This window comes from Gossypium hirsutum, chromosome A07 (assembly GCF_007990345.1).
Source record: "Gossypium hirsutum isolate 1008001.06 chromosome A07, Gossypium_hirsutum_v2.1, whole genome shotgun sequence".
Taxonomy (NCBI): Eukaryota; Viridiplantae; Streptophyta; class Magnoliopsida; order Malvales; family Malvaceae; genus Gossypium; species Gossypium hirsutum.
This window is the reverse complement of record NC_053430.1, coordinates 66,510,418-66,578,008: the sequence shown is the minus strand read 5'-3', so window position 1 is coordinate 66,578,008 and position 67,591 is coordinate 66,510,418. Positions and strand designations below refer to the sequence as shown.

The window sequence follows — 67,591 nt, the reverse complement described above, 5'->3', positions numbered from 1 at the left end:
AATCGACTCGGTAAAGTCGCACCCTTAATGTAAATAATTTATAGAAAATATATATTGGGTTCGCACACATAGTGCTCAATAATCAACCGCGCACACTTAGTGCCATGCACTTTAAACTCACACACTTAGTGCCATGAATTTCAAGTTCGCACACTTACCTTTTCCGCTGTCCAAAATCGACTCGGTAAAGTCGCACCCTTAATGTAAATAATTTATAGAAAATATATATTGGGTTCGCACACATAGTGCTTAATAATCAACCGCGCACACTTAGTGCCATGTACTTCAAACTCGCACACTTAGTGCTGTACAATTTAAACCCGCACACTTAGTGCCAATCTCATGACCGTGAACACTTATTGCCCGCACACTTAGTGCCGAAAACCAGCCACTCAATAGGCTTCACTTCCTTTTTACATTCGACAAATTTCATCTCTACTTACATATACATTTGTATACATTTCATCTCATTAAACACAATGGTGTAGGTATTACGATCCTTTAAATCAATACCAAAGATATGCTTAATGACTTACTTGTGTTGGGTAAGATGGTTCCAACTCGGCTACTCGATGATCTTTTCTTTGCCTTTGCTCGATTCTCCTCCTTTAACTCCTTGAGCTTAATCAATAAATCAACTAGTTTAACCGCCTTGCTAAATATTTACAATCCAATTACACATGCATATGTATGTTAGTATATTCGGCAATCACCCTTACTAATCACCCACTTGATCAATTATGGAGAATCAAAGTTAATATCACAATGTGTACCCTATATGGCCCATTATACATAATCAATTTTAACATCATCTATATATTTACTCATATGGCCGAATATACCTAATCATACATACACCTAACCAAAAAAATAATTTCTAAAATCTTTATATCATTTATACACTAGTAAAGCATCCTCTCCCTTTCCATCAATTTAGCACATGCATTACTCATTAACCTACAAAAATTATATTCGGCCTTAGCACACAACTTGCTAGCCGATTCTTCCCCATCTAGCAACCAATGCACATATGTGCTCACTCAAAAATGCTAAAAAAAAAGAGATTCAAGAATCATCAATCCACCATCACATGCATCATTAACAAGCTTCATATTTAGCATGCAATGGCATTAACACAAACTCCACCTAGGCCGAATCTTAACTCATCTTCATGCCTCATCACCACAACATCAAACATCAAAATACCAACCAAGAATGTAACATGCATGGCCGAATATCATCTCCATCATTTAACAAAGTTTGAACCATGGCTAGGTAGATTTCAAACTTACAACTTAAAATATACATGAATCTCAAAGAATAATATCAAACATACCTCAATCTAGTTACATGCATGGCCAAACTTCCTCCTAATTCTCTTCCAAACCAAACATGAAGCAAGAACTCCTTCCTCCTCCCTTAGAATTTTCGGTCAAAAGAGGATGAAAAAGGATGAACAAAATTTTTCTTTTCCTTTCTTTAGCTCACGGCAATGGGGGGGGGAACAACCACTCATTTTTTTTGTTTTTCCTTTCTTTATTACCCATATTCCTTATTTTATTTTTTTCCTACATACCTCACTAGGCCAACATGTTCCCAACATGTTTCCACCCATAGCATGGCCAACCACTAGCTCAAATTTTGGGTAATTTGACATGCAAACCCATCATTTTCACAACATGCATTAATAGACCATTTTAAATTAGCCTATCATATTTTCACCATGTCTCATATCGATCCCTATTTAATAATTTCTCATGCAATTGGAAAAATTGGAGAATGAAACTTCCACATACTCATGTACACACATAATAAGCATAGAATATGGAAATTAATTATTTTTATGACTCGGTTTTGTGGTCCCGAAACCACTTCCCGACTAGGGTCAATTTTGGGCTGTTACAACTCTCCCCCACTTAAGAAATTTTCGTCCCCGAAAATCTTACCGGTAAATAGGTTTGGGTATTGTTCTTTCATTGAGCTCTCGGTTTCCCAAGTAGCTTCCTCGATCCCATGTTTGAGCCATAACACCTTCACTAACGGAACCCTTTTGTTTCGCAACTCCTTCACTTCACGAGCTAGGATACGTATCGGTTCTTCTTCATAACTCATATCGGCTTGAATTTCAACCTCTGATGGGCTAATTATATGCGATGGATCAGATCGATAGCGTCGAAGCATCGAAACATGAAAGACGTCGTGAATCTTTTCAAGCTCAGGGGGCAAAATCAATCTATCAACAACAACCCAAATCGCATCCTTCTTACTTGTTGACAATGGTAGTCCGGACACAAAGTCCATTGTGACTCGATCCCATTTCCACTCGGGTATCATGATCGGCTGAAGTAATCCTGAAGGCACTTGATGTTCCGCTTTCACTTGTTGACATATTAAACATCTCGAAACAAAGTCGGAGATGTCCCGTTTCATACCATGCCACCAAAATCGACGTTTCAAATCGTTGTACATTTTCGTACTCCCCGGGTGAATTGACATTCGGCTACAATGGGCTTCGTTCAGAATCATCGAAATGAGTTCTGAATTTCTTGGAACACACAAACGACTTCTGAACCTCAAACAATCGTCCTCATCAATTTGAAATTCGAATTCCATATTCGGAATACATTCAGCCCGTTTTGCAACCAATTCATCGTCGATTTTCTGAGCTTCACGAATTTGATGAATCAATGACGCATAGGCCACAACTCGACCTTCTTGCATCAATACGCAACCCAACCCGAGTAGGGATGCGTCACTATAAATGACAAACTCTTTGCCTGATTCGGGTTGCACTAAAATTGGAGCTTCAGTCAAATGAGTTTTCAGTTGATCGAAGCCTTTCTGACATTTCTCCGTCCATTCGAACTTAGCATCCTTTTGAAGTAGCTTCGTCATTGGTGTGGCTATCATCGAGAAACCTTTGACAAATCGTCGGTAATAACCGGCGAGTCCCAAAAAGCTCCGAACCTCAGTAATATTTCTCGGAGGTTTCCAGTTAAGTATGGCTGAGATTTTGTTCGGGTCAACTCGAATACCCGATGCGGATACCACATGACCCAAGAAGCTAACCTCTCTTAACCAGAACTCACACTTACTGAACTTAGCATATAACTTCTTATCCCGCAAAACTTGCAACACTAATCTCAAGTGTTCAGCATGTTCGATCTCATCTCTTGAATAGACCAAGATGTCATCAATGAACACAACTACGAACCGATCCAAATATGGTCTGAAGATCCGATTCATCAAATCCATAAATACTGCAGGGGCATTAGTGAGCCCAAACGGCATCACTAAGAACTCGTAGTGACCGTACCTCGTTCTGAAAGCAGTTTTGGGTATGTCCGAATCTCGAATTCGCAACTGATAATAGCCCGATCTCAAATCTATTTTTGAGAACACTGAGGCTCCCTTCAGTTGGTCGAACAAATCATCGATGCGCGGCAACGGATATTTGTTCTTTATCGTCACTTTATTCAGTTGACGATAGTCAATGCACAACCTCATGGTTCCGTCCTTCTTTTTCACGAACAATACTGGTGCACCCCAAGGTGAGAAACTTGGTCGAGCAAAACCTCTATCCGTCAATTCTTGCAACTGAGATTTTAACTCTTTTAACTCGGTTGGTGCCATACGATACGGAGCTATCGAAATCGGCGTAGTCCCAGGTACAAGCTCAATACCAAACTCTACCTCCCGAACAGGTGGTAAACCCGGTAATTCTTCAGGAAAAACATCCGGGTATTCACAAACCACCCGCACAGATTCGGGTTTCTTTTCTAATTCTTTATCATCAAGTACATACGCAAGGTATGCTTCGCACCCTTTTCTTACATATTTCTGGGCCAACATTGCTGATATTACAGCTGGCAACCCCTTCAAATCCGTAGACTCAACTCGGATTACCTCGTTATTTGCGCACCTCAAATCAATAGTCTTGCTTTTGCAATTCACAACCGCATCATGCGCGGTCAGCCAATCCAAACCAAGAATAACATCAAATTCATCAAACGACAAAAGCATCAAGTCCGCCGGAAAACAAGAACCTCGAATTACTAGGGGACATCTCTTACACACTTTGTCGACAAGCACGTAACGACCCACGGGATTTGACACCCGAATTACAAACTCAGTAGACTCAACAGGTAGAGTCTTACTGGATGCTAAGGTTTCACATACATATGAATGAGTAGAGCCAGGGTCAATCAATGCAATCACATTAGTATCAAAGAGAGTGAAGGTACCAGTGATGACGTCAGGGGAGGATGCCTCCTCTCGTGCGCGGATGGCATATGCTCTAGCAGGAGTGCGGTTCTCGGCTCGAACAGCCGTATCAGAGGCCCCTCTCTGACTACCACCCCTACCTCCTAAAATTCTCGGTGGTCTACCTCTAGTTGTCACTCCACTAGGTCTTGCACCTTGAATCTTATTCTTCTCATCAAGCTCCGTGCAATCTCTAATGAAGTGGTCCTTCGAACCGCATTCGTAACAGGCCCTGTTAATAGACTTACCCCAACATTCACCTATGTGTCGTCTTCCACATTGGGGACATTCAGGTTTCTCTAGACGATTATTGCCCACACTAGCTACCGAAGTAGCTCGGGAGTCCGTCGATGGTCTTGCTCTGATGGAAATTCCCGCAGTCGTCCTCGACTTATTAGTGTCCTCCCTGAACTTCTTTACGGCTGAGAACGGAGCTTTACCCGTCGATCTTTTACGGTAGTCTCTAGCTTCAAATTCAGCCTTCTTCTTCTCCTTTCCAAGTTCTTCCGCCTTGCAGGCTCGTTCGACTAGTGTTACGAATTCTTTTATTTCCAAAATACCCATTAGTAGCTTTATATCTTCATTCAATCCTTCTTCGAATCTTTTGCACATAGCAACCTCATCAGCTACACACTCCCGGGCATACCTACTGAGTCTTACGAATTCATGTTCGTATTCAGATACTGTCATACGGCCTTGCTTGAGTTCCAAGAATTCCTTACGCTTTTGATCAATGAACCGTAGACTAATATATTTCTTTCGAAATTCCATCTGAAAGAAGTCCCAAGTTACTCGTTCGTTTGGGACTATGGAAATCAGGGTCCTCCACCAATAGTAGGCTGAGTCCCGCAACAAGGATATAGCACACTTTAGACATTCATCGGGTGTGCATGACAGTTCATCAAACACCTGAATGGTATTATCAAGCCAGAACTCGGCCCTTTCAGCATCATCAGTAACTATGGCCCTGAACTCCTCAGCTCCGCGCTTCCTAATCAAGTCTACAGGTGGCTTACTCAGCCTCACAGGATCAGTAACTGATGGCATTACTGGCTCCGGGGGTGGATTATTCAAATTCGGGAATTGTTGGACAGCCGGATTGGTTCGGGCATACTGCGCGACCCACTCATTCATCATGGTAAAGAAGGCTTGTTTAGCCCCCTCACCTTGATTATTCGCAGATGACTGAGGTTCAACAGGCGGTGTCCCTTGTGCAGGAGCAGCCGCTACACTTTCAATGTCATCCGCCAAGGTTCTCTCTACATCGGGATCCATTTACTAATCAAAACATAAATTTTAACCTCAGAAGTCATCACACAGTTAAACATTAACATTCGGCATGTATAGCTAGACTCATATGTGCTATGGTAGTCCTAGAACCGACTAAACCATAGCTCTGATACCAATCAAATGTAACACCCCGAACCCGAGACCGACACCGGAGTCGAACACGAGGTGTTAACAGACTTTAAACCCTTTATAAAAATATTTCTCAGACACTGCCAATCTGCGTACTAGTCGCTTTAAAAATCATATCTTGAGTTTCACAACTCGAAAATCAGTTTCGTGATTTTTCCCTGAAACTAGACTCATATGCCCATCTACATATTTTTTTTCTAGAATTTTTGGTCGGGCCAATTAGTACAGTTTATTAGTCAAAGTCTCCCATGTTACAGGGATCGACTACACTGACCTTTGCGCATTACGACCTGGATATCTCCCTGCACAGAGCTTCAATACTGATGCCGTTTGTTTCTATAGAAACTAGACTCAGAGAGGAATCTATCCATATATGGTATGACTCCTAATTATCTCTGGTTAATTTATAATGAATTTCCAAAGTCGGAACAGGGAATCCAGAAACCGTTCTGGTCCTGTCTCACGAGAACCCGAATATCTCTTAACATACTGTCCATATGATCTTTTCGTTGCTTCTCTATGAAAATAGACTCACCGAGCTTCGAATACATAATTTATTCATTAATTAATTCCACTCCTACTATTTTTAGTGATTTTTCAATCTCACGTCACTGCTGCTGCCAGCATCTGTTACGAAAGCAACTATGCCCATTTCGTGATTTCTCCTTGATCTAACTAGTAATTCGTCATACATATCACAAATTATGATCATGACTAGCCATGCCAAAGGCTAATCATTGTCAAACATCCCCCTACTACACTATTGCCATATCATGAATTTTAACACCAAAATAATCAACCATGACATATGGCATAAAAAGGTCGAATTATCAAGATTTACGACCTAACGTTATGAAACCAAACCCAACCGAACATTTATGCCATTTTCGCATGGCTAAAAGTTTACATACCAAAGTTCAAACACAACATAATAGCCTATACATGCCGAAATGTTCTCTTAGACCAACTAAGAAGAAAATACTAAAGGTTGCTAGCCGGTGTGATGACTTCGACGACGGCACGATCACGCAAAAAGAGACGAGTCCAAGAAACCTAGAATAGGTGACAAGTAAACACCGAATGAGTATATAACTCAGTAAGCCATAAGCATTCCACAACCATCCATTAATAAAATTATCACAATAGGAAACAATGAAATGAGGTTAAGTACTCCATCCATACCAAACTATACCATAGTTCCTTAAACCCTATGGTTCAATCTCATACCAAGTCCTACATTGGCCTTTCATACATCATTTTATTTTCGTTATAATCATACAATTAAACGAACTTTCACCTATTCCACAATGAACCTTATGTACGTGACTTCAACTATAATCGTCACATAGGTTCAAAACTTACCAAGCTCAACTCCAAATATAAACATAGCGCCTATTAGCCATGAACTCAAGGTACTTACCTTTTCCGCTGTCCAAAATTGACTCGGTAAAGTCGCACCCTTCATGTAAATAATTTATAGAAAATATATATTGAGTTCGCACACATAGTGCTTAATAATCAACCGCGCACACTTAGTGCCATGTACTTTAAACTCACACACTTAGTGCCATGCATTTCAAGTTCGCACACTTACCTTTTCCGCTGTCCAAAATCGACTCGGTAAAGTCGCACCCTTAATGTAAATAATTTATAGAAAATATATATTGGGTTCGCACACATAGTGCTCAATAATCAACCGCGCACACTTAGTGCCATGCATTTCAAGTTCGCACACTTACCTTTTCCGCTGTCCAAAATCGACTCGGTAAAGTCGCACCCTTAATGTAAATAATTTATAGAAAATATATATTGGGTTCGCACACATAGTGCTTAATAATCAACCGCGCACACTTAGTGCCATGTACTTCAAACTCGCACACTTAGTGCTGTACAATTTAAACCCGCACACTTAGTGCCAATCTCATGACCGTGAACACTTATTGCCTGCACACTTAGTGCCGAAAACCAGCCACTCAATAGGCTTCACTTCCTTTTTACATTCGACAAATTTCATCTCTACTTACATATACATTTGTATACATTTCATCTCATTAAACACAATGGTGTAGGTATTACGATCCTTTAAATCAATACCAAAGATATGCTTAATGACTTACTTGTGTTGGGTAAGATGGTTCCAACTCGGCTACTCGATGATCTTTTCTTTGCCTTTGCTCGATTCTCCTCCTTTAACTCCTTGAGCTTAATCAATAAATCAACTAGTTTAACCGCCTTGCTAAATATTTACAATCCAATTACACATGCATATGTATGTTAGTATATTCGGCAATCACCCTTACTAATCACCCACTTGATCAATTATAGAGAATCAAAGTTAATATCACAATGTGTACCCTATATGGCCCATTATACATAATCAATTTTAACATCATCTATATATTTACTCATATGGCCGAATATACCTAATCATACATACACCTAACCAAAAAATAATTTCTAAAATCTTTATATCATTTATACACTAGTAAAGCATCCTCTCCCTTTCCATCAATTTAGCACATGCATTACTCATTAACCTACAAAAATTATATTCGGCCTTAGCACACAACTTGCTAGCCGATTCTTCCCCATCTAGCAACCAATGCACATATGTGCTCACTCAAAAATGCTAAAAAAAAGAGATTCAAGAATCATCAATCCACCATCACATGCATCATTAACAAGCTTCATATTTAGCATGCAATGGCATTAACACAAACTCCACCTAGGCCGAATCTTAACTCATCTTCATGCCTCATCACCACAACATCAAACATCAAAATACCAACCAAGAATGTAACATGCATGGCCGAATATCATCTCCATCATTTAACAAAGTTTGAACCATGGCTAGGTAGATTTCAAACTTACAACTTAAAATATACATGAATCTCAAAGAATAATATCAAACATACCTCAATCTAGTTACATGCATGGCCAAACTTCCTCCTAATTCTCTTCCAAACCAAACATGAAGCAAGAACTCCTTCCTCCTCCCTTAGAATTTTCGGTCAAAAGAGGATGAAAAAGGATGAACAAAATTTTTCTTTTCCTTTCTTTAGCTCACGGCAATGGGGGGGGGGAAACAACCACTCATTTTTTTGTTTTTCCTTTCTTTATTACCCATATTCCTTATTTTATTTTTTTTCCTACATACCTCACTAGGCCAACAAGTTCCCAACATGTTTCCACCCATAGCATGGCCAACCACTAGCTCAAATTTTGGGTAATTTGACATGCAAACCCATCATTTTCACAACATGCATTAATAGACCATTTTAAATTAGCCTATCATATTTTCACCATGTCTCATATCGATCCCTATTTAATAATTTCTCATGCATTTGGCAAAATTGGAGAATGAAACTTCCACATACTCATGTACACACATAATAAGCATAGAATATGGAAATTAATTATTTTTATGACTCGGTTTTGTGGTCCCGAAACCACTTCCCGACTAGGGTCAATTTTGGGCTGTTACATATTATAATAACTAAAGTAACTAAAATAAATAAATCAAAGTCCTTATTCCAGAAACAAATTAACAAACTAGATTAAAAGCTTCATTTCACACTTGGGCCCCTCAAGTTTGGGCCAGTCTCGATGTCGTCGAGTTGTTTCAAAACATGATGCGGCCGAGATCGCATCAATATGTTTCTGATTTAGTCCTGACTTGTTTCTAATGTGTTTTTATGGCCTTCAAGGCTCCTATAAGGTACAATATGTATGCCATTGATTGGTTTTGCATTGATTGATGTTGTGAATTAAATGTTTTAAATTTTTTATAGTTTTGAAATGTAAACTCCAGTAATGCTCTGTAACCCTATTCCGAAAACAGATGCAAGTTAGTGGTGTTACACTACAGAAGTTGTAGACCCAACAGACTAGCTTTTGGTTCCTTATTTATTCAAACTTAGGCTTTCACTTACATCAAAGTGTATGAGTCACACATACATAGTCTGTCATCTTCTCAGGATTTAGGTATCCACACCATGAACATCACAAGTGAATAAATCCATAAATAGATTTAGAATCTATTCTTTCTGGGCCCACTCCGATGTACTATTAGTCCAGTTAGCCACATCTATGTCTCTATCTTCTGGGAGTAATCTGCTTCAATTCCCAAGACAAAACATCTCCCCAATTGGACTTGATAGATGACATATTAGTCTTTCAATTAGTTTTCTCATTTCCAATTAAACAAAAAAGATGTTTAGGTTTATCTATTAATACAAGTTGTCTTTTTGTATTATGATCCAATTATGCAATACTTCTTACTATTAGTTAAACATTTAGCAACCAATGAGAAATACTTGCTTCCATTTTTCTTTGCGTGCGAAAACCATATAAGGACAACTGTACAAAATATATTAATGTAATCAATGAAATATTTTTATTAATCAACCCATTTGAAAAAATTTATAAGTTTACAAATGAATATGCTACACTCACGGCACCAATCCAATAGTCTTTTACTTTCTATAGTAAAGTAGATGAGTCGTATCATTCATTCTCATGCTCTTCACATGTTTCCCAAAACTCATAGCTAGTAGAGTCTTGGTAAAATGGTCTGTAAGGTTTTCCCCGGATGCGACCTTGACTACATCCACAATTTTGTCTAAAATTACCTCCGTTATGAAATGATACTTGCGGTAAATATGGTTTGTCCTCTTGTGATTTCTCATCTCTTTGGTATTAGCTATTGCTGTAATGTTGTCGCAATACAATGTGATAGCTTTTCCCATAATAAGAACAACTTCAAGATCCGTGAGGAACTTTCAAAACCATATTGCTTCTTTGGTAGCCTCAGAAGCAGCCACATTTTCGATGTCCATAGTGGGCTCAATAGTACAACTCTTCTTTACAGTTCTCCATACAATTGACCCATCACACAGGACAAAAACATAGCCTGATGTTGATTTTCTCAAATCCTGACACATTTGAAATTCAAAAAATAAGTATATCTGATTTTTTTGAATCCCAACACATTTGGATGTCAGAATTAGTATATCCAATAGAAGTAAGATATCTTCAAGAATACACAAGTATATAATCCACCGTTCTCCTTAAATAGTTGAGTATATGCTTAACTGCCTGCCAGTATCTTGGTCTTGGATTTTCCTGATATCAGCTTACCAACTCCACTACAAAATAGATATCTGGGTGTGTACATAGCATAACCTACATGAGACTTCCTACTTCCGAAGAATAATGAACCTTTCTCATGTTCTCTTTTTTTCTTGCTCTCTTAAGATAGTCCTTTAAAGAGACATGCCCAATATGGAGGGTTGATTTCTCTTATTCGAATCAATTATTGCATAACGCTCCAATATCTTGTCTATGTATGAAGTTTAAGATAGTGTTATCACTTTGTTCTTTCGATCCCTTAAGATTCGAATGCCTAGAACAAAATTAACTTCTCCCAAGTCCTTTATGCTAAACTGCTGGGTTAACTATAGTTTAACTGATGACAATGTCCCTACATCATTCCCAATTAGTAAAATGTCATCAACATATAGAACGAGAAAGACCACATTTCCATCCTCTAAATGTTTATAAACACACGGTTCATCTATGTTTTTCTCAAACTCAAAAGTCTTGATCCCTTGATCAAATCTTTGATTCCATGAACGGGATGTTTGCTTAAGTCTATATATGGATCTAAGTAGTTTAAAAACTTCATACTTGTTTCCTTTAACTATATATCTGATTGGTTGCATTATGTATATACTCTCTTCAAGAGAGACGTTCAAGAAGGTTTTCTTGAAATCCATTTTTTGGATCTCGTAATGAGTGCTGTCGCAATGGTTAGCAGTATGCAGATTTACTTGAGCATGACAACTAGAGAGAAGGTTTTTTCGTAATCGATACCTTCTTTCTGAGTATAACCTTTTGCTATAAGTCTGGCCTTATAAGTTCTCACTTTTCCTCTACATTTCTTTTCTTTTTATAGATCCACTTACACCCTATGGGTTTTTATCCCTTCTGGTAAATTTACAAGTTCCCACACTGAGTTGGACTCTATAAAATCTATCTCAGCTTTCATAGTTATTTCCTAAATCATGGAATCAACACTCTGCATCATTTCATCATATGTGAGTGGGCCATCATCTTCTTTTTCGATAGGCTAAGTGTTCAAAACACTTCCGCTAGATTGGAAGAACTTAGGCATAACAACTCATTTTTAGTGAAATTAGAATAGTGGTTTTGGGACCACAAATTCGATGAGTAAATAATTATTTTATTATTATTTTAATGTTTATGGGATGTTAGTAAAGTCGTATTAAAATTTCGTTAAGAAATTTGATGTTTGCATAATTAATGAAGTGAAAATGACTAAATCATAAAAAGCGTAAAAGTGGAGTTCTAATAGTTAAAGGGCTAAAGACCTGTAGAAATGAAACCAAGTGGATTTAAATGGTAATTAGACCATTTTTGTGGTTAGTGGATGTTCATGATGTGGTTTTGATGAAAATTTGATATTAATAAAAGGTTAAAAAGGTATATGTATAATTAAGGTTAAAGTAAATAAAACTAAATTACTTCATCTTCTTCTGTCTTCTTCCACCGAGTTTGAAGAACCAAAATAACCATTTTTAGGGTTGAAGTTCGGCTAAGCTTAGATTGGTGCATGGTGAGTGTTTTTCATCTGATTTTTAAAAATTTTTATGTTTTTGAGGTCGTTTAGCTTAATCTAGCTAGCCTGGGGTCAACTTGTAAAACTTTGAAAAGTTGAGGGACTTGCCATGAATGTTTTTGAATGCTTTTTGATGTTAAATGATAGATTGTGAACCTTTGTTGAGAAATAAACAAGTTTTGTAAAGTGATTTTTGATAAAATTTACATATAGGAATTAAATTGTAAAAATAGTAGAAATTCATGTAAAATTTATTAAAATGATGTTTAGTATTCTAAAAAGGGGATTAAAATGCTTAGATTTCAATTTGTGAGCTTAAGGACTAAATTGTGAAAAGTTAAAATGTTGGGAGCAAAGCGGTAATTTTGCATAAATATGAATTGTGGACTAAATTGAATACTAGAGGTATTAAATGGATTGAAATTGTCTATTTAGATCAAGATAGACCACATACAGATCTAGATTTGGGAAAAGCTAAAGTCTCGATTAGTTCGACTTCGTTTCCATGCCCTAGTCGTCGAGGTAAGTTTGTATGAACGATTGTTATATTCATGTTATTTAATTGTATGTTATTATGTTAATTATAATGGCAAATGATGATTTGTAATTAAATCAATGCTATGACAACTATTGAGGCCCGGTTGAACCTTAGGAATTCGTAGGATACAAATGACATGTCATTAGGGATTTCATGTTTTGGGTGTTGGTTTTGAATGTCCTAACGATGGCTGAGGTATTGCATTTGTTGTAGATACTCTACAGCTCACGTGAACAACATCGTGAAGGTTACATTTCGACCCACAGCTCATGTGAACAGGCCCATTTCACAGCTCGTGTGAGCAATGATATAAAGGAAAGGTTACAATTATATGTTTAAGCACACTTCGTGTGAGCTTTCCCATGTATCTGATGATATTCTAGATGGTTCAACAGGTATGAAAAGGAAAGGAAATGGTATGCGTGTAACAGCTCGATTTAGGGCCTAGTCAGAATAGTGGTGTACGAAAAATTTGGTGAGTTAATTTTGACGTTTGTGAGCCCAATTACGAAAAAGGACTAAATCACATAAAATGCTAAAGTCCTAAATTGATAGCTAAAGGTGTTAAATAGCTAGAGAACCTAAATTGGGGGTCTTTAAAAGACAATTAGACCCTATAGAGATAGCTTGGCCGGACATAGGAGACAATTGATGAGGAAGTCAAAATTAGGTAAGTTTTGGTCACAAATTTTGACTAGTTTTAATATTTAAAATATAACAAAGGCCACATCCTCTTTATTTTTCTTCTTCACTGATTTTTTACCAGCCATATGAGGGTTTTGAAGCTTGAAATTTACAGCAACTTATCATCTCAAGAAGTAAGTGATTTTCATACGCTTTGTTGAAGATTTTTACATTTTGAACCTCTTGAAGCATGAGCTTTCAAATAAGGGTACTATTTTGTAAAATGGTTGAAAGTCTAGGGTTTTTCCATGAAAGCATCTAGTGTGTTTTCTGAAATTTTATGGAAGAATATGAAGCTTAGTGGTGTGATAAACAACTTTTGTGAAAGCATTTTCATGAAGATACCTAAAAAGGACTAGTTTGCATAAGTTGTAAAGTAGATGATAAATGTGTAATATAGTAGAAATTTGGAGTTTCTATAAGATTAAAAATGGTTCAGCTAGGCTTAAGGTGTGAAGAAATTCGATAAAAATTGATTTTCAAGCCTAGGGGTAAAATGGTCATTTTGTTAAGGTCTAGGGGAAAAATGGTTATTTTACCAAAGAAGTGAATTTTCGATTTGCATAATTTTATTTAGTGATTAAACAAATGTATTTTGCTATTAGAGATCAAGAAATACTGAATCTGAACCTAGACCGAGGGAAAGCCAAGCAAATCGACTAAATCGACCAGTCGCCACATTTTGTAATCCGAGGTAAGTTGTATGTAAATAATACAACTACATTGATAATATATGTGTTTGAATTGTATCAAAATTATTATAGCATAAATTACTTGTAACGCACCGTACCCGAGACCATTGCCAGAGTCGAACACGAGGTGTTAACGGACTTAATTCATTTACTTACACAGTTCATTTCGAAATTTCCAAGCAAGCTGGCTAACTGCATCACAGCCACTTTAAAAATCATATCTCGAGTTCCAAAACTCGGAAACTGATTCCGTAAATATTTCATGAATCTAGACTCATATATCCATCTACAAATTTTTTTCTAGAATTTTTGGTCAGGCCAATTAGTACAGTTTATTAGTGAAAGTCTCCCCTGTTTCAGGGTTCAACTACTCTGACCTTCATGCATTACGACTTAGATATCTCCCTGTACAGAGCTTCAATACTTATTCCATTTGTTTCTAATGAAACTATACTAAAAAAGGAATCTTTAAAAATAAAGCATGACTTCTAATTGTATCTGGTTAATTTATGGTAAATTTTCAAAATCAGAACAGGGAATCCAGAAAACGCTCTGGCCCTGTTTCACGAAAACTTAAAAATATCATAAAATACGGCTCATATGGTCGTTTCGTTTCTTTCATATGAAAATAGACTCATCAAGATTCGATTACATAATTTATTCACTATTTAATTCCATTCCTACTATTTTTAGTGATTTTTCAAATTCACATCACTGCTGCTGTCAGCATCTATTCTAAGGTAAATTTTACCTATTTCATAATTTTCCATGAATCAATTAGTAAATTGACATACATCATTTTCAAGTATAATCTCGATTAGCCATGACGTACGTAGCACCAATAGGACCATGATTGGGCATTCCAATGGCTAATCATTACCAACATTTCCACACCACTTAATAACCCTATCATAAGACCATATATACAAAATGACCATAATGTTATACTCAAAATATACAAGCCATTTTCGCATGGCTATACGAATATACATTACCAAAAGATACTTAATTAACAACAAGGGTCAGCCCTATACATGCCATTATCAAAATTCAACTAAAAGAGTACCAAAGGGGCTTAGATAGTGTGGACGACTTCGACTTTGACACTCCCGAGTCCGATAGCTGACGAACAAAATCTATAAAACAGAGAATTAAAGCAACAGAATAAGCATTTTGATGCTTAGTAAGTTTTAAGTAATGAAATTATTTACAACTAAGGTATAGCGTTCATATGACTAAATGAACAATTGCATATACGCATATTCCCAAAATCATGTTTACTTCACGCTTCAACCATTATATTCATACACTCAGGATCAAACCTGACTAAAGGCCGGAAGCTTGTTAATCAATTGAGCGAATACTATTTAAAAGGAATCAACCTTTCCAATGCATATACGAAACATACCTTATCGTTTGGATTTATGAGCGTATTAATTGAAGTTATTACAGCAAGATCGCTCATTTCCAAACCCAAGTACCTTCGGGATTTAGCCGGATATAGCAACTCGCACAAATGCCTTCGGGACTTAGCCCGGATATAGTAACTAGCACAGATGCCTTCGGGACTTAGCCCGGATATAGTAACTAGCACAGATGCCTTCGGGACTTAGCCCGGATATAGCAACTCGCACAAATGCCTTCGGGACTTAGCCTGGATATAGTAACTAGCACAGATGCCTTCGGGACTTAGCCCGGATATAGTAACTAGCACAAATGCCTTCGGGACTTAGCCCGGATATAGTAACTAGCACAAATGCCTTCGGGACTTAGCCCGGATATAGTCACTAGCACAAATGCCTTCGGATCTTAGTCCGGTTATCATCCGAATAGTCATGCACGTATATCAATAAATAATAACACATTTATATTTCATTTTCATTACTAGAACTCAAACACAAGACACTTATCAACTTTTACCATTTTCGGCTCAATAGCCATATACAAAGAGCATGATTTTGATTGGCTTTGTAACATGATCTCTATACACATTCGGCTACCAGTCATAAGTATAACTAATTACCTCGATATATAATTCAAGTAGAATCATTGTATCACCATTTATTTGTTATGCTTATATGTCATGACTTAATCAAATCATAAACTAAGTTCCATTACTCAAAGACTTACCTCGGATGTTGTCGAACGACTTCAACGGCTATGCGATTACTTTTTCCTTTCCCCTATCCAACTTTGATCCTCTAAGCTCTTGAGCTAAATCAAACAATTTACCTCTCAATCAAACACAATCATACGGCATTCATATACATTTTAGAACCAATTCATTTGAATCAATTTACCACTTAAGTCTATCACCATTTCGCTTTCAAATTTGTGTACTTGGTAAGTCACATTAAACTACTACAAATATAACTTTAATACATATTTATTTTCGAAGGTCTCAATGACACAAGGTGTATACATAAGGCACTAACATACATATAAATATATATATACTTATGTGGTGTTCATATTTTAGTCGATTACTTAAGTTATGCACAACCACGTATTTATATACACTCTCATATTCATTATTATGAATATTGCCGAATACTTAACACAACTAAGCTAAAAATTTACCCAATATCATCTTAATTAACTTCTACTTATACATCAAAATTTCCAATACAAAGTATTTAGCACCTATGCACTTAAACCGGATTAGCAAACACCCATAGACCATGACCGAATGCCATTTAAACACAAGTCAACAAGATCTCATGATTTCAAATCAAACTCTTAACAAGAATGCACAATGCCGAACCCTTAGATGATTAAACATCTAATTTAGACAATTTTAGAACATCTAAACGGCACTTGTTCAAAACATTAAACAACTACATGTTCGGCTATTACCATAGGTGCATTAGAAATTTTTACTATCAATAAGCTCAACTTCTTGCAACAACAATTTCTTCCTCAAAGTTTAAAGGCTAAAATCAAATTATCTCCTCATTAACCATAACCGAATGTGCCATACATCCATCAAGATTCAAGATTTTTGGCATGGGCTAAGTAAGAAACAAGATGATTAACCTAAAACAAGCTTGAATTTCAAAACAAATCTAACACCTTTCACTAACCTTTCTTCTCCTTCCATGACCGAAAGTCTCCCCTCTTCTCTTCTTTTCAATTCGGCAAGGAAGAACAAAGATGAACTTTGTTTTCTTCACCCCCCAATTTTTATTACTTTATTACTAACCCTTTTATTTTATTATTTTTAACACAAAATATTAACACAAAATATTTATAATATGTTTTAACCCATAGCATGGCCGGCCACTATCTAAAATTTGGGTAATTTGACATGCAAGTACAAGCATTTTCTAACATGCATTAATAGGCCACTTTGACATTTGCCTAGCACAATCCTAAATTTTCTCACACAAGTCCTATTTGATAAATTTCACATACTATATACAAAATTTAAGCATGAAATTTTCACACTTGCATGTTCATATATAATAAGCATTAAACATGACTGTAAATTATTTTTATGACTTGGTTTCGTGGTCCCGAAACCACTTTTCGACTAGGGTCAATTTAGGGCTGTCACATTACTTGACTTGTGGAAATGAAAAAATGTGATGAGAATAGAGATAGTAGAGTTCCCGTTTGAACCTAGAAAATAAATCAAATATTCATGCCATGACATATGGGTTATTGTGAGCTAATGTAAGACATGTCTGAGACATGCATCAGCAACATTATGAGAGCCAGTGTAAGACCATGCCTGAGACATGACATCGGCATCAAGACGAGTGCTAGTATAAATATGCCTAGGACATGCATCGGCCTCGAGACGTAAGCCAGGGTAAGACATGTCGGGGATATGCATCGGCTACTAGATGATAGTCAGTGTAAGACCATGTCTAGGACATGGTAACAACTTGAGATATGAGCCAGTGTAAGACCATGTCTAGGACATGGCATCAGCACCTTACCCCACATTTGAGGATATGGAATATTCGATAGCATTCCGAATGGTTCAACTGTGGAAGTTCTGATTTCTAGTTAATGAGGAAAGTATAACCGTGTTGTGAGTGATACAAGTACCTATTTGGTAGGTATAAAATGTGAGCCACATTATATGCTATAAGATGTGTATTGAATATTGATGAGTAAGTTTGCTTATGCCCACCTGTGTATTATGATACTTGTTGATGAATGGAAAAGTATTGTTGTATAATTATTTATATGCAACTCACTAAGCTTTATGCTTACTCCCTCTCCTTTCCTTTTTCTTATAGTGCCACCTATCTAGCTCAAAGATCAACGAAAGTCAGAGATATCGATCACACTATCAATCGAAGCATTCGGTATAGTTTGATTTATATTTTTGAATATGGCATGTATAGGGAACAAGACTTATGTTTTGTATTGTTATTATTTTGGCCAAATGTGTTGGCTTGGGATAAGTTCCTCATTTTGTATTAAGCCTTGAATGATGGCTAATATTCATTTTGATATATGCAAATGGTGTTATGTTCATGGATGAGTAGAATGCACAAATGAAATGTTGTCTATTGTGGCTGATTTTATTGCATGAAATAGTCTTGTACTGGTTTTGGTTGCTTTTGTGTAGGTAGTGTAAGTAAGGGTGGCAAAGAGGCTTGGTAAATAGCCTGATTTTGTCCACATGGGTAGACACACGGGCATGCTAGCACCATGGGCGTGTTGTCCAGTCGTGTGTCCCCTGTACGTAAAAATTTCAAGTCAGTATGCATGATAGTAAATACACGGGTAGAGACATGATCGTGTGTCTCAGCCATGTGAAGGGCACGATCTAGCACATGGGCGTGTGCCTTGGCCATGTGACCCTTAAGAAATACTGACATCAGAAATATAATGTCCAGGTTTTTACACACAGGCTAGGACACGGGCTGTCATGGCCGTGTGAAGGACACAGGCCATGGACACAGGTGTGTGCCAAGCCATGTGAAAACCCCTGTAAGTGTGCATTTGGAATTAATTCCACATGAGTTTCGGACACGGGCATGTCCTTGTATTGCCTAGGTCGTGTGAGCCACACTGGCCAACCGTACGAACATGTCAAATTGATCACACGGGCATGTTGCCCCTTCCACACGGGCGTGCGCCCTTCTGTCAAGTGTCATTTTTCTAAAGTTGACTAAAGAACCCAATGTGTTTTCGAATGATTTTCGATGGGTACTTTGGGTCTCGTAGGCCCATATTAAGGACGTGTTGATAAGCTTGAGATTTTTTTAAATTTGTCTAAATCTTGGAGACTCAGAATTGGTAGTTTAACACCCCTTACCCATATCCAAGGCTGGAACAGAGTACGAGGCATTACTAGACTTAACAATACACATAGATGAAAATCGGGCCATAAAATTTCATTTAATTCAAAACTTTTCGAACACATGCATAACAAACAAAGCTAACTATATCATCACATCAAAACATAGGACATGGCACGATTAATTAAACTTATAAACCATAATGGATAAGGACTACATCTCATGATCATATACGATAACTCAATGCAGACTGATACGTATGGTCAAAATCAAAATAAAAATACATATCACAAACCAACTTCCTATACACGCCACTCACTTGATATTTCTAATATTTGAATTAATTCTCCCAAAATGATAGTTTGATAGTGTGATTTTGCCTCCGACAATCTCCAACCCCGAGCCGACCTGCCAATACTAAAGAAATGGAGAGGATGGGTAAGCTTTACGCTTAGTAAATTCATATGAAAATAATAAGCAATTACTACCACGCTTGTCAAGATAAAACACTATAATTGTACAATTACACATGTTTAGTTTAAGCTGTGTTATCGAGTTACAGTTACTAAATCATTCATATATGTAGATACAAAACTCCAAATTTAGTTTTGTTAATTTTACTTGAAATTAGATTCATATATCTTTCTCCCATAAAATTTCCAGATTTTTTGGTTGAGCCAATTAGTACAGTTTATTCATTAAAGTTTCCCCTATTTCAGGATACAACTACTCTAACCCCTGTGCACTACGAACCAAATTTATCCTTATACAGAATTTCAACAACCATGCCGTTTGTTTCTCTTAAAAATAGACTCAATAAGGAACCCATACATGTAAGGTATGACTCTTAATAATTTTTTACAATTTATGGTGAATTTCTAAAGTCAGAACAGGGGATCTCGAATTTATTCTGACACTGTCTCAAAAAAATTATAATATCACATAATATATAACTCTTTTGCTCCCCTTATTTCTTTTATATGAAAATAGACTCATTAATCTTTAATTCCATAATTTTTTTTTAAATTTAATTCAACTTACACAATTTTTGGTAAATTTTCAAAGTCATGCACTGCTGCTATTCAACACTGTTTTACTACTAAAGTTCACTTTTACACAATTCACTTAATCCATTCCATTTTACCGAGGTTCTCTCAAATATCGAGCATATTGCTCATAAATTCAAATAAACATATACTTGCACTTGTTCATCACATAATCACTTTCACATGTATTTTCATTTAATCGATTTCCTGTTGAACTCATCGGAATAATAACAGATACACAATTGCCTGCACATTTTCCCATTTCCACACTTGTACCCGAAGCTATCTGGTACGCATAGTAGCCTGCACTTAGTACTACACATGCGACCAATAATCTGGTACACATAGTAGCCTGCACTTAGTACTACACACGTGATCACAGTTTTCGAGTAAGCATAGTAGCCTGCACTTAGTAGTACACATGCGACCAATTATCCGGTACATGTAGTAGCCTGCAGTTAGTACTACACACGTGACCTCACAATAGTTCATTTGTATCGTTTCTATTCCGAAGGTTCAACCGGGAAATTCCTCACTTTTCAACATTTTACTAAATTGTCCGTAATCAATTTAAATTCATAACTTACATCAAATAACCATTTGATAGGCAGCCACATTTCATATGATATCAAAATATAATAACATAAAAAGAATCGATAGATTATTTATGAACGAACTTACTTGAAGTGTCGATCTCACTATCCATAGTACCAATTGTCCATTCATAGTATAATAAGATACAACTCAAATATCAAATCAGCTTTTAAGAATTTACATAACATATATCACTTGTCATGTATCATCATTTTCTTACATTTCATGTAACATTCTTTCATGTCATATTTCCACATCATAAACACCATTCCATCAACTTTTCCAATATATTAAATCATACAATATATGCAACAATAGTAAGAAATATAATTCAAACATAACATTGCATTATTATTATCATACGAACTTACCTCGATCCAGAAACGACAATTTACCATTTTAGTCCATAACCTTGTATTTTCCCGATTTAAGCCCGAATCTCGATTTCCTTCATCTGTAATATCACATTTAGCCTAATAATTAGTCACACTATTCATACGAGTCCAGAAATCATATTTTTACAAATTTTCATTTTGACCCCTAAACTTTTGCATATTTTTACTTTTGCCCCAAGGTTCGGAAATTAAACTTCATCCTATTTTCTTATGTTTTATGACATGATGATAATTTTTCCCTTCTATGGCAACATCAAATTCTCACTCTAACATGTACTTATGACTATTAGGTATTTTTACCGATTAAGCCCTTTTACTTGTTTTCACTTAAAACCGAGTAGCACAAGTTGTCTAACATAATTTAAAACCTCATATTCTATCATAAAACACCAAAATACACAAATTTCACCTATGGGTATTTTTCCAATTATGAACCCTAGGTTGAATTATTGCTAGCATAAGCTAAATCAAGTTACCGGGACTCTAAAAACGTAAAAATCCTTAAAAACGACGCTAGAACGGACTTACAATCGAGCTTGGAATCTTGGAAACCCTATCCATAGAGTCTCCCTTGGTATACACGTCCATGGTGAAGAAGATGAACAAAATTGGCTTTTAATTTTGTATTTTAATTCATTTTACCCCTAAATGACCAAAATGGCCTTTTTACTAAACTTTCCAAAAATTCCATCCATGTCCAATTTTTGTCCATAAACTTAGAAATTGGTTAAATTGCTATTTAAGACCTCCTAATTAATATTTCAAAGCAATTTCATACTAGAAACTTCTAGAATGCAAGTTTTACAACTTATTCAATTTAGTCCCTAACTTTAAATTAAGCACTTTATGCATAGAATTTCTTCACGAAATTTTCACACAATCATGAAATCATATCATATACCTCAAAATAATCATAAAATAATTATTTCTATCTAGAATTTGTAGTCACAAAACCACTATTCCGATTAGGCCCTAATTCGGGATATTACAGGTAGTAAGCACGAGTTTAAGTTAGGTAACACCTTGTACTCTGTCCCAACGTAGGATACGGGTATGGGGTGTTACAATGTGTTCAAATGGAATGTATCATGTACTTATGAAAAGGAAATGGTGACCTAAATGAGATGAACAAATGTGTAAGTTACTTATTATTGATGAATTCATCAAATGCACAAGTTAGTGCATTTATACATAGTTCAAATGAATTCATCAATAATAAGTAACTTACACATTTGTTCATCTCATTTAAGTCACCATTTCCTTTTCATAAGTACATGATACATTCTATTTGACCACATTGTAACACCCCATACCCGTATCCTACGTTGGGACAGAGGTTGGCCCATATTAAGGACGTGTTGATAAGCTTGAAAATTTTTTAAATTTGTCCAAGTCTTGGAGACTCAGAATTGGTAGTAAGCACGAGTTTAAGTTAGGTAACACCTTGTACTCTGCCCCAATGTAGGATACGGGTATGGGGTGCTACAATGTGTTCAAATGGAATGTATCATGTACCTATAAAAAGGAAATGGTGACCTAAATGAGATGAAAAAACATGCCAATTGAGCCATTCAAAACATGCAACATGAGATAACGCAATGACATAAACCATCAAAACATTAAAGGTACCAAACCAAGATAACATTCGCAACTTATACATTCATCACAATGACATTACGATTCAACCTATACATGCCATTATAACCTTGGCCAAAACATTAAAAACTATCGATATTTATGTTTGATAGTGCGATAGATCTCTGACGAGCTTTCAAATCGATCAAGGTTCCGGTAATCTGTAAAACATTCTAACGAAACTACATAAACACATAATGCTTATTAAGTTCATACAACATAAACACAACTTACCATTTCATTTGCATAATGTAAATAGCATAATTATAACACCAACTAATACCATAAGCTTAGAACAATGCCTGTACAACATCATCAAATACACAAGTTAGTGCATTTATACATAGTTTGAATGAATTCATCAATAATAAGTAACTTACACATTTGTTCATTTCATCTAGGTCACCATTTCCTTTTCAGAAGTACATGATACATTCCATTTGAACATTGTAACACCCCATACTCGTATCCTACGTTGGGACAGCGTACAAGGTGTTACCTAACTTAAACTCGTACTTACTACCAATTCTGAGTGTCTAAGACTTGGACCTTAAAAAATTTTCAAGCTTATCAACACGTCCTTAATATGGGCCTACCTCTGTCCCAACGTAGGATACGGGTATGAGGTGTTACAATGTGTTCAAATGGATTGTATCATGTACTTATGAAAAGGAAATGGTGACCTAAATGAGATGAAAAAAATGTGTAAGTTACTTATTATTGATGAATTCATTTGAACTATGTATAAATGCACTAACTTGTACATTTGATGATGTTGTACAGGCATTGTTCCAAGCTTATGGTATTAGTTGGTGTTATAATTATGCTATTTACATTATGCAAATGAAATGGTAAGTTGTGTTTATGTTGTATGAACTTAATAAGCATTATGTGTTTACGTAGTTTAGTTAGAATGTTTTACAGATTACCTAAAACTTGATCAGTTTGGAAGCTCGTTAGAGATCTATCGCACTGTCCAACATAAATATCGATAGTTTTTAATGTTTTGGCCAAGGTTATAATGGCATGTATAGGTTGAATTGTAATTTCATTGTGATGAATGTATAAGTTGTGAATGTTATCTTGGTTTGGTACCTTTGATGTTTTGATGGTTTATGTCATTGCGCTATCTCATGTTGCATGTTTTGAATGGCTCAAGTGGCATGTTTTGTGATGGAGTAGTAATGGTCAAGTTGAGGCATGTTTGGTAAGTTTTTGGAATTAGTAATTGATGAATGGTAAGTGGTAAAATTTGCATGTTTAGGTAAGTTTAGATGATTGCCTTTAAGGTGCCTTTGAATGGCATATTGGTTAGTTAAATTAGGACCTTGGAATGTCATATATATATATATATTATAATAACCCGTTTTTAGTCAAATCAGAACAGTGGTTTCAGGACCACAAATCTGAGGTTGAAATATTTATTTTACTATTATTTTAATGTCTACAGCATGATAGTATAATTGTGTGAAAATTTCGTTAAGAAATTTTATCCTTTAAATGCTCAATTTGATAAAAAGGACTAAATCGTGTAAAGTGTAAAACTTGTGTTCTACTAGCTAAAGGTGTCTAATAGTTATGAATTATTAAAGTGAAGGTCCTTATGTGGTAATTCGACCATTTTTAATGTAAGTGGACATTTATATATATGGTTTAAGAGAATTTTAATGGTTTAATTAAAGGTTAATTAAGTAAATTAATTGATAAAGGTTAATTATAATAAAACAAAAGGATGTTATTTTTGTATCATCTTCTCCATCAAATTTTTTAGGAGAAAAGAAGCCATTTTAGGGTTTTCATTTGACCATCCTATCATTGCTCAATTAGGTATGGTTTTCTCCCGTTTTTAATGATTTCTATGTTTTTGAGATCATTGTAGCTTAATCTAGCTAGCCCAGGGACTATTTTGGTAAACTGTTAAAGGTTTAGAGTTTTGCTATTGATGAATCTGTGTATTTTGATGTTTAATGATAGAAAATATATGGTTGTTGTTAGACAAACAACATTTGTTAAGTGATTTTTAGTAAAATGTCCAAATAGGGATTAAATTGTAAAATGTGTAAAATTCATGGTTAATTTGTGAAATAAATGAAAAATGTGGGCTGCAAGGGATCTACTTGAAATTTGGCTAGCAAGGGTATAAGTTGAATTGCATGAATTTGTATTTTTATAAGATAAGGACTAAATTGTGAAAATGTTAAAATATTAGGGGTAAAAGTATAAAGTTGCCCTAATGTGTATTTTAGACTAAATTGAATAGAGTGATAATTAAATAAGTTAATTTTGATTATAGTTAAATCAAGAAAAGTGAAATATGGATTTAGATTTGGGAAAGAACAATGTTTTGGACTAATTGACTTGTTTCGTCGTTTTTGCATTCGAGGTAAGTTCGTATATAATAACCATTGTTATATCTATATTTGAAATGCTTTGATATTGCATAAATTGTAAATATGACCTTGCAGATATGTTCAATGATGATTCGATGTAACGCCCTAGAATTTTTATTTTTGTTCTTGCGAATGTGTGACACAATTGTGTATCGACTTCAGTGGTTAAGTGATCTGGGTGTGTGTGAGAGGTCCCAAGTTCAAGCCATGCCTTTGGAAAAATTTTGGATTTTTCTGAGTAAAGCCTTAACGTTGTTCAATAAGCTTTTATTTAAATGTTGGTAAGTATACAACAGAATGAGCTTGCTGGTCTGGTGGTTAAGTGGAGTTTTAGTATGCTGGAGATCATGGGATCAAATCTCTACGTGGGCAAAGGACAGTTATTTTTTCTTGGTTTGGTGACTGAGAGTTTGAGTTGTAATTGATAACTTAATAGTGGGTGGTTGAGATAATGTGGGTAGTGGGATTGAGTGAAGCAGTCTCCCTAGAGTCATCTTTGTAATCGAGGCCTAACTCCTTCCTCTGCCAATTTTTATTTTATTTGTTTTTCTTTTCCTCCATATTTTTTCTCTATAGCTGATTTTTTCTTCTCTTTCCCCCACTCTTTTTGTTTTCTTTATTTTTGCAAATCGTCCTTTTGGGTGCAACCATCGATTTCATCTATTTCGATAAGTTGGGTAAGCGTGTTTTATTTTTGGTATTCTTGAATTGGTAATTAATGGAATTATTTCGTGTTTAGGAGACCCTTAGGCGGCTGTGGGTTTCAATCGGTGATGAGGAAGTGCGATTTTGTTATTGTGCGTTCAAGGTATGAGTTGTCGAAAATATTTAGGATTGTCTGTTCTTAATAATTCGGTTTGGTATCGGTTTAACTGACTGAGATTGGTTTTTGGATGGTCAAAAATAGGTTCTGGAGTGCTTGAGGATCGTTTTAGCTTCAATTAAAACTAGGTGTGTACCCGAAAATACAAAAAATAGGGTTCGACAAAAAGCTAAAAAATCCCACTATCGACGCCACACGTGCATGTGGACGCCCGTGTGGTAGGCCGTGTGCCCTAACACAGGTGTGTGCTAGACGAGGCCAGGCCGTGCGCGCAAGACACGACCTAGTGATAGCCAAATAGGCCGTGTGAGATACACGGGTTAGACTTATTTGGGTCGTGTAGGCCACAGAGCGTATGGGCCCACATGGGCAGGCCATGTGGGCGTGTGAGCCCATTTTCACTGAATTTATTGCTAAGGTTACACGGGTCACCCAGGTCAACTGTGAACCTACTGTAGGGTTGGTAAGCATTATTTAGACCCCTAATTGTGTGAACAGACTGATTGGTGGGTATATATTTGAGTATGATAATAGTATGCATGTATATATTTACTGGTTATATGTACTAATATCATGAGATAACATGTCATGTATTGTATGTTGCATTGCGTGGGGTTGGGTTGATTTTATTTGGAGGAAGTGTACTGAAAGGCTCTTAAGCCTAATATACTGGCAGCTCAGCTGCAAATTACTGCTTGTGCTGCATTCGGTACTACCTAGAGTGTAGGGATGGGTGGGTTGATTTAATCCCCACATGGAGTGTTGGGTTGGATGGAGATGGTGTGTAGAGGCTGGTTGGGTAGGACTTGGTTACTAAATACTGTATATCTGTTACTGATACTGTGATGGGCTAAGGCCCTTGTGCATACTGATACTGACACTGAAAGGGGTTAGGCCCAAGACTATTTTTGACTGTGCACTGTGTTTACTATTGTTTGTTTTCTGTAGGATTACACACTGAGTTTACATAAACTCACCCCTCTCTATTTAATATGCACAGGTAATCCCCAAACCTAGATGGATCGGGCGGCGAAGGACTCGATGATGACCATAGTTTTTTTACTTTTACGATTTATAATTTATGATTTATGGTTTTATTTACCGTGGTTTATTTGGATGGAATTTGGGGACTTTTTGGGACTTTTGCTTAAATTTGGTTTTATTTATTTTTTATGGATTTATAATTGCTAGACTTAGGGAAACTTGGTTTTTGAAAAGTCAAAGTTTTCTCTAAACACACGGTTTACTCAAAACTGATTTAAAAGCTTCCACAATGAATTATTTTTAAAACAATCGATTAAATGAGTATGGATTTTGGAATTAATAAGAGATAAGAAAAGTAATTAAATGGAAATGAATTTATCGTAGAATCTTAGTTTTCAAACACCCTATCATGTGACATCACCAGATTTGGCCATAACATTTGGGCCAGGTTTGGGGTGTTACATTCGACTACGAGAAACTCCGGTTGAACCTTAGGAATATATTAGCATAGGAATGACATGTCATTAGGGGCTATGTGATTTGGGTGTTTGTCCGTACGTCTAACTGGTGGCTATTCCGGCATGTGTTGCGGATACTCGTCAGCTTGTGTGAGCAGCACTATGTAGCTTCGTCATGACTGTCAGCTTGTGTGAGCAGACCTGTTGATAGCTCGAGACTGAGCATTATATGTGATATGAGATTGAGATAGCTTCTGCTTTATATATGGCACTTGGGGTGCGAGTTTCCCGTGTATCTGTTAGTATTCGAAATGGTTCAATTGGTATGTCAAAGACATGGATAAGCATGAGACTAGTAAGAGATGGTACAAGTATGTACAAGAACCGTATAAGTATTGAATCGATGAAACTTGTGAATTTCACAACTAGTCTTGTGATTGATTATGTGGAAGGTTTGTTAGCTAATATGAGTTATATAATGATTTTTCAATTGTTTGAATTGTGTATTTATGATTAATTGAGTTTATTTCATACGAGCTTACTAAGCTTTATAGCTTACACTATTTAATTTTTTGTGTTTTATAGTGATATCGAAGCTAGCTCGAATTGGGAGTCATCGGAGATCGTATATACCTTGGTACTTCTGAACTTGTGTTTTGGTTATATGGCATGTATAGGATTATGGTCATTTTGATATATAGTTTGGTAATGAATTTGGTCATTTGAAATGGCTTGTAAATGTTAAGTATTTGGTTTTGTGCATAGCCATGAGAATTGGCTTATTTTGGTTGATTTGGTTGTGTATATATATTTTTGTAAATGGCCTTTGTCTTGTGTTGATAATTGCTATGCTAATGCTTGTGGTGAATGGTTGATTTTTGAGAAGTTATATGTTTGTGAGTTTAGGCATAATGATGCATGTTTGAAAATGTCCATTTAGTTGAAATGTGAATGTGAATTTGGTATAAATGTAATGGTCTATTTTGTTATTTATGTGTATTGTGGATGAGGGTATAGAACAAGCATGAATTAGGCTTGATTTAGTTAGTTTGATTGCCTATTTATGCCATGTTTTGGTGCCATATGGTTTGGTGTACGTGTATACAAATTTGGGTGGCAAGATGGCTTGGTAAATAGCCTATTTTTGTCCACATGGCCAGAGACACGAGCGTGTGTTTTAGTCGTGCATGACACATGGTCAGGTTACACGGCCGTGTGTCCCCTAGTGTTGAATTAAAAATGAAGTCAGTATGCTCCACAAGGCCTAGCACAGAGGCATGTTACTTTGTCGTATGGCATAAGTCAGTATACCCTACAGGTTTGGCATGGCCTAACACACGGCCTGACACACGGGCGTAAGTGGCCATTTTAAAGGGCACACGAGCTGGTCACACGGGCATGTGGTTGGCCATGTGACCCAAGTCAGAGACTTATATGGGGTCGAACACGGGTTGGGACACGGCCATGTGATCCTATTTTGAATGTCCACACGGTCTGTGACACGGGCATGTCTTCACATGGCTGGGCCACACCGGCGTGTGTCCTTTATATTTTGTAAAATTTTCTAAGTTTTCAAAAAATTTCGTAAGTTATCGGTTTAGTCCCGAACCACCCCAAATGCATGTTTTGAGCCCCGTAGGCTCGTATTAGGGACAATGTGAATAATGTTGAATGATGATTGTTTAAAATTGGAAAATATACGTGAAATGATGTTATTTGCGTTATAAGTCCAGTAATGCTCCGTAACCCTATTCTAGCATTGAATATGGGCGAGGGGTGTTACAGATATGTATGTTTAGGTATGGTTTGATGCTTTTTAGGTGTGCAAATATGGTTCAAATGTTTATGCATGAATCGGTGTTGGGAATGGCTTATTTTGGGTGAATTTTAGGTCCACATGGCCAGAGACATGAGTGTGTGACTCAGTTTTATGTCTAGTGACACGGCCGTGCGTCCCCTAAAGGTTCCTTTACATGCAAGTCAGTGAGGTACACGTGCTAGCACATGGCCTAGCACATAGACGTGTAGGGCTATTTTGAGAGTTACACGACCTAGCACATGGACGTGTGACACGGCCGTGTGACCTTTTTAAGAGAGTTACATGAGTGAGGACACGGTTGTATGTCCCTAGTTCAAAGGTTATATGGCCTGAGATATGGGCATGTGTCTCATCCGTGTGAGGCACATGGCCGTGTGACTCCTGTTTTCAGATTTTGTTAACTTTTTTCTGGACTTTTCAAATGATTTCAAATTGGTCCTGAATTGTTTCTAAGGTGTTTTTAGGTCTTCGAGGGCTCAATTTAGGGATAATATGTATGTGAATGATAGGTTTATAATATGTTTATGATTGTATATAAAATGTATGTTTAAATGTTTTGATTGTACAGTAATACTTTGTAACCCTAATCCAGTGACGGATACGAGTTAAAGATGTTACATTTAATGTATCAAAGCTACGATTTAGTCGGCTCTCAGACTGAACATAACATGTATGAGTCTAGAAATACATGCTATTAAATAACCTGGGATAGTGTGATAACTCTTGACTTACATTGAATTATGTTTTCATATAGATAAGATGTCATCCAACTGAGCTAATTTCGGTGAAGTAGAACATAAGCGCAAGCCTCCATTCACAGAGCAACGTCTAGCAAAAGTAGACCTTTATCTGAGGGCCGATGAGGAGAGGCTAACGAAGCCTTCTTCCAGATGATATCCTAGTAGTTTTCAGAGTTCATGCGAACAAACCCAATGGTTCAACGACCTCTATCCCCACCTATACCCCAACCGATCCCCGTAGTTTCTTAGGGTTTGGAACCAATACGAGTGAGTAAGCCTCCAGTTGATAAAATCTGAAAGTATGAGGTTGAAGAATTTTGTGGTACAACTGAAGATGATCCAGAGAGAGTGAAGTTTGGTTAGAAAACACAATTAGGGATTTCGATGAATTATCTTGTACATCGATGGAATGCTTCTGTTAAAAGATTTAGCTTATCTATGGTGGAACATATTGATTGTGGTGGTAACGAGGGAGCGTGTAAATTGGGAATTCTTCCAGACAGAGTTTGTAAAGAAATATGTAAGTCAGAGGTTCCTAGATAAGAAATGCAAAGAATTTATTGAGTTGAAGCAAGGTATGTTAGTAGTTGAGTACTAGAGGGAATTTGTGCGACTCAGTAAGTATGCCCGAAAATGTATATCGATAGAAGTTGGTATGTGCACTCGGTTCGAAGATGGTCTAAATGAGTATATTAAGTTCCTAGGCGAGATTCTTGAGTTGAAAGAACTTGTAGTTCTGTTTAACAAAGCGCACAAGGCTAAAGAACTCAACAAAGCAAAAAGAAAAATGGATTCTGAGACTCGTGATTCAAGAAAAAGGCCTATGGTAAAATCATTCTCATGTCCATTGAAGAAGTCAAAAGAATTTCACAATTGTTCATCAGCTTTGGTGGGTTATTCTGGAAAAGATAGAGGAAAATAGTAATCAAGCTCAAAACCTCAAGCTACATCCGTAGCGAACGTGGGTAGTGTAAAAAACAACAAGCCTAAATGTTAGCAATGTAGTAGATGACACTTCGGTGAATGCAGGTTGAAAGATGGGTCGTGTTTTAAATGTGGTTCCTATGATCATTTGTAACACCCTTGACCTGTATCTGTTGTCGAAATAGGGTTACAGAGCATTACCGAAGTGTACAATTCAAACAGACAAAAATTTCAAACATTTTATAACGTATCAATAAACATATTAAAAACAAGTCAAATTATACATATTGTCCCCTATACGAGCCCTCGAAGCCCTAAATATGCGTTAGAAACAATTCAAGACTAAATCGAAAAATCAGAGAATTTTTCAGAAAATATTGAAAATTTTCAACACTGCAGGGGTCACACGGCTATGTGGGCAAGTCGTGTGGGCATTCAAAATAGGGACACATGGTCGTGTCCTAGCCCATGTTCGTGCCTGTGTAACTCACTGACTTGGGTCACATGGCCAAGCCGCAAGCCTGTGTGCTAAGTGTACCATTCGAAATAACCTCACAAGCCTGTGTGCCAGGTTGTGTGCTAGGCCGTGTAATAGCCTGGCTTGCAACCCTTTAAAAGCTATAGGGGACACATGGCCATGTCACCTGGCCGTGTGTCACACACGACTAAGACATATGCCCGTGTCTCTGCTTGTGTGGACGAAAATAGGCCATTTTATAAGCCATTTTTCTCACCCAATTTGTCATGCACCTACAACCAACATTTCACATATAAACAAGCCATAATAAGGCATCTAAACAAAACATAAACAAGTCATTTACATATGGTATAACTTCATACAACCAATATGCCCTTAGGCACCTCAAATAACTATATGCAAACATGTATAATCATGTACCCATTTTGGTCAAAATGATCAACTAACTTCCAACTAGATTTGCATCAATTCATGCCATTTAAATTACTTACCAAAACTTCTCAAATCACCATATAAGTCATGTATACTATAGTACCAAATCACCACAAATTCATCATATCACAAAACATATTTAACTATCATTATTCAATCACTAAACAAGCCACACACCAACCATGTTAGTGTTACTTATATACGTACCAAAATATGTCAAAACACAAGTCAAATCAAATGGCCATATTCACAACAAAACATATAGGCCAACAGTAGCCAAAATACCTATACATCCCATTATAACCAAAATTAAACAACAGAATGTACCAAAAGAGTTGATGGATAGTGTGATATAGCTTCGACAAGCTTCCAACTTGAACGAGCTTCTGATTCATTATAAAACACGAAAAATAACATAGAATAAGCATTTAAGCTTAGTAAGTTTGTATAACATAGAATTTAACTTACCATTTAGTCAAATAATAGTTAAGTAAACAAGCATATCCCAATACAATTTAGCCAAATGCCTAAGCACATATACACCAACCATGTTAGCCATGTAATTACATATATATAAGCCAATACACATAGATGAACATAACCGTTGATCAAGTTACATATATATGTACCATCCAATTTAATTTTCCATATACGATGTAACAACATTTCCATAAAATTCATGTGTATACCTGTAATAGTCTGTGACAAACCTTTACCATTTCATATCAGAAATAATGCCTGTTGAACCGTTTAGAATACCGTTGGATACCCGGGATAGCTCACACATAGTGTGCTAGTTCATATAACTATAATCTATTAATTCATGTACATGTATGCTCATACGAGCTGTGAATCGGTATGCTCACTCGAGCTGTGGATTGGTATACTTTAACGAGCTATAAATCGGTATACTCACATGAGCTGTAGGTCTGAATGTAGCTACATGATGCTGTTTACAAGAGCTGTGGAGTATCTGGAACACATGCAGGACCTCAGCCATCGGTAGGATGTTTAGGGCCAGTACCCAAATCATGTAAACCCCAATGACATTCATTTGTATCCTACAGATTCCTAAGATTCAAATGGGGCACAGTAATCGTCATACATCATTGGATATGCAATCGGTAATTATGTTTGAGCATTCATAACATATATATATTTCAATTAAAAACATATAAACACGAGCTAATTACATGAACTTATACGGAGGCGATTAATATGAGATTTTTCCTTTGCCTCGATCTAACTCTGTACAAGGTCTGTCGTGATCTAATCAATCAAATAAGGTGGCTGAATGTTAAGCTTCAACAATGGCTTCTTTCTCTTCTAATTTCGGTTGAAGATGGTGATTAAAGATGGAGACATTGTTTTTATTTAATTTAATTTAACCATTATTTACTTATTTACTAAAATACCCTTTAAAAACATTTAATATTTCAATAATACCAAGCCATTAAAGTCCACTATCCACTCTAGTGGTCTAATTAGCATATAAGGACTTCTACTTTAAAGTTAAATAGCTATTTAATATCTTTGCCATTAGAACTCAACCTTTGCATTTTGCACGATTTAGTCCTTTTTATCAAATTGAGCATGTAAACGGTAAAATTTCTTGACGAAATTTTTCTGCGTTACTACTACCATGCTTCCAACTCGAACGAGCTTCTGATTCATTATAAAACACGGAAAATAACATAGAATAAGCATTTAAGCTTAGTAAGTTTGTATAACATAGAATTTAACTTACCATTTAGTCAAATAATAGGTAAATAAACAAGCATATCCCAATACAATTTAGCCAAATGCCTAAGCACATATACGCCAACCATGTTAGCCATGTAATTACATATATATAAGCCAATACACATAGATGAACATAACCGTTGATCAAGTTACATATATATGTACCATCCAATTTAATTTTCCATATACGATGTAACAATATTTCCATATAATTCATGTGTATACCTGTAATAGTCTGTGACAAACCTTTACCATTTCATATCAGAAATAATGCCTGTTGAACCGGTTAGAATACCGTTGGATACCCGGGATAGCTCACACATAGTGTGCTAGTTCATATAACTATAATCCGTTAATTCATGTACATGTATGCTCATACGAGCTGTGAATCAGTATGCTCACTCGAGCTGTGGATTGGTATGCTCTCATGAGCTATAAATCGGTATACTCACACGAGCTGTAGGTCTGAATGTAGCTACATGATGCTGTTTACAAGAGCTGTGGAGTATCTGGAACACATGCAGGACCTCAGCCATCGGTAGGATGTTTAGGGCCAGTACCCAAATCATGTAAACCCCAATGACATTCATTTGTATCCTACAGATTCCTAAGATTCAAACGGGGCTCAGTAATCGTCATACATCATTGGATATGCAATCGGTAATTATGTTTGACCATTCATAACATATATATATTTCAATTAAAAACATATAAACACGAGCTAATTACATGAACTTATACGGAGGCGATTAATATGAGATTTTTCCTTTGCCTCGATCTAACTCTGTACAAGGTCTGTCATGATCTAATCAATCAAATAAGGTGGCTGAATGTTAAGCTTCAACAATGGCTTCTTTCTCTTCTAATTTCGGTTGAAGATGGTGATTAAAGATGGAGACATTGTTTTTATTTAATTTAATTTAACCATTATTTACTTATTTACTAAAATACCCTTTAAAAACATTTAATATTTCAATAATACCAAGCCATTAAAGTCCACTATCCACTCTAGTGGTCTAATTAGCATTAAGGACTTCTACTTTAAAGTTAAATAGCTATTTAATATCTTTAGCCATTAGAACTCAACCTTTGCATTTTGCACGATTTAGTCCTTTTTATCAAATTGAGCATGTAAAAGGTAAAATTTCTTGACGAAATTTTTCTACGTTACTACTACCATGCTATAGGAAATAAAATAATAATAAAATAATTTTTTAAACTTCAGATTTGTGGTCCCAAAATCACTATTTCAATTTCATTGAAAGCGGGCAGTTACAATCTCCCCTAAAGGGATTTTAGTCCTCGAAAATCTTACCAGAAAAGAGGTTTGGATATTGCTTTCTCATAGCTTCCTCGAGTTCCTAGGTGGCTTTTTCTATTCCGTGTCATTGCCAAAGAACCTTTACTAGAGTTATGTTCTTGTTTCTCAATTCTTTCACCTCTCGAGCCAGAATTCTAATCGGTTCTTCACTATATGACATATTAGGTTGAATCTCGATATCAGTCGGGGAGATAACATGTGAAGGGTCAGATTGGTACCATTGTAACATAGTCACGTGAAAGAAATTTTGAATCTTTTCTAATTTTTATGGCAAGGTTAATCAATACACAACAGGACCGATTCTTTTAGTAATCTCATATAGCCTGATAAATCGTGGACTTAGCTTTCCTTTACGACTGAACAGAAGAACTTTCTTCCAAGGCGATACTTTCAGAAACACTCTATCACCGGCTTGAAATTCTATGTCTTTACATTTAAGATCCTAATATGATTTTTGACGATCTAAAGCTACGTTCAAACTATCTCCGATAACTTTTACTTTTTCTTTAGTCTCACAAATCAAATCAACCCCGTGTTTCTTTCTCTCACTGAGCTCGATCCAGTATAACGGAGTTCAATATTTATGACCATACAAAACTTCATACGGTGCCATCATAATACTCAACTAAAACTGTTATTACACGCAAATTCAATAAACAATAAATATTTCTCCCAGTTGCCTTCAAACTCTAATACACAGCAACGAAGCATATCTTCGAGAATTTGAATTACTCGCTCAGACTAACCATCGGTCTGAGGATGAAATGCAATACTAAATGTAACCGTGTACCAAGAGCTTTTTGTAACTTCCTCCAAAATCATGATGTAAACCGCAGATCTCTATCCGAAATAATGGAGACTGGCACTCCGTGTAATCTGACAATTTTAGAAACATATAACTCGGCTAATCTGTCAAGGGAGAAATCTGTATGTACTGGAATAAAATGTGTAGATTTCGTCAAACGATCAATGATAACCCAAATTCCATCTTTTTTTCCTAGAGATAGGGGTAAACTCGATACGAAATCCATAGTAATTCGATCCCATTTTCACTTTGGTATAATCACTGATTGTAATAATCCAAAAGGTACCTGATGTTTAGCTTTAACTTGCTAACATACTAAGCATCTAGATATAAAGTCAGAAATCTCGCATTTCATTCTTGGCCACCAGTACATCTGTTTCAAATTACTGTACATCTTATTACTTCCTGGATGAACAGACAGGCTACCACTATGAGTTTCATGTAAGATTCTCTAAATGAGCTTTGAATTTTTCGGTACGCAAATTCTACCTCTGAACAATAAATAACCATCTGGTCCTATCTAAAATTCTGAATCAGAAGTTGACTCACACTAGGCCCGTTTAGCTAACAACTCTTCATCACATGTCTGAGCTTCACAGATCTACTGTAAAAACATCGGTCTAGCTTTCAACTCAGCTATGATTGAACCATCGTCAGATAATGTCAGTCATGTGCTCATTGCTCGCAGACCAAATAAAGACTTTCTACTCAGAGCGTCAACAACTACATTCACTTTTCCCGGATGATAATCAATGATCAACTTATAATCTTTTAATAGTTCGAGCCATTTGTGTTGCCTTAGGTTCAAATCATTTTGCGACATTAGATACTTCAAACTCTTATGGTCTGTAAATATATGACATTTTTCATCGAATAAATGGTACTTCCAAATTTTCAATGCAAATGCAATAGCTGCCAACTCTAGGTCATGTGTCAGATAATTTCTTTCATGCGGCTTTAACTGTCGGGAAACATAAGCTATCACATTGCCTTCCTGCGTCAAAACACTACCTAAACCCATTTAAAGATGCATAACTGAAAACTATAAATTCTTTACCTGATGCAGGATAAACTAAAACTGGTGCCTCAGTCAACAGTGCTTTCAACTGATTAAAACTTTGCTAACATTTCTCAGACCATTCAAATTTCACATCCTTCTAGAAGAGTCGCATCATTGGTGTAGCTATCATTAAGAACCCGTTGACAAATTTTCGGTAATAACTAGCTAATCCCAAAAAACTTCTGACCTCAGATACGTTACTCGATGGTTTCCAATCAACAACTGCTAAGATTTTACTCGGATCCACTCTGATGCCTTCAGCCGATACTATGTGTGTAATACCCCTAACTCGAGTTTGTCGCCAGAACAGAGTTACGAAACATTACCGAAGTTTACAGAACAAATAGACAAAAATTTCGAACATTTCACATCATATAATATACATGCCAGAAACCAATTGAAATCAAACATATTGTATCTTATATGAGCCTTCGAGGCCCAAAATACACATTAGAAACAAGTCAGGACTTGATCGGATACTCAAAGAATTTTTCAAAAGACATTGAAATTTTTCAAACTTGCAGGGAACACAAGGCCGTGTAACTCACACGGTTAGAAGACACGCCCGTGTCTCAGACTGTGTGGACATTCGAAATAGGGACACATGGCCATGTCCATGCCCGTGTGGATATACTAACTTGGGACACACGGCTAAGCCACACGCTCGTATGCTAAGTTGTGTGAGTATTCTGACTTAGGTCACACAGCCAAATCACACGCCCGTGTACTAGGCCGTGTGAGCCATTTAAGTATACTGACTAATGCAAATTAAAAGATACAGGGGACACACGACCGTGTCACCTAGCCGTGTGTCATACACGACTGAGACACACGCCTGTATGGACAAAAATAGGCCATTTTTCGAGCCACATTTCTCACCAATTTGATATCAACCTAAATCAACATTTTTGCACATCAGCAAGCCACAACAAGGCATTCAGAACAAGCCGAAATCAAGTCTTAATCATGTGTTATCACAACATACAACCAATATGCCCATAGGCAATTCAAATGACAATTTGAAAACATGTCAATCAAATTCCAAAATTTACCTAGATAACCAAATACATATATGCATAATTTTGTTAAATATACTAAATCAACCAATTCTCAATATACTTATAATTTTCTATCATTCAACCATTCCAAACACATTCCAAACATTACCAAACACATACCAAAATATATTAAACACAAGCCGTTCAAATGGCTAGTTTCAACAAAACATTTATATACTAACAGTGACCAAAATAACCTATACATATCATTATAACCGAAATTAATTTACTGAAAATACCAAAAGAGTCGATGGATCATGTGATTCAGCTCCGACCAGCTTTCAACCCAAATGAGCTTTCGAATTAGTATAAAACATGGAAAAATAACATGGAGTAAGCTTTTAAGCTTAATAAGTTTGTATAACATAGAATTTAACTTACTATTTAATCTCATTTAAGGTAAGCATACAAGACATATTCAAACCAATTTGGCCAAAAGCCTAAACACATAACCTCAACATGTTAGCTATCTAAACACATATAATAGCTTGTAATCATGGATGAACATAGTCATTAAGTGAGTTCCACATACATGTATCAACCGAATCATGTTTCAATTTATCAAGTAATATCATTTTCATGTATATGCCGGTAATAGTTTGTATTGAACTCATTTTGTCTCATAACAGAACATTGCTCGTTGAACCATTTAAAATATCATTAGATACACGGGTAGTATACACAAAGTCTACAAAACTGCAATCCATCAATTCATGTACATGTATGCTCATATAAGCATGTAAACGGGAAGCTTTTCCAAGTTATATAATGGGAAGCTCATATGAGCTAAATAACGAGAAGCTCATGCGAGTTGTATATCGGGAAGCTCATAAGAGCTGAAATCAGGAAGCTTATGCGAACTAAATAACAGAAAGCTCATGAGAGCTGTGGTGTGTCCGCAACACATGCAAGACTACAACCAAAACGGTAACCTAATGACATGTCATTTGTATCCTCCGAATTTCTAAGATTCAACGGGACTCAGAAACTATCAGATATGTGATCGGTAATTATACATGGCAATTGTACCAATTACACACAATAATATTCAATTCTAAAACATATAAATGTACAATGTAGTTACACGAGCTTACCTCGAGAAGTGTATGTAGACACAAAAGTTACTAATCTATTACTTTTCCTTTGCCTTGATCTAACTTCGTACTAGGTTTATCCGAATCTATAGGAATGAATTTGAATTAATTCAATATAATTCATATTCAATTCAATCCAACACACATTTTTGGCAAAATTACTATTTTGCCCTTATAGTTTTAATTTATTACAATTTAGTCTATAGGCTCGAAAAATGAAATTCATACAATTTAATTCTTATTCAAGCCTAGTCAATTTTTATACATATTAATAGCAGCCCATGTATTTCACAAAATTTAGAATTCTACCATAAATTTATCATCTTTTCAATTTAGTCCCTAATTAATAATTTCATCAAAATTCTCTTTACAAAAGTTGTTTATCTAACAACAACCTTTCATTTTATATCATAGAACTTCAAAATTCAAGCATACTCATCCATGGAAAAATCCTAATACTTTAACAATTTTGCAAATTAATCCCCGAGATAGTTAGATTAAGCTATTACGATCTCGGAAACATAAAAATTATTAAAAACGAGATAAAAATACATACCTAAATGAGTAAAAATAAGCTTGCTAACTTCAAGCTTCCATGGCTAGGGTTTCCATATTTTTTTCCTTTTATATGGTAAAAGATGATGATATTAGATTATTTTATTTATTTATCATCATTTATCATTTCTTTTTCCAAAATTAACCTTAATAATTTATTAAATTTCCAATGTGAATAATCATTCTTATCCACAACTACTTTAAATGGTCTATTTACTATATAAGGACCTCTAATTTAAAATTCCATACCTATTTAATACCTTTAGCTATTAGAGTTTAATTTTTGCACTTTATGCAATTTAGTCCTTTTTATCAGATTAAACATGTAAACGGTAAAACTTCTTAATGAAATTTTTATATGATATTTCTATCATAATGTAGACCATAAAATAATATTAAAATAAATTTTCTTCCAACCTCAGATTTGTAGTCCCAAAACTACGGTTCCGATTTCATTGAAAACGGGTTGTTACATCTCTCCCTCTAAAGGAATTTTCATCCTCGAAAATCTTACCAATAAAGAGGTTCGTATATTGCTTTCTCATAGTTTCCTTGAGTTCCCAGGTAGCTTCCTCTATTCTGTGTCGTTGCTAGAGAACTTTTACTAAAGCTATTTTTTTATTTCTCAATTCTTTCACCTTCCGTGCTAAAATTCTGATCGGTTCTTCACTATACGTCATATCAAACTGAATCTCGACATCCGTGGGAGAGATAATATGTGAACGGTCAGACCTGTACCACTGTAACATAGACACATGAAAGATATCGTGAATCTTTTCTAGTTTTTACGGTAAAGCTAATCAATACGCAGCAAGTCTAATTCTCTCAGTAATCTCATACGGCCCGATAAATCGTGGACTCTGCTTTTCTTTACGATCGAACCGAAGAACTTTCTTCCTGGGTGAAGCTTTCAAAAATACCTTGTCACTTAGAATTCTATATCTTTACGTTTAAGATCCGCATAAGATCTCTGACGATCCGAAGCTGCTTTCAAGTCATCTCGGATCACTTTCACTTTTTCTTCAGTTTCGCGAACCAAATCAACCTTGTGTTTCTTTTTCTCACTGAGCTTAATCAAATACAATGAAGTTTGACATTTGCGGCCAAACAGAGCCTCATACGGTGCCATCTTTATGCTTTATTGAAAACTATTATTATACGCGAATTCGATTAACGGTAAATATTTCTCCCAATTACCTTCGAACTCTAAAACACAACACTGAAGCATATCTTTAAGAATCTGAATCATAAGTTCGAGCTAACCATCCATCTGAGGGTGAAATACAGTACTATAATGTAATTGCTTACCCAGAGCTTCCTGTAACTTTTTTCAAAATCGTGATGTAAACCGTGGATCTCTGTCTGAAATAATAGAAACTGGTACTTCGTGTAACCTGACAATCTCCGAAACATATAACTCAGCTAATCTGTCAAGTGAGAAATCTGTACGTACCGAAATAAAATGTGCAGACTTCGTCAAACGGTTGATGATAACCCAAATAACATCTTTCTATTTCGAATATAGGGGTAACCCCGATACAAAATCCATTGTAGCTCTTTCCCATTTTCACTCCAGTATCATCACTGGCTGTAACAGTCTCGAAGGTTCTTGATGCTCAACTTTAACTTGTTGACATATCAAACATCTAGATACAAAATCTAAAATATCACGTTTTATTCTTGGCCACCAGTACATCTGTTTCAAATCATTGGTACATTTTATTACTTCCCGGATGAACAGACATACTACCACTATGGGCTTCGTGCAAAATTTTCTATACAAGCTCTAGATTATTCGGTACACAAACTCTGCCTCTGAATAACAAACAATCATCAAATCCTACCTGAAGTTCTAAATCAGGATTCAACTTACACTGTACTCGTTTAGCTTGCAACTCATTATCACATTTCTGAGATTCGCAGATTTGCTGTAGAAACATTGGTTTAGCTTTTATCTCGGGTAAAATTGAGCCATCATCAGACAATGACAATCAAGTATTTATTACTCGCAAAGCAAACAAAGATTTTCTACTCAGAGCATCCGCAACTACATTTGTTTTTACTGGATGATAATCAATAATAGCCTCATAATCTTTTAACAGTTTGAGCCATCTACGCTGTCTCAGATTCAAATATTTCTGTGGCATTAGATACTTTATGATCAGTAAATATATGACACTTTTCACCGAACAAATAGTGTTGCTAAATTGTCAGTGAAAATATAATAGCTGCCAATTCTAGATCATGTGTCAAATAGTTCTTTTCATGTGGCTTTAATTGTCTAGAAGCATAAGCTATTTCTTTACCTTCTTGCATCAAAACACAACCTAATCCGTTCAACGACGCATCACTAAAAATCACAAATTCCTTACCCGATTTAGGCTGGACCAAAACTGGTGCTTTAGTCAACAGAGCTTTCAACTGGTCAAAACTTTTTCTGACATTTATTAAACCATTCAAATTTCACATTTTTCTGTAATAGCAATGTCATCGATGTGGCTATCATCAAAAGCCCTTTTACAAATCTCCGATAATAACTAGCTAATCCCAGAAAAATTCTAACTTCAGATACATTTCTCGGAGGTTTCCAGTTAACAATAGCTAAAATTTTATTTGGATCAACTCTAATACATTCGGCCGATACTATGTGTCCTAGAAAACCAACATCCCGAAGCCAAAACTCTCATTTTCTAAATTTAGCAAACAATTATTTAGCTCGTAAATTTTGCAAAACAATTCTTAGATGTTCGACATGTTCTGTCTCATCTCGAGAATATATTAGAATATCATCAATAAATACCATAAAAAAATCTATCCAAATATGGTCTAAAAATTCTATTCATCAAGTCCATAAACACTGTAGGTGCGCTAGTTAAACCAAACGACATAACAAGAAATTCATAATGTCCGTACCTAGTTCTGAATGTCATTTTCGGTACATTCGAATCTTTCACTCGTAACTGATAATAGCTCGAACGAAGATCAATCTTCGAAAACACTGTGACACCTTTCAACTGATCAAACAAATGGTCAATGCAAGGTGGGCGATATTTATTATTGATTATAACTTTGATGAACTAACGGTAGTTAATACATAATCTCATTGATCCATCTTTTTTCTTAACAAATAGAATCGGTGCACCCCAAGGTGAAAAACTAGGTCGAGCAAAACCCCTATCAGTCAGTTCTTGCAACTGTGCTTTCAACTTCTTTAAGTCTGTAAGAGCCATTCTATATGGTGCTATCGATATTGGTGCTGTTCCTGGTACAAGATCTATAGCAAATTCAACTTCTCTTACTGGCGGCAATCCAGGTAACTCCTCTGGAAACACATCAGGATACTCGCAACCCACCGGCATTGATTTAGGCTTTGACTCAGACACTTTAGTATCCAATACATAAGCAAGATAAGCATCATAACCTTTTCTCACATATTTCTGTGTTGACATAGCTGATATCACAATAGACAACCCATTCAATTTATCTGATTCAACATGAAGCATCTCATCGTTCTGACATTTTAAGACGATATGCTTTTGTTTACAGTTTACCACAGTATCATGAAAAGTTAGCCAATCCATGCCCAAAATCACATCAAATTCATCAAATAGTAAAAGCATCAAATCAATCCAAAAATAGTAACCCTGTATCATTAACGAGCAGGTCTTGCAAATTTTATACACTGGAGTGTAATAGCCCATTTTTAGTCAAATCAGAACAGTGATTTTAGGACCACAAATCTGACGTCAAAATAATTATTTTATTATTATTTTAATATTTACAGCATTATAATATGTTTGTGTGAAAATTTCATTAAGAAATTTTATTGTTTGATTGGTCAATTTGATAAAAAGGACTAAATCGCATAAAGTACAAAAGTGATGTTCTAATAATTAAAGGTATTAAATAGCTATGGGTTATTAAAGTGGAGGTCCTTATGTTGTAATTTGAGTGGACATATATGGACATATTATCATGTATTTTGATGGTTTTTAATTAAGGTTAAAAAGGTAAATTAGTTAATAAATTATAATTTAATAAAACCAAAAGCCATTTTCTTCATTATCTTCTTCTTATAACCAAAATTAGGGTGTAAAAAATCCATTTTAAAGCTTTCAAAGTTTTGGCTACTTCATTTGGCTAAATTGGTATGTATTTTGTCTCATTTTTAATGATTTCTATGTTTTAGAGATCATTGGGTCTAGCTAGCCCAGGGACTAATTTGTAAAATTTTTAAAGTTTTAAGGTTTTTCCATTGATGAATACATATGTGTTTTGATGTTTGATAATAGGTTATGAATGGTTGTTGATAGATAACAAGTTTTGTTAAGTGATTTTTAGTGAAAATGCCAATTAGGGATTAAATTGTGAAAAGTGGAAACTTTGTGGTTGCAATGTGAAATAAATGAAAAATATGGGCTGCTAGGGGCATAATAATAATTTGACTATCATGGGTTGTGGTTAAATTGCATGAATTTGTGTCTTTATGAAATAAGGACTAAATTGTAAAAGTTGTGAAGTATTAGGAAAAATGTATAAAAGTACCTTAATGTGAATTTTGGAATAAATTGAATAGAGAGATGATTAAATAAGTTAATTTTGATTACATATAGATCAGGAAAAGTGAAACTCAGATCTAGATCGAGGGAAAAACAAAGTTCTCGAATAATCGACCAGTTTAGTCGTTTTTACATCCGAGGTAAGTTCGTATGTGATAAATTTTATTATAAATGTATTTTAAATGCTTTGATATTGTATGAATTGTGAATAAGACTCTACGAACATGTTCAACAATGGTTCGATGATGATTCGACATTCGAAATCCTGGTTGAACCTTAGGAATAGATTTGGATAGTAGTGACATGTCATTAGGGGATTGTTGTGAATATTGTGATTATGGGATCCAGGTGCTTGATGCGAGCTCGCCCATGAAGACCATGGAATTTTCATCGGGGCCAGTCATTCGAGCCTGTGCCAAGAGGTTCTAAGAAGTCGTAGCAAGTTACATTGCTCGAGTTTGGATGGAAGGCATGGCCGAACATCAAGAGTCTAGCTCGAGTAGCTCGTTGTGCAATGTGTTACAAGCTAACTTAGCTCGTGCTAGCTCAAGGGAGCTCAATTTGACACTTAGCTAGCTTATTGAGCTAAATGTCTATTTATTTATTTCATGCATTTATGTGGCTAGAATAAATTAATTAGTTGTGTTAGTTAATTAGTTAAATTTATGCTTAAATAATTAATTAATTTAATGTGTCTTAAATCTGGACATTTTTAATTTACATTATTAAATATGTCTTAGATTAATACATAGCTTAAATGTGTCTAGTTTACGACATCAATTTAATGTGTCTAGCTTAGGGACAAATTTAATTGTTGCTGCTAATTAAATTTGCCTTAGCCGAATTTATGGTGTCCTAACTTATTTAATTTGCTGCCAATTAATTTGTCTAGGAGCATGCATGGGACGACACGGGAATGTGCAGCCATCAAATACACCCCTTCGTGGACATCAAGAGCCAAAGGTGGTGGTGATTTATTTTCCAAGAATGACCGGTCAACTCTCCCAAGCAGCATCTTTGTGTTCACATTTTGCTGAATGTTCGTTTCACACTAAGGGCTGTTCGGTTCCATGTTTTCACACACAAAGACTATACATATTCGGCCTTTCACACTTGAATGGCCATTGGAGTCCTCCATAATGATCAATTAATCGAAGGCTTTCAAGCTTATCTAGGCGCCACATTTAAGAAGCATTCAAACTACTTTCAAGCACCTTGGCCGAATGTGGACTAGTCCATAAAGCTTCCCATTAATGGCTAGCTGAATCAACCCCTTCTAGTAGCTTCTCATTCGGTTTCCCAAGCCAAGAAGACTCTAGAATATGTTTAAGAAATTGTTAGGAAATTTCCTAAAGCTTTAAGGCTTAAGATAGCCGTCCCCTTGAATGCCCATATGACTATTCAGCTAGCTATAGTTTAGGTTATAAATATGGCTTTTATTTCACCCACAAGGACTATACATATTCGGCCTTTCACACTTGAATGGCCATTAGATTCCTCCATAATGATCAATTAATCCAAGGCTTTCAAGCTTATCTAGGCGCCACATTTAAGAAGCATTCAAACTACTTTCAAACACCTTGGCCGGATGTGGACTAGTCCATAAAGCTTCTCATTAATGGCTAGCTGAATCAACCCCTTCTAGTAGCTTCTCATTCAGTTTCCCAAGCCAAGAAGACTCTAGAATATGTTCAAGAAATTTCTAGGAAATTTCCTAAAGCCTTAAGGCTTAAGATAGCCGTCCCCTTGAATGCCCATATGACTATTCGGCTAGCTATAGTTTAGGCTATAAATATGGCTTGTATTTCACTTGTTGAAGGCTAATGAACAATTTATGAATTTTATCAACTTTGTGAGTTTGTTTTCAACTCTTAATATTCTCCAAAGACTAGTTTGACTTATCAAGAATCCTTGTGGCGTCATTCTATCTTTGTTTTCGAACTTATCACTTTGATTCCCAAAGTGTAGCGTTCTAAGATATACCGAAGTTCCTATCACCTTTGATAGCGGGTCGAGGTCCTATACCAATATTCCACCTTATTTTCATACCATCTTAATTGAATTAAGTGTTCATTTAAGTAACGGGTTAGTAAACTCCTATTGTGCTAGTTCTTGCTTGAACCTTAGTTGAATTCCCAATTTCCATTCCATAAATCATTTCCCAAAACTGAGTTATCCTATTTGAACCCAAACCCCTTTTCGTTCTATCAACCTTATTTAAAACACCCTAACTTACTCGATTTACTATCGGGTAAATTCTTACGTCACAAATCTCATCCGAGGCGAGTGCGTATCAGTGCTGGTCCTGTACATTCTACTAGTGGCTGAGTATACCAGATGTGTCACAATTACTTGATAGCTTGTGTGAGTAGCACCGTGTAGCTACGTCCTGACCCACAGCTTGTGTGAGTAGGCCCGTTGATAGCTCTGGTGTAAATAGTATATGTGATACGAGATTGAGATAGCTTTGATTAGATATGTGGTGTGTGAGTTTCTCATGTATCCGATAGTATTCCGAATGGTTCAACGGGTAAATGAAAGACGAGGATGTGTATGAGATTAGTATGAGATGGTAAAAGTATGTTCATGAATTGTATAAGCTTTAAATCGAAGAAATTGAGAAGTTCATATATAAACTTATGATTGAGTATGTGAAAGGTTTGTTAGTCAAATGAATACAAGTTGACATGTTTAAATTGAGGATTTGTATATTTATGCTAAGATTGAGTTTCTTTCATACGAGCTTACTAAGCTATATAGCTTACTTTGTTTATTTTTCCATGTTTTATAGTGAATTTAAAGCTAGCTTGGATTTCGGGGATCGTCGAAGGCTTTGTCACACTATCCAACTATCAATTTGGTACTTTTGAGCTTTGTTTTGAGTATATGGTATGTATAGGGACTTTGGTCATTTTGATATATGTGGTATAAGTTCGGTAATACTCCGTAACCTTATTTTGGCGTTGAATAGGGGTGAGGGGTGTTACATTTATTGGCATCAGAGCTATGATTTAGTCGATTCTCGAAGTAACGTAGTGTGTGTCAGAGTCTAGTTATACATGCCATATATAATCTGTGATAGTGTGATGACTCCTGACAATTTAGACTATGTTTTCATATAGTAAATGGATCCCGATCGAGTTGTAGCTGACGATGTTGAGAGTAATGTGCCAGCTCCCTCTCAAGGGGTAGCGCCATCTGAATCTAGAAATGTATCGAGTAGTCACAGAGGAGAGGCTAAAGAAGCCTTTTTTCCAAATTATGGACGAATGGTTCCTGCAATATGTTCAGACAAATTCGGCTGCTCAACAACCTCCACCCCCACCTAGTCCCCAACCGGTTCCCATAGCCCCTCAAGTTGTGGAACTTCAATAACTAAATAAACCACCAGTTGATAAAATTCGTAAGTACGAGGTCGAAGAGTTCAGAGCTACCATTGATGACGATCCTAAGAGAGCTGAATTTTGGCTTGAAAACACTATTTGGGTATTCGATGAACTTTTGTGCATGCCAGCTAAATGTTTAAAGTGTGCCATTTCCTTATTGAGAGACTCATCGTATCAATGGTGGAATACTCTAGTATTAGTGGTACCGAGAGAAAGAGTGACCTGGGAATTCTTTCAGACTGAGTTCTAGAAGAAATACATAAGTTAGAGATTTCTCGACCAAAAGCAAAAAGAGTTTTTAGAATTGAAACAGGGCTGTATGACTGTGACTGAGTACGAAAGAGAATTTGTACGGTTGAGCAAGAATGCTCGGGAGTATGTTTCTACTAAAGAAATCATGCGCTAACTGTTCGTTGACGGGTTGAATAAGGATATTAAACTTCTAGTCAGAATTTTAGAATTGAAAGAATTTCTTGTCTTGGTTGATAGAGCTTGCAAAGCCAACGAGCTTAGCAAAGAAAAGAGAAAAGCAAATTTAGAGGCTAATTACAAACAACCATTTACATACCAACATTGGCAAAGTTAGCCTATACATGCCATTATACCAAAATGAGTTTACTATTTATACCAAGACGAGCTAGTAGATAGTGTGATGATGTTTCGATCGATCTCCAATCTTTGCGAGCTTTTGAGCACTATAAAACAGAGGAAAGAAAACCTAGTAAGCAATTAATGCTTAGTAAGTTTGTATAATAGGAAATAAACTCACCAATCACATTCATTACAATAAGCATACAATAACATGCTTTCCAACAAATTGGCAATTTGCCTAATCACTTACACTCAAATAAGCAAGTTAGTCACGTAATTCACATGTACATCAAATAAGCATGAATGAGCTCATCATGCTACACTCTTTCAGGTATTCAGAAGTATTCAGGACATAACTCTTCTAATCTTATAATTTATCATGTTAGAAGTTTTTCCCGTTGAATTATTGAAATATCGATGGATACTCAGCTAGTACACACAACATGTACAAAACTGTAAACCGTCAACTCAGAATCAGGGGTACCCATTAGGACACTTAATCAGGGAGCACACTCTCGAGCTACATATCAGGATACTCAGATGAGCCATGTGACAGGACACTTATCCAGGCTAAACAGGAAATTCTTAAGAGTATTAATCAAGGAGTTCATAAAACTTATTAGGTAACTCTGAAGAGTTATTATTAGGGAGCACCGGATAAGGTAACAGAGAGTTTAAGCGAGCCAAGTCAGAAATCTCATAAGAGCCTATATCAGGACACTCACGAAGAGCTACGTTTGTGTCCACAATAAATTCTGGATCACAATCGATCAAATCGTGTAACAAGACGCTCACAAAGAGTTGATGTAGTGCGCAACACATGCAGGATCACTACCGATCAGGATGCTCGCAGGAACTATATAACAGGACGCTCGAGAGGGCTATAACAGGATTGCTCGTCTGAGCTATATTCTGTTCGCAACATATGCAGGAGCATATTCAATACAGGAAATCACATATATCCATCAAAATTCATCATTCAAATGGATTCATCATTCAAACAGAACTTAATATTTTCTAAACATTATCGGACATGTGATTATTTCATATATTTATAACATTTATACAATTTGTATAATCACATACCACATTCAATTCAAACATAAAATAAACACAATTTAGTTACACGAACTTAGTATGAATATCTACTTCGAAACTTTTTCATTTCCTCGATCTAGCTTTGAATTTGAGTTATGCGGATCTATATAAATGAATTTAATCATCAATTTATCACATTTCATATTCAATTACATTGAGTTCACATCCTAGGCAAAATTACCATTTTGCCCCTATACTTTTCATAAATTTCAATTTCATCTCTAGGCTCGGAAAATGAAATTCATGCAATTTAATCCTTATTTCAAGCTTAACCAATTTTTACATGTCTTAATAACAGCCAATGAATTTCTTAAAAATTAGAATTTTTTCATGGGTTTTACAATTTTTCAATTTAGTCCCTAAATCACAATTTCATGAAAATTCTCTTTGTAAAAATTGTTTATCTATTAACAACCTTTCATTTTCTACCATAAATTTCAAAATTTCAGCATATTCATTCATGGAAAAATTTCTATACTTTGATAACTTTTCAAATTAATCCCTAAAATAGATAGATTAAGCTATCCCAATCTCAAAAATATAAAAATTACTAAAAACGGGATAAGAATATTTACCCAATTAAGCCAAGAAATCTTGATTTCTCTTTACTAGGGTTTCCATGTATATTTTGGGGAAGAAGATGATATAAAATGATATTATTTCTTTTTAATTCATTTATCATCTTTTTATTATTTTAGTTTCCAATTTAGTCCTTTCCTTTTTCTTTAATGGTCTAATTACCATAGAAGGACCTCTTATTTTGAATTCCATAGCTAATTGATCATTTTAGCTACTAGAACTAAACTTTTGCATTTTATGCAATTTGGTCCTTTCCATAATTAAACACATAATCGGTAAAATTTTCTTATCAGAATTTTCATATAACATTCTTATCATAATACGGACCATACAATAATATTAAAATGTATTTTCTTTCTGGCTTGAACTTGTGGTCCTGAAACCACTGTTCCGATTTCATTAAGAATAGGCTGCTACAAAAATATCCCAATGAACTATGCATCCTTATTAGAGATAAGACTTTGTGGCACTCTATAACACTTCACTACATGTTTGAAAATTAATTGGGTTGTCTCTTTTGCGGTGCAATTCTTTGGTGTTAGGATGAATGTCTCATATTTGAAGAAAGGATCAATCAGCACTACGATATCGACAAGGTCTCCAACTTCCGGTAAGCCAAAGATGAAATCCACGGTTTTGAAGGAACCGACAAGCTAGGATCGACTTGAATCTATCTTACACAAAGCATAAGTAATATCTGATTAGGGTTTATTTCTATAAATATCACAAAATTGTTCGATTTTGAAATTTTTTCAACTTTCGTTGTAATTGTAAGACTATTTTCTTCACTAATTTTTCCAACAAATAGATAGACATATAAAGCCATTACTGGTATTATTATTGGTTGTGTGATTTTTATTTTATTGATTTTGATTACCTTAGTATTTTTATGTAAAAAGAACACTAGTAAGAAAATAGAGACAACGGACATTACTCCTACAAAACAGGCTGAGGTAAAAATCCCAACGGTTGATAAGTCAGTTGAGGAGAGTTATAATACAAGTAACCATTTATTTGGGGTAGTAAAAAAGAATGTTATTACTAAGTGTAGTAGGAGTAAAAAGTTGGTCTACTTTTGGGAACATATCAAGGGTATTTGATCTAGAGGATTTTTTGAGGGCCTTAACTGAGGTATTAAGGAAGGGAATATTTGGGATGACCTACAAGGCCACCTTAGGGATGGGGATGGGGATGGTTGTTGCAGTGAAAAGGTTGAAGGATGTGGCAGTGTTAGAGAAGCAATTCAAATAGAAGATGGAGGTTGTTGGAGCCATGGATCAGCTAAACTGGGCACCAATAAAAGCCTACTACTTTAGTGGGAATGAGAACCTTCTTGTTTATGATTACATTCCAATGGTAAGCTTGCCTGCACTTATGCATGGTGAGTGCATTATTTTAGTTCTTTCTTACTAGCTTTCTTCTGTGTGCATTATGTTATTTACTTTTTGTGTTGTGGTTATTTCTTCCTTTCATCATTTTCATTGCTGGAATCTGAGTATGCCTCTATTTAGCAATTCTTTTGGTTGTAAATTTCAATTGGCATGGTCCAACGTTCTCTATTTTTTTTAGCATGATGTAGATCTTTTGGATTTATTAATTGCTTTCTTGTCTATGTGTTGTCTGAAGAGTTATTTAAGATTTTGATAGTCAATAAGCTTTTAAAGAAAAAAATTTAAATATTTGAAATAAAGTTTATAATTACTCAATTACCTTGTAATATGTTTATTTTATAAATGACTTAGTATTTAGCATTTCTTAATCTGATAAGTATCATGGTATGTATAACTTTGTTTATCATAATTTTCTATGTATTTAGCAGCTTGGTAAGAAACCACAAAGTTTCTACCTTTGAAGCTTTTAACATGTCATAGTCTATATGAAATTTTCATTGTACATAGAAACTATAAGATTATTCAAATCAAAACTTGTTTTTTAATCATTCAAAATTGAGTCATCTGCTTACACTTTGTTTCTCTTGGGCAAACAATATCGTATTCCCAAGCCCCATCTAGCAATATTTTTATTTCTAAAGCTTTCAATTGTTGGATTGGATAATATATGTGATAACCAACCTATGAGTTTCATTATTGAGACTTTATCATGTATATCTAAGGAAACTAATGATCTAATCTAAAGATTCATTACTCATGAAACTAATAGGCGATTATTTTATAAAAGCTTTGTTACAGCTTAGTAAATTTAGGTATGGTGCTTTACTAAGCTTATATTGAAACAATATTCTTTATTTAAAGAATCATGAAATGGATTTATGCATTTCATTTCTAACATATTCGGATTCACAAATAAGTATATTATTATTGTTGTGTTATTATCATTATTGATCAGGTAATAGAGGAGCTGGTAGGACTTCATTGAATTGGGAAATAAGGTCTAGCATTGCTTATAACACCCCTTAACCTGTATCCGTCACCGGAACAGGGTTACAGAGCATTACCGAAACTTTCAAAATATTTTTCAGATATTTCACATAAATTACTATTCATTGACCGAGATTATTCATATCATCCCTTAAATGGACCCTCGAGGCCCAATACGAGCATTAGAATCGAGTAGGGACTTAATCAGAGACTTTAAGAATTTTTCATGACATGTCAAAAATTTTCTAAGTTACAGGGTTCACACGCCCGTGTGGTCCAAAGGACACGCCCATGTGACCTTGGGACACACCCGTGCTGCAGGCCGTGTTCGACCCGTGTAACTCTCTGACTTGTGCGCACGGCCATGCCACGCACCCATGTGCTAGGCCGTGTAGTTAATTTTATTTTTTGAATTTAGGTGTAGGTTTCAAACGGTTAAAACACATGTCCGTATTATAGGTCATGTAGCACACACGGCTAAGACACACGCCTGTGTCTCTGCCCATATGCTCAATTCTGAGCATTCTATTTCTCAAATTTAAGGTGCAGGGGACACACAGCCTTACCACTCACCCTTGTACCAGGCCGTATGTCACACACGATCTAGACACATGCCCGTGTGGACAAAATAAAGTCATTCTTAGCTTCATTTCTCACCCAAAATCACACCAAGGACCTGCACTTAAATTCACATTCAAATACCAACCATTTCAAGCATTCAAAGTGGGCAAACTCTATCATTCAACATGGCATGTCATTACATGCTTACATGTTTATAATCTTACCTTGGTATATTCCATAGTTTAGGCATAATTGGATCAACTACTTAACATACATAAAGCTACCATAGTATGACATTACAAGTATGTCAAAAACAACCATTACTACCATTCCAATGGCTAGATTACAAACCACATATTTAAGCCATCTATGATCAAATTAGCCTATACATGCCATTATACCAAAATGATTTTACTATATATACCCAAAATAACTAGTGGATAGTGTTATGGTGCTCTAATGATCTCAAACTTTCGTGAGCTTCTGAGCACTATAAAACAGGGAAAAATAAAATGGAGTAAACATTACATGCTTAGTAAGTTCGTATAATGAAAACTAAACTTACTAATCTTGTTTATTAAATCTAAGCATACAATATCATGTTTTCCATTAATTTGGAAAAATTGCCTAAACACATGCATTCAATCAAACATGTTAGTCAAAAAAATTTCATAAACATCAAGCATCATAGATGAGCTCATTATAAAATTGTCCTTCAAGACATTATTCATTTCATCCCATAATTCTTTTATCATGCCAAAAGTTGTGTTCGTTGATTCATTGAAATTCTGATGGATACTCAAGTATTCTTATTCAAGAGTACCCATTAGGGCATTTAATCAAAGAACACACTCTCGAGACACATATTGTATAACAGGATTACTAGTCCAAGCTAAATCCTTTATGTAACGTATACTCAGAAGAGCTCAATTAGGATTACTAGTCCAGGCTAAACCCTAATTGTAACATATGCTCGAGAGGGATTATATCAGGATTTCCCGTTCGAGCTAAATCCTTTCCATAACGAGGTCAATAGGATTACTCGTCCGAGCTAAATCCCATCAGCAACAAATGCAGGACCTCATTCATTTCGGGAAAGCATATTTATCCATTGAAATTCAATATTCAAACGAGACTTTAACCCTTTTCCCAACATTTCCGAACATGTAATCATTTTACACATTTATAACATTCACATAAATATAATTCATATTGCATACATTCATAATATTCAAGTTAACATATTTACATGCTTGATTAAGTTACACGAACTTACCTTGACACTGGTTCACGTATAAAATATACTAACCCGAAACCTTTTTCTTTTCCTCGATCTAACCTCGAATTTGCTTCGTCTGGATCTATATAAATAAATTTAATCATCGATTTCACACATTTCATATTCATTTGGACTCAATTTACGTCCTAGGCAAAATTACCATTTTGCCCCTAACTTTTCCATAAATTCCAATTTCATCTCTAAGCTTGGAAAATGAAATTTATGCAATTTACTCCCTATTCCAAGCCTAACTGAAATTTTAATATAGAATTTTACAGTACATAATTTCTATAAATTTTAAAAATTTTCATCAATTTTTAGAAATTTATATTTTAGTCCCTAAATCATGTTTTCATCAAAAATCACTTTGTAAAAGTTGTTTATCTATCAACAACCTTTCATTTTCTACCATAAATTTTAAATTTTTAGCATATCCATCCATGACCTAATTTCCATACTTTGATAACTCTTCAAATTGATCCCCCAAATAGATAGATTAAGCTATCCCGATTTCAAAAATATCAAAATTACTAAAAATGGGACAAGAAAACTTACCCAATTAAGCCATGAAAGTTTCTTCTCTCTCTCCTAGGGTTTTCATGTTTTTTTGGGGAAGAAGATGAAAAAATAAGATGATATCTTTTATCATCTTTTTAATTAATTAAATATTTTTTAATTTTCGATTTAGTCCTTGACCTTTTTCTAAATTTCCATGGATGAGTTACTAAAATATCTACATACTTTTTTTTAATGGTCTAATTACCATATAAGGATCTCAAGTTTTGAATTCCATAGCTATTCAATCCTTATAGCTACTAGAATTCAACTTTTGTATTTTATGCGATTTAGTCCTCTCTCTAATTAAGCACATAATCAATAAAATTTTCTTATTGGAATTTTCACATGACATTTCTAACATAATACTGACCTCGTAATAAAATAAAAATAAATTTTATTTTCGGATCGGGTTTTGGTCCCTAAACCACTGTTCCGATTTCACTAAAAAATAGGTTGCTACATTGCCTTTCAAGCTGCAAGAGGAATCACATACCTCTATTCAAAGTGACTCAAAATCTATCATGGAAATATAAAATCATCAAATATCCTACTCACTACGTCCCATGAATCTCGCATATTTGATTTTGGTCTTATTAAGTAGCTTGGCTTAAGGAACTGCTAGTGATGATTGATGGTTGACCGCCTCTAAACGTTTGCACGTTTAGAGTACAAACTGTACAAATAAAAATAAAAATATTTATGTATGGTATTTGCAAAAGTACAAGTCAATTGTAATATAGATTTGTGTAACAATAAAACATCGGTAAGTATTCTAAGAATTGTACCCAAGGGATTGTAGATTGGAGAAACTATTATTAAGTTAATTACAAAAAATAATTTCTAATATAATCAAGTCACAAATTAGTAGTTTTAATCCAAATCAAAATATTAGTTAAACTAATTAAATTAATTAACATAAATTAACATAATGGAATTTCCTATTCCTAGTGTTAACTATGCGAGCCTCTAACTTGTGACCGATTAAATCCCTAATTATCTAATTAAATAATTAATTATCCTCAATTGAGTTATTCATCACCCTTATGTAAGAATACCCTTCCAATCTCATCTTCACTAAGGATTACCACCTAGGTTACCCTTTTGATTTCTTCCTAGGCATACAAATACTCTCTCGATCTCACTGTTTGGCACAAGTTATACATGACGGGATACCCTTCTGGTCTCACCTATCTAGATATTTTATTAGGGGTTTCACTCCATAATATACTAAGTACTCTTGAATAAACAACCAATTTCAGATATATAATTACTTAATAGATAAATTAATTTAATAACTAAACCATACAAGATATAAGTAAAGCACAATAATCTATTCTAATATTTACACAACAATTAATTGGCCAAATCAATGAGATATGAAGAAAAAAATATAATATAAGAGCAAATAGAATGCTCATGAATATATATTGAAGCGCAGTCCTGGACCAATCTCCACTCGCAATTGTCTTCAAATCGAACTAGAAAAGTTTCAACTAAAAGAACATAAAAATAAAACACAAAGAAAACTGAATAGTAAAAACTATCTGTCTAAGTCTACACACCTATTCAGGTGACCCTAAAATTACTTATATAGGCTACGAGCGACTTGGTGACCACTGAACTTAAGTACACTTTGGTATTCTAATTAATGCAATATTCTAATAAATGCTTGGGTTCCAAATAAGGAAATATCCCAAAAGTGTCATTCAACTCATTTTGGCCTGCCTTCGTTGTGTCATTGTGACATGGGGAAACTCCTCGTCATGACGTTACCGTCATGAATTCCTTCCCATGATCATCGCGTTGTTGTGACAAAGGAAAACTCCTCATCACGATGTGGAGTGCCTTTCTAGCCTTGGCAGTATCGTTGTTTCATGTTGCAACATGGGCTTCCTTATATCGCGATTCGACGATCATTCCTTGTATTCTTGGACATTAATTGGCACCCTACACACTCAATTAGCTCATTAGTCACTCCCGAGGCCCAATTGGCCTAATAAGTCATCGAAACAACAAATATGCATAAAGCTGCTTATTTTATTAATATTTAGATCCCAAGCTACTAATACTGAAAATATAATAATTAATTATAAAATTCAAAGAAAATAAGCTAGTTAAGTGCCAAAATATACTTAAACTACCACTACAATTAGTTGCAAGTCAATAGTATGAAATGTGTCAGTTTGTTTTGATGACTTTGAAAATGGGTGGTATGATGTTAGGTATGTATATGTGCTTTTGATTTTGATATCATGTTCAAAATTATGACGATCCATAGTCTCTTAATGTTAAATCATTAAAATGTCCTATTAAATGATGTTAGACATAGTTTGGTTATAATTGGCATGCAAATTAGGGAATATAATGTGTCTAGAGTCTTGCTGGAGTTCTTTGCCTTCAAGCTTTGCATTTATGTTCCTTTGTGTGATGAAGGCATATGATGGGATGCTTTTAGGGGTTTGCACTTAGGTGTGATGGAGGGATATGATATGATGCCTTCAGGCCCTATAGTTATGTATACTTTGGTGTGTTGGATGGTTATGCTCTTATGAGATTATTAGTGTGATGGAAGAACCTTATGTATTCGATCATTGAGTCTGTATTTGGCTAATAGGGGGTAAATATGATTATGAAATTTGGTTTACCTGGCATATGAAAAGGTTGAATAAATACCCTGAAGATGATTTGAAATATTGATATCTTGATATATATTCATTTTTTAATATAATGAAACTTGGTTTAAAGATATGTTATAATGTTATGTTAGCATGCTTTACTGTTTCATGTTTTATGTGTTGAAATAGAATTATGTTAGTACCACTGAGCTTTCACTACTCAGTGCAGATGTGTTTGTTTCCATACAGAAGTGTTGAGTAGACTTTTTGAATTGCTCGTGATGTATAATGACATCCAAAGGCTCATATCTCAGCTCAGCCAAGTGTGTAACACTAAAACCCGTTTCCATCATCAAAATAGGGTTACGAAGTATTATCGTACAAGTCAGAACATTTCATAAAAAATAGTATTCAATTTAATTCCATAATATATAATAGTCATAGTGAAATAAAACATTCTATTATGGCATTAAATTGAGCTTTCGAAACCTTAAAAATAAGTTACGGACATTTAGGGATCAAATCAGAACAAATCAAAACTTTCAGGGCAAATTCGAAGATTTTCAAATTAGGGGTCACACGACCGTGTGACAGAGCCCTGCCCGTGTGGCTCCAAACATAGTCATGTAGCTATCCTACACCTTACACGCCCGTGTGCATGGACCATGTAACTCTCTGATTTGGATCACACGATCATGTCGTAAGCCGTATGCCAGCCCGTGTAACATTCGAAGTACCCTCACATAGCCATGTCATAGGCCGTGTGTCTGCCTGTGTGAAAACGACACCTATATTATTTTTAAACACACTGTGGCCACACATCCGTATGGGTTACCTGTGTGCTTCATATGACCGTGTGACAACCCGTGTCCCAAGCCGTGTGATCCCAAAAACGTCCTACTTCAGGCTCAAACTTCACCCAATTGCATAGGCACTTAAACCAATTACAAAACATGTAATCACAAGGCTTCAAATACATACAGGAACATCCAAAACATGCTACTTCAATCCATTTAAGACCTAACCAATGGGTCCATAACAACACCCTATCTCAATTACCCAACAATTTTACTACTTTAGTTTCATCACACAAGTCTCAACATATTCAAATTTAACTTACCTTCAATTCACTTATATCGTACCTAATTCAAGCCACACTTACAATTTTCATGAATGTTCACTTATACTCTAACATGGATTTAAACATACATACCAAACATCAAAATGCACTATCAAACACAATACATGTACTTATGAAACATTACAGAACATAACTAAATTTTCCCTATTACATGCCATATAAACCAAGATAAATTCAAGGGTTACCAAAAGAATCCCCAAATAGTGTGATTTCTTCGTACTGATCCGATTTCCCAATCCAAAAAATGTTATCTACAAGAAACACAACAAAATATGAGTAAGCTTTTATAAAGCTTAGTAAGTTCGTCGATTAAATGGTAAAGCTTACTAAATTACGCATAATAATTCAATTAATAAAATTTATTAACAATGTTTCCGACAATAAAGTCCTGAACAGAGTTCCTGGAGATAAGGTTCTTAATAGAGTTCCTGTCAATCACAACTCACAACAGGTGAGTAATGCTCAATACAATAGTACAAATTAATTTCCACATTTCAATAACATTCGATGATCATTAAAGATAATGCCAGATGAATGATATACGGATACGAGCACTCAGTTAACCATTCAACATACCAGATACTCATAAGAGTCAGTACCATCCAACATACCAGTTGTTCATAAGAGCCAGTACCATCCAGCACACCAATTGCTCATAAGAGCCAGTACCATCCAGCACACCAATTAACACTGTAAAATAACATGATAGTCCGCAACAAATGCAGGACCTCGGCATATCCAGTGAACAGAAAATATATAGAAATCATCTTCACTACTCAGACCAATCCCGTACCATGTGCATAATAACCTATTGGCATACCAATCATACTCTATCATATGTTCATCGGCTCTGAGTATTTTCAACACAGAACAATATATGAATAGTTCACTATCTCATATTCCATAAAGAGACATTAGTTCATTAATCAAGCATTCATCAGCTCAAAATACTTGGTTAGTGCTCAACGCTATAATGATCCCTTACTTCATTACTCGTATACATAGCATCATTATAATGTTCAACCAAACAATTCAATTCATTTAATATGCATTTAAATACATTATAATTAATCTAAACAAACTTACAGGATTGATTTGCAGTAACGGTCTAGAATAACTCAATCAATGATCGACGTTGTGTCAATTCATTATTTCCATTTTCAATTACACTTATCAATATAATCCAACATTATATAATTAGGTTCACATAATACATTTAAAAATGTACTAAAATTAAACTATACAAACTTACCAAACTAAATTGCAGCAACGACAAAGTACAAGGGTTATTTGGCAATTTTCTCTTTTCCTCGATTTTCCACTTATTCTTAGTCTAAAATAATAATTCCATTCAATTCACTAATTCTAACAGAAAAATTAATTAATTTTATGTAGTTAAGTCATTTTTAACATTATAACAAAATTGCCCCCAACATTTTACTTTTATACAATTTAGTCCCTAAGCCCAAACATGCAATTTAACCATTTTTATTCAAATCTCATTTCAGCCGAATTATTCACTGTTTCTCTATAGCCCATACATGTTGTTATTTCACATCAAGTCCTTATACTTTTATCACTTTAACATTTGAGTCATTAAACATTAAAATTAATAAAGCCTACTTTATAAAATAGTTCTATTTAAGAACCAAGCTTAATAATCCATCATAAAACTTCAAGAATAACTCAAATTCATCAATGGCATAATCGAAAATATTTGACAGTTTTACAAATTAGTCCCCAGATTAGTTAGATTAAGCTAGTACGAAATTAAAAATATTAAAATTACTAAAAAGGGCAAAGTTTGCTTACCAAATCAAAGGGCCTGAGCTTGCCCGAATGTTTTCCTAGCTTCAACCATGGTGTTTTGGGTTTATAGGAAGAAGAAACAAGAAAAATCACTTTTAATTTGGCTTTATTTTAGTTATAAATTATTTATTTACCTAATTACAATTATATCCCTTTTAATTTACATTCAAATTTTAACATTTTTAAGTCTAAAACCGTCCAATACTATACAAATGGTATAATTACTATTTAAATAGGGTTTAATTGCACAATTGGTCCTTCAATTAAATTAAATTTCAATTAAATAAACTTCATTACAATTTAATCCTAATTAATTAGGACTAAAAGAGCAAATAGCTCAAAACCTACTGGATTAATCATATCCACCACCACTTGGACTTTTTGACAATGGTCTAATTATCATTTTGGTCCTTTTTATATTTTAAATCTATAGCAATCAACTTTTACCTCTTTTACAATTTAATAATTTTGCTTAAATTAAGCAATCAATCGTTAAAATTACCAGACTAAACTTCAATTCACCTATAATACGACTCTGTAAATATTTAATAAAAATATTTACAGCTTTAAAATACGAAAACTAGGTCCTATTACCTCGTTTTCAATAATCACTTGATTTTTGAACCAAATCACTTATACTAACTTTTAATTCAATTGTTTAAAATCATCAAATCAAAATTCAATATAAAATTATTATTGACTCGCATAATTAAATATTAATTATACGAACTTACTCGTCAGATTTTTAGTTACAAAATTATTGTTTCTGACATCACTGAAAAATGGGTTATTATAAAGTGATTGTAATATTCATTTCAAAGTTGTTAGTAAATAGCATTTACCTAAGTTCTAGAAAACTTATGACTCTTTTTACGGTGATTTTTGTTAGTTGGTATAGCATGGTCATGCATGTAAACAGTGGTTATGTCTTAGACCTAGAATAGTTCATATGACGAACTTTTGAAGCTCGATTGAATTTAATTATGTATGCTTTTATGTTACTAAATGAATTGCTATAAATGTTATGATATAATGTATCGGTTGCCATGATCTTATGTGCTTTCATAAAGCTTTAGAAATGTAGTATCATTGATTAATATTATTTAAGCTGACAGCTGTAAAGCCATCCGGATGGAGAGCAAAATGTCCTAGTAGTTGAGTTATATCAAAACGCCATTCGGATGGCGAATATTAGTCATTCGGATGGAGAGCAAACTTTCCTAGTAGTTGAGTTATACTAAAACGTCATTCAGATGATGGATGTTATCTATTCGGATGGAGAGCAAGCTGTCCTAAAAGTTGAACTTGGCTAAAACACCATCTGGATAGCATCACGGCTGTTTTGAGTTATACAAGAATGCGCTGATTGCATTTTGAGTTGCCGAAAGTCCATTTTATATAAAATTATTTGGTGACATGTTACAAGTGTTTAGATGACCTTTAGCATGCTATTGGATGTTCAATTTGAAAAACTGATTTAGGATTTGTAACTTGGTCCCCTTTTTTTACTGTCTCTGACCTCGGACTTTTGTAAGAGGACCCACTAGAGTTAATATTATGTATTTAGCATAATATTTACTCATTAAATTGAACACTACACTAAATAATTTAACTTTGGTGTTATATTTCTATTTTGTTTGAGTTGCTTTAACAATGGATGTAACATTGTGCATTTGAATCCAAATTCAAGTTTCTCTGTAATAATTTCTAAAAAGTAATTAAGTTTTCAAATATGTGATAATATATGGTAGGGAATAGATTTCCTAATAAAGTCCTAACAAAGTCATCACAAAAGTGATAAAAATTTTCTAAGCTCTCAATTTAATTAAAAGTTAAGTCTCAATGTCGTGTCTATCCATCTTCCATCTATGAATGTTAAAAAGTATTAAAAGGAAGAAAATAAAAGCAAATGTAAATGCTAAAACTGAAAAAAAAGTCTCTTGATCTTTTGTTCCATATTATTTTCTCAAAAAATTATCTAAAAACTCCAATTGCAAGATTTTTAGAAACTAATAAATAAATTCATATAATAAACTATTTTTCTAGGAAATTTGAAATATATATAACTATATTTTAGTTATAATATGTAAGAATCTAAACTATCTTATTCTCTTCACTTTTACTTTTACTCCCGACCCAACCAATACCAAGCCATTGGCATTAGCTTCCGAGACTCTTTTTCCTCATTTTTCTTGGGTTAAAAATAAAAGGAAAGTTCCTTGGAAAATTAAGATTTAGGAAAATGGATTTAAAAGTTTAGATTTAAATTTTATTTATTATATAAATTGTAAGAATAAAAGGCTTTTGTGATCCATAGATTAGTTGAAATTTAATATAATGTACATTAAAAAAAACATAAAAACATTATTTGTCAAATTCAAAATAATTTTAAGATTTTAAATTTATTAACAAATTCATGTATTTGAAAAATCATCTTGAATTTGATATATCTAAATAGCTTATTACTTAATTTACACTATTTTTGAAATCTAAATCCAAAGTTTAAAATCATAATCCCTAGATACTCATTATTCAATCGTCACAGAAAAACTAAATTAAATTTAATAACATACGAATTCCCTTACCAATTAGAATAATGGAAATTACAGGAAATAAGGGAAAAAAATGTAGCAATAAATGATGGGTAATATTGAAGGAAAAATGAAAAGTACGTATACGTGTTTCTTATATACATGTATGTGCATGTGTGCATGTGCGTGTAATGAGCCCAAGAATAAACAAACAATGAGAATTTTTTTTTTTGAAAGAAACAAACAATGATAATTAAATGCATGAGAGATTGAAAAATAAGAATTCAAAGATTGCTGATATTTTTAGCCCTTTAGTGAAGATGGCCATCTGCACCAACTAAGTATGCTCGGAAGAGCCATTCTCTGCTTCATGGATTTGATGAATCTCCTTTTCTGTACTAGGCCCATGGATCTCCTCTATTCGAGTTGTCATCTCAGACAACGAAGGGCGTTTATCGGGATATTGAGCTGTGCAATCTATGGCAAGCTGTAGTAGCTTGACCATATCCTCCTCGACGTTCTGGTGTCTCAGAAGTTCAAGGTCAAAGACCTCGGTAGTCCACTCCTCTTGAACTACGGATTGGACCCATCTTGAGAGGTCTACTCCATCCTCATTCAATAAGGCATGTCTGGGTGCCTTACCAGTAAGAAGTTCTAGAAGCAGGATGCCAAAGCTGTAGACATCAGCTTTTTGGGAAACTCTACGGACATCCGTTACCTCTGGAGCACGGTAGCCATTAACACGGTCAGGAGCTGATGTGGGGCCAGCAAGCTGTGCAAGACCAAAATCAGATATGCGAGCTTCATAGGACGTAGTGAGTAGGATATTTGATGATTTGATATTTCCATGGGAGATTTCGGGTCCCTTTGAATGGAGGTATGCGATGCCTCTTGCAGCTCCAAGGGCAATGCCACACCTTGTTTCCCAATTCAATGGAATCCTACCAGCTCCTCTGTTACCTGATCAATAATGATAAATAACGAAACAATAATAATATACTTATTTGTGAATCCGAATATGTCAGAAATGAAATGCACAAATCCATTCTATGATTCTGTAAATAAGTGTTTCAGTATAAGCTCAGTAAAGCAACATGCCTAAAATTTATTCAGCTGGCTTATATAAAATAATAGCCGAATGTCAGAAATTGAAACTCTGCGATTTCTTTCCCAGCTGCTAAATGCATAGCAAATGATGATAAACAGAAACCTATACATACCAGAATACTTATCAGATTCAGAAATGCTATAGGCCAAGTCATTTATATAACAAACATATTACAAGGAAATTGAGCAACTATAAACTTTATTTTCAAAGATTCAAACTCCTTTATTTTAGAACTTATCGACTGTTCAAATCTTAAATAACTCATCAGACAAGACAGAGACAAGAAAGCAATTGATGAATCCAAAAAAAGATCTGCATCATGATAAAGAAATGGAGAACGTTGGACCACGCCAGTTGAAAGTTACAACCAAAAGGATTGCTAAATAGAGACATACTAAGATTCCAGCAATCAAAAGATGAAAGGAAGAAATAACAACACAAGAAGCAAAAAACATAATGTACACAGAAGAAAGGCTAGTAAGAAAGAACTAACATAATGCACTCACCATGCAAAAGTGCAGACAAGCTTCCCATTGGCATATAATCATAAACTAGAAGTTTCTCATTCCTACTAAAGTAGTAGGCCCTGACTGGTACCAAGTTCGGGTGATCCATGGCTCCAACGACCTCCATCTTCTCCTTGAATTCCTTCTCTGACACCGTCACATCCTTCAACCTCTTCACTGCAACAACCATCCCCAACTCCAAAGTGGCCTTGTAAGCCGTCCCAAATGTTCCCTTCCCTAATACCTCAGCAGAGGCCCTCAATAAATCCTCTAGATAAAATACCCTCGATCTGTTCCCAAAAAAGACCAACTTCTTACTCCCACTACTCTTAGCAATTGCATCCTTTTTTACTACCCCAGATAAACGATTACTTGTATTATCACTCCCCCCAGCTGCCTTATCAGCCGCTGGAATTTCAACCTCAGCCTGCTTTGGAGGTGCAATAATCCTTGTCTCCATTTTCTTACTACCCTTCCTTTTACATAAAAATACTAAGATAATCAAAATCAGTAAAACAGCGGTCACACAACCAACAACAATACCAGCAATGACTCCACTTGACCATTTATTGCCACTATTACTACTGCTACTATTTTCAGTTCCATTACACGAAACCAGAGGCTTGCCACATAAAGAATTCCCTTCAAAAGCAGTCTTTGGCTTCCCTGATAGCCCTTTTGGGATTGAACCATTTAACTTATTAAAAGAAACATTGAATTGCACAAGTGCAGGCAAGTCAATTTCTGGTATTGACCCAGATAAGTGATTGTTCTCCAAATACAAAGTACCCAACCTAGTCAAATTGTTAAAACTCTCAGGGATTGTACCTGTGAAATTATTGTTTGCAAGATTAAGTCTAATAAGTTTTTGTAAAGTGAACAAGAAAGCAGGAATTTCACCAGAAAATCGATTCCCTTGTAAGTATAGTTTCCGAAGGGAAGTAAGCTTGGCAAAGTCAGAGGGGATTGACCCAGAGAGAGCATTGAAACGAAGTGAAAGGGTATGGAGTTGAGTTAAGTTGCCAATGGCAATAGGAAGCGGACCTGACAGCCCAATTCCAGGGAGTCTTAACTCCACTACTCTGTTCTGCACACAACGTACACCAGTCCAATTACATGGGCTCCTTGACAGATTCCATAAAAGTGTGCGTCCACCGGAAGCTGCTCGAAGACCCACCAAGGCTGCCCTGTCGGAAGCTAGATCCGAGTTCATGCGAACAAACAATGTTGTCCAGAACAAGCACAAACAGAATATGCTGGAATTTAGCTTCATAGTTTTTCCTGCTCAGAAAAAACGAAAAAGCTTTAATTTCGACTTGTGGAAAAGTATTTTCCAGAGGTAAAGATATTGGAATCAAGATGCAATTCATGTTTGGTTGTGTGAGAATTTTTGTAGCGTCCACCGTTTGTTATTTTGTAAATGTGAAACGCTGAAACTTAGTTTTATTTTTATTTTTCCTTTTGGTTTTTATGATAATGAAAACTTAATGCAGGAATTTGGTTTGATTTGATTGAAAAGGAAATTTCTTAAGGAGCTTAAGGCTGCTGTTGTACTTCTTGATTAATTTAACTACTAGAAGGAAAGTAAAAAGGAAGTAACCGGATGTGAATTGGCTTTTGCTGCTGCTGCTTTGTTTTTTTTTTTGCTTGTTTATTTATTTTTCTATAACTTAGGAAAGATGTCCTGCAAAACTTATTATAATTAATGTAGATGTACTCGGATTTAATCGAAAATTATTTGCTCGGAATTTTATTTATTTTATTTTTTTAAGGTAAATTATGAAAATAGTCACTTTTGTTTGTCTTAGGTTACATTTTAATCACTTATATTTGAAATGTTACGTTTTAGTCACTTATGTTATCAGAGCCGTTAATTGAAGTTAATAGTATAATGGTAAGTTGACATGACACGTTAAATTATCATTTCAAACGGTAAGCTGACGTGACACGTTAAATCATCATTTCAAACGAAAATTTTAGGTTAAATTATACATTTGATCCGTTTTTTTTTGTTCTGAGCAATTTAATTCTTTTCTTTTATGTTCTTTTAAGTTTCTTTTTTTCCATTTTCTGTTTCTCCCTCTATTTTCCTCTATCATTTTCTTTTAACGTAGTTTTTCTATATTTTCCATTTGCTAAAACTAGTCCTTATATTTGGCTTTAACAAATAAATAAATAAAAAGAAAAAAATAAAATTTTCAAATATATATATATACATATAAGGACTAGTTTTAACAACATAAAACATAGGTAAAAACAAATAAAAACAAAATAAAGTTAAAAAAATAAAAAAAATTAAATTGCTCAAAACGAAAAAAATATAGGGAATAATTGTATAATTTGTTGGGACCGCCAGTACGATCCATGGCACAATAGAAAAATATATTCCGATGATCATCATCCATGGATCCATGTACGAGGAACGAAACAGGTTGAAATAAGGTTGAAGATATACCTTCTTAACTGAAAAACGATGAAAGGATGTTGCTGATTCGATGTTTGGTTCCAAGCCACAACGAAAATATCTCAACCTCTATGTAGTCCACTTGATATTAAAATGAACAGAAAAAAAAACCTCTCTTGGATCTTTTCTAGAGAAAATCTCCCAAAACTGCTGCTAGACCTTTTTCTTATTATTTTTTTAAAACACACTTAACCCTAATTCAAGATTTTGGTATCCATATATTGAAAACAAAATAATCCTATAGAGAACATATGGAAAGCATTAAAAACATTATATTCTTTCCAAAAAAAATTATAACTTCCATGTTTCAATGCTTGACTGAAATCATAATTATAATAATTTATAATAATAATTTAGGTAAACTATATCCTGTTAAAATTTTATATGAATCAAATTCATATATTAATTTTAATTATGTTCTCTATTTGTGTACAAAAAACTTGTACATTTAATTGTTTAATATTTAACTATCAACTTAAATTAATTCAATAATTAAATTAATTCATGTGACAGCTAAACACAATACCAATTATGTTTGGATTTTGTTCGTTTTAACCATAGAGTGTCACCCTGTAGA

At 34.9% G+C, this 67,591-nt stretch overlaps 1 protein-coding gene across 1 annotated transcript; it reads right to left on the bottom strand.

The window, feature by feature from the left end:
* Positions 1-63,033: 63,033 nt before the first annotated feature.
* LOC107952842 (probable inactive receptor kinase RLK902) lies at positions 63,034-66,080 on the bottom strand. The gene is made up of 2 exons (XM_016888039.2): positions 64,551-66,080; positions 63,034-63,896 (listed from the first exon to the last, which is right to left on the bottom strand). The coding sequence occupies exons 1-2, from the start codon at positions 65,821-65,823 to the stop codon at positions 63,274-63,276; spliced, it is 1,896 nt and encodes a 631-aa protein (XP_016743528.1). The 5' UTR covers positions 65,824-66,080; the 3' UTR covers positions 63,034-63,273.
* Positions 66,081-67,591: the final 1,511 nt, after the last annotated feature.

Coding starts and splice junctions, on each gene's coding strand:
- LOC107952842 (XM_016888039.2), bottom strand. CDS start 65,823: ATGAAGCTAAATTCCAGCATATTCTGTTTGTGCTTGTTCTGGACAACA. Junction 63,897..64,550: donor CTTGTCTGCACTTTTGCATG/GTGAGTGCATTA, acceptor ATTATTGATCAG/GTAACAGAGGAGCTGGTAGG.